Below are 71,523 nucleotides of genomic sequence, written 5' to 3' on the forward strand. Positions count from 1 at the left end.
AGGTTTGCCATGCAGTGAGGACGCTCAAGCATGGGCTTGGGAACACCGAGTCCACAAGCGCCGGTTCCAGAGACGCAGGCTTAGTCTGCGGTGCAGGCACACCCTGGACAGGACCCTGTCTTATTGGGACAGGGTGTGGTTATGTGCAGGGTCTTGAGGACAATGGGGGTATGAGCATAAAAGGATGGGAGCTGGAGAGAGCCACCTGGAAAAAAGATCCCTTCAGTCTGGAATACCCGTGTCTCTGCGCCACATACCCCTGGTCCAGCGATTAGCGGTAAGGGGATTAAACTTGGGCAGGGTCTTGCCTCCTCTCACCTTAAAGCAGAATGCTAGAGTCAGGCCTGAGCTGCACAGATTTCTGTGCCCAGCTCTGTGCACCCCACTCCGAGGGGTTCCCTGGGCCGCCTGACACAGGGGCTCAGCTCCAATGATGACGGGCCACCCGGGAGAAAACCCGTAGGGGTCCCCAGAGCTGGTGGGGTGGCACCAGGCCCCCATGCAGATGGAGTGGTCTGCAGGGCTTGGGAGCTGAGCGCTCGGATTCTCCCATGGAGTTGGAGGGGAGAGGAGAGGTTTCAGATGGATGGAGACTGAACGACTAATACCAGCCTTGCCAAACCCAGACATTAACACCCATGAATCTGGCCCCCTTTAAAATCATGAAATCGACTTAAAAGTCACGAGATTTTGTTTAAATCATAAATTTGGGATCTTTCTATTTGCCTTCTGCTTTTCTAACCTTTAGGGGACACTCCGGTCATCTTTTCAACATGAAGGCTAGAAACTCAGGGGAATTCTCACACTGTCACTTGCCCCTAGGAGCAGGGACTTAAATAAACGCCAGACTGGGTCAGACCAAAAGTCCATCTAGCCCAGTATCCTGTCTTCCGACAGTGGCCAGTGCCAGGTGTCCCAGAGGGAATGAACAGAATAGGTAATCATCAAGTGATCCAACCCCTGTCACTCATTCCCAGCTTCTGGCAAACAGAGGCTAGGGACACCATCCCTGAGCAGCCTGGCTAACACAAACTATCATCTTTAAGACTAACAGATGTATTGGAGCATAAGCTTTCGTGGGTGAATACCCACTTCATCAGACGCATGCTTATGCTCCAATACATCTGTTAGTCTTAAAGGTGCCACAGGACTCTCTGTTGCTTTTTACAGATCCAGACTAACACGGCTACCCCTCGGATACAAACTATCATGATACTTGTGATAAAACTGCAATGGTCGGCAGCACTGTAAGACCCCCGGGTTGGATGGGTTCTCAGCTAGCCATGCACAGGCCTAGTGCAGTTAACGGAGCTGCACACGGAGGGCAGGATTGGGCCCTACATTTGGAGCAGTTGTTGGTACAGTACGTTGACGTTTCTGGTTTTTGCTTAGTGCGAACATGATCATACCTCACCTCCCATGCTCTGCATGGGGCACACCTCTCCTAAAACCCCAAAGTGGCACCATGCACCTCGCCAGTGCCCAGCTGGACAAAAGGGAGCAGAGAAGTTAATGGGACTGGCTCACAGCCACACAGTGAGCTGGTGGCAGCCTCAGGAATAGAACCCAGGAATCCTGGCTCCCATCCCCCGACTCTGGCAGTCGGGGGTTGCAGAGGGGCATGCAAGGGAGGGGGGATAGTGCTCCAGAGGGGTCACGCCATCTCTTCCAAACAGGCAGGGCGAGAGAGACCTGCCTGCAGAGGCGGCCGGCCATGCCTGCATCTGGGGACCCCCTCTGGCCCAATGGCTCACTGGCCATTTTACCTGCACCCTGCTGAGGAGTCTTGCTTGGTCTCAGCTGACCCCGTGAATGTGGGCTCTCAGCCAGCTGACCCAGGAGAGCGCGTACTACGGTCACTGAGCACCCCTGGCATCCCGAGTCCTTGCTGGAGCCCGGCTCCCCGGTCTGGGCTTTGAATGCCTGGCGCCGTGACTCCGCAGCGGCACCTGGCTTCCATGCTCACATCTTCCGTCCTGAGCTGCAGGGGTCCTGAGTCCACTGCGGAGACCAAAACGCCTTGTATGGGATCTCTAAGCCATTGCAGTCATCAGCTGCCCCGGCGGGGCTGCCATCCCCCGAGGATGACCTGGGACAGCGGCAGGTGGCTGTGGGGGGAACGGAGAGGGACAAGCCCCCTCCCCCCCCGAAAGATTCTGTTGAAACTGCTACTATTAATGTGACTAAGCAACCCAGGCAATTGAAGCGAATCAGCCTGGGACCGGCAGGAAGCTCCAGCCATCCTGCTCTGTGCATTATTAAAAAGAGCCTGGAGCCGGCACTACTTTCCTATGAGAGACACAACCGGCCCCACACAGCTTCCTTTCTGGATCCTAATCAAACCCTGCAGCCCTCTCCTCCCCCGTCCCCCCCCAAAGTTCCCGTCAAAATCCCAATTCCCAAGCCTCAGTCCATTTCCTGCTAGGCCGGCCAATGCACTTGAGCTGGAGTTAGCCAAGAGTAGAATGGAATTAACCAATTAACATAAACATACTAGGGTTTGATTAAAATTGCATGGGCAATATCCCCAAAGAGCTTGCAGCTTCCAAGCCCCTTCCCTCCACGAGACCCTTCATCCTCCGCTCGACCTTGCGCAGGGCAGCAGTGCTGTGACTGACGCAGAAGCACAGACAGATCGCACTGTTCACGCGCTGAAGGCCTCAGGGAAGATGCAGGGCTTGGCAATCTTCCATGTCTTTTTGGAGGGAGCTCACCTGTTCAGCAGGGTAGGGTCAGGACCCAATTTTCCTCTCATGGAGCTTATCTGAAGGTTTTATATTGCTGCCCATCACCATAGTATCTGAGCACTTTCCATTGGGCTGCAATGGAGCTATCCATGATTTACACCAGTGCGAGAGGAGACTCGGGCCCTTTAACAGCCTGGCAGAGCGTCACAGAAATTAGAGGTTGGAAAGGGGCTGTCGGATCGTCTAATCCATCTGCTGGCTAACGCAGGAGAGCCCCTTGCTGCACATTGCAAGAGGGTTTGGTGAACGGTCATGGAATGACTACAAATGTACAAAGGAGTCCACTTTTCATGGCTTCATTGCATCGTGAGGAATGGATTTTCCCCCAGATGCAGGGGGAAAAGGGGGTTCTTTGGCAAATAGATGTAAAGCTGAAAATTGCTTGGGATTTGGGGGACATTAATATGCCTCACTCCTAACGGACCCATCACTAGTTAGTCCCCTTTCTGACCGATGGCTAGTGGGTATGGAGTAATGGGGACTTAAAAGACTGTTTGACTCTTTTGGTTTCTGTGAGCTGTGGTTATTACTTTAGCAAATAAGACAGCTCTCTTGGCCAACTTTGAGGGGCCATATAGCTTCATGGAGTGTCATCATCATTCATTGGGGACAACTTCATATGGTATTTTAACACCACACTGCTAGACCTCCATGTTCACAGGCCCTGATACTGCACCTCTAAAGATTTATACGATCTGAAGAGAAACCAGAGTGAGTCAATGGGAGCTTTATCATTGACTTCCGTGAGTGCAAAGCACCAGCTCTGTAAGTGATCACAGTCGTTACGAGGGCTGGGCAAATAATTAATAACAAATAATTAAGTCCTCATCTTTTTCTCATTGCAAATTGTCCACGAACAGATTGTGATTTTCCCTGTTAATCAGAATTAGTCACTGAATTTCCACTAATAATTCTTTGTCTCTTGCTCCGCCCTGAGCAGTTAACAGAGAGTAATAGTGATTTGAGTGGTTTGGATTGGGCACAGGTCACATGGTATTTTTCTGGTCCCTGACTGGATAAATGTAAGGTCAAGTTTCTGGTGCAAATATGAGTCTGAAACTCACTATCTCTGAATAATCCACAACATTTGCTGAAATTCCCAAACATTTCTGCCAGTAAACTCATTTGCTAGACTATCCGCGGGGAGCAAACACAAAAGGGGCACACACGGCCAAAACAAATTCATTTAAACATTTTAACAAGTGGAAGTTAAAATTGCAGTATTTGCCCAGCTGTTGCAATGCAATTGTCTGCAATGATACTTCTGCTCTGGGGAGAGTGCAGGAGAAGCAGACGGGTGGTGGGTATTTGCACACGTTCTCAGCTGCTAGCTGCACCTCTGTGATACCCCTGATATTGCCAGCTGCAGCGCTGGGATGGCTTGCAGGCTGCACCTCTGTGGTGTTGGCACCATATTGGGCTAAAACATCAAAACCCAGTTTACTTTTTCCAATTCCTTAAACATGAGAGTCTCCAGCTCCCTTCCAGTTACACTTAAACGGTCTCTGTCATGTTCACAACATACATGCAGAGAAGTTTGATAAAAAACATAAAATACTGTTGAACCAAAAACAGAGAGAGACAGAGCAGGCTGCTCCCTATGGCAAGGCACAACTCAACCCATCTTGTTTTAGCCTGGCTCTTTGCAGACTGACTCTGAAGAGTGAAGATCCAGATCACATGCTTCCCTACAGAGCCCCCTAGCCTGCAAGCAGGACCAGGAAGCCCCCTGAGAATTTAGAGTGATTGTTTATAATTTTAACAGTTTTCAATACATCACATTCTCCTCCTTAGTGACACTCAGCAGATCATGTCCCTGACAGCTCCCTGCCAACTAGCAGCCTGCACTGTCGGACGAGTTAATCAGTGGGTGCAGCACTGCGTGCTTCTATTCTGCTTACCACGACACATTCATTTTGGAAATGCAGCTTCCACTCAAGCTGGCGGCCTTTCCTTTCCCATGCGTTGTTAGCTGTACTGAACTATTAACTCTGAGCAAACATACAACCCCCCGCTCCCACGGCGGCAAAGATTACAGGCTTCTTGCTTCTCCTTTCTGCAGCATTTCTGTGGAATTGTTTTGGATTTTAAACACCCAAAAATTAAAAGGCCAAGTCTTTCTTTTGAGATGCCCACAGCCACGCCTGCCCATCACTGGAGGCACTCAGAGTTGTGACTCCCTTACTCCCTCCCTCCTGCCTGCATCTCCCCCCAAGCGACACTTCTGAAGTGTGCTGCTTTTCTGGAGGTCATCTATATAGGTGCCCTCAGCATCACTACAGAGTCAACAGGCTGGTCCTGAAGCTGCAGACGTTCTGAGTACTTTGTGCTGGGCTGTTTAAAAGAACAAATAGTCTCTTAGCAAACTCTGATTGCATTGAGTCAACAGGGCTCAAGTGCAAGTCCATTTGCTTTCCAGAGAGACAGGGCCAGAGCTGGGTGAATGAGGCATAAGGGTTATCTATAAATCCCACAAATTTCCTTTGATGGTACTCGCAACTTATTTTAGCCCTTTGTGGGATGATGTGTGCGAGCCTATTTCATTCCCAAGGATGTTCACGGAAAGAGTAATCGTTGTGGATACACCTATGAAGGAGTCATTTCCCTAGTATTTGGATCAGGAGAGTTTGCACAACCATCTTGAAAGCTACGCATGAGCAGGGACCCTAGAAATCCGTCTGCCATGGAAAAACGCGGAATTTGCATTTTTACAGAGAATCTTTAGTTTTTTACATTTTGTGAACAAATAAAAAGATACACAGTGGAACCCCGATTATCTCATCTAATTGGGACAGGAGCCAGATCGGATAATCAGAAATTCAGATAATCAGGAGAACGGGCAGGGCTCGGGCTGTCAGCTTAAAAATTGTAAATATCTCAATCAAATATTGTGTTTAACTGATAGCGCCATATATTGTGGCTAGGGAAACTGAAGTTCGGCCTTTCATTTTAATTGCAGAAGAACATGGATTTTTATAGGTTTTTTTCATCAAAAAATTTTGGTTTTGTTTTTTAATCACCAAAAACTAGGATCCCCATGAGTCATCCAATCAGGATGCAGCAAGAATACCATGTGACTTAAGTGACCAATCACACAGATATTGATATGTGAATACTCAAGGTAATTGTTTGTGACTGATTCATACGTTTGAAGACTAGAAGAGGCTATTATACTACAGTCATCTAGTCTGCTCTCTTGCATAATACAGACCACAATATTTCATCCCTCTAGTTTAATAACTTGTGGTTAAACTAGAGCATCTTGTTTAGAAAGGCATCCAATTCTGATTGAAATACTCCAAGAGACAGAGAACTTACCACAGCCCTGGGTAAGCTGTTTCAGATGTCAATTCCCCTTGCTATTAACATTTTTCATCTTGTTTCCGGTTTGAATTTTTCTACCTTCCGCTTCCAACTATCGGCTCCTGTGCTGCATATCCTGAAATGTTTACAAAACCATCTGCTGAATAATATCAAATAACGGGCAAATCCATACAAACAAGCAAAGCCAGCTCCTTTGTTAACAGAAAAAACAGCTAGATTCATAGGATAAATTGTTCACTGCAAATAGTTTGCCCAGCTCTAGATAAGACAACGGGCAGATAAGACGAGCCTTGTTTGGTTTTTGTTTTTGGCCTGAGAAATTTGAGCGTGTACAGCAAGAAGCCCTGGTCCCAGATGCTTTCTGGGTGCACAAGTCACTGAAAGTTACAAAAGAATGGAAAGTCTGAGACATACCAGAGAGACGCCTCAGACAAAAATCCAGGGTTTGTTTCATAGTTTCTTACCTGCCTGCCAGTTTGTGAAATGTGAAATACCAGCCAACTGTCCCAGAAGCAACGCCTGCGTTATCAGGGTGGGGTGTAAAAGGAGGGGGCTAGGTGTGATGGTAAAGGAGTGCTGCTGGTACTAATCATGTCGCAGAGGCCAGAAAGGCGCCTGCGTTTCACGAGCCAGGGCAATGCCAGGATACTCCTGGATAGCAATTCCAGCTTCAAACCTGGATTATTGTGTGCGGTGGAGAATCAGAATTCAGAACAGAACACTGGGTGAAAGCTCGAAATGCAAATGAACCAGGTGAAAAAAATATAAACGAACATGAAGGTTTATAAGGAGTTCTCTAAATGAAGGGTACGAGAGGACACAAAAGCAATGGAATATTGCACCAAAGAACCCTTGATTCTCAGCTCTTAAGCCAGTCTTCTGCCCAGTCCCGCCACCACATCCTATTGAACCAGCCTACCCCGGAGGCTCCACAGCATTATAAATGCAGCCAGCGTAAGCTTCACGAACTGTTAGGAGCTTGCCGTTTTGTAGGCTAACAGTCGGGCGAGGCCTTTGGCCACGGCATAGTTTCTCTCGGCCAGCATTTCTGAGCTCTACAAAGAGGACTGCCTGTTCTCCCTCAGCTCTGACTGCATCAGCAGTGCAGAAACCAGTCACAGAGGTGGGTGGTGCCAAAGGTGGATGAAGCCAACCAACTAATCATGGTTCCTCCATATGCCCATAAATAAGGACAAGGACAACCCAATGAACGTTTCCTGGTGCTGCTTCCGAGAGGCCGCAGTGACCTCACTGAGAGTGTGGATCCTGCATTTGCTCTTTTATGGGTATGCATTCTGGCTTCAGTGACTCAGCTCTTGTTTTCATTCACAAAGCAAAGCCAATCTCCAGGGGCTTGGCTCTGCCTTTCATTTTTCTGGCTTGTCCAGTCATCTTATTTGCTGCTGCTAACGTTATCTCCTAGGACACTGGAAGACAGCCCAGTCTGAAGAGAGAACTAAAGCTTCCCCAGTAAGCTCTGAGGTATTGACACCAGTAGAGTCCGGGGACATCCGCAGGCTGCACTGGGCCCAGAGGCCCTCCCGGTTAAAACATGTCATTGGGGCGCATGAGGTTTCCTGGTGCATTGGCTTGATTAGTCCCAAGAATGACCGGGTTGCAACTCCATTCTTAAAATGAACTGTCTCCAGCTACCACATTCATCTTGAGGTCTTTCCCCCTGTGATTGACTGGATCCCAGAGGGGAGCACGTCACATGTCCTGGTGACCATTGTCCTAGTTTGCCTCTAATTGTCAGCCATGTCTGCTGGAGAAAATGTCTTATCTCTGCACAGGAAAATATTAATAAAAGAGAAAGAGAGAAGGTGGGAGAGAAGACCCTTGAGTGGTTTGGAAACCGTCTCATATTCCAAGCATGCGATTCAGGTTTTCATATCTGTGGTCCACAGTCCATCCCAGAGGTGCTCGGTTCACAGTGTTGGAACAATCTGCCAAGCAGACGGCTCGGCTAGGAGACGTTTCCAAAAGAAGCTGGAATAAGAAGGAAAGAGAGAAGAGGATGAACACCAAGCTTGTCTACACTTGACAGGCTTGTCTACACTTGAAACTCTACAGCGGAATGGCTCCAGCAGCACCACTATAGCGCTTGAGTGTAGACACTACCTATGCCAAGAGAGGGGCTCTCCCGTCGGAGTAGGTAATCCACCTCCCTGAGAGGCAGTAGCTAGATCAGCAGAAGAATTCTTCTACCCCGGCTACACCGTGGGCTAGGTCAGCTTAACTATGATTTTACACACCCCTGAGCGACGTTGTTGGGCTGCTGTAACTTTTTAGTGCAGACCAGGCCTTAGAGAGCGTGCCCACTGCAAAGCACAGAGAACTTTGCTGCATCTTTAGCGCTGCCACAAATGCCCTGCTGCACCCCACAGAGCCAGCGGCCCCTCAGAGCTAACAGAAGGGGCCCTTGGCTTAGACCCATCTTTGCTGTGACTTAGGTTGGGAATATGGCATTAGGCACCTGGCGCTAAAGTGTCAGAGAATTCAGTCCTGTATTGTTCCAAGTTTCCCCCTCTATTCCCTTGCTGTCCTCATTTTGGGATTGAGCCTTGGGAAATCCTGGGACAGCAGGCTAGGGCACCATGGAGGGTCCGCGGCTGTGGCTTGGGTCTAAGACACAGCTGCGAAAGGAACAATGGCATTGCCTGTGCTGACTGATGCTCTCTGCTAATCTCCAAGAAAGCAGAAGCTCCACCCTGTAGCTGAGTCCTGTTCCGTAGTGACAATGTCCAGGGCAGAAAGCACAGTTCTCATGCATGGGATCCTATTTAGTATTTAAAGGGGGTTGCTTTTAGGAGAAGGTCACCTATCCCCAGGGGGCTGACATCGTCAGACCGATTGCATGCAGGCCACCACACAGCCATCGGACACAACAACTTTCAATCAGAGCCGACGCGGGCTGGATTTGAACCAGTGACCTACAGACGAAACATGCCACAGTCCATTACCTATCCCAAGCCATCTGCCCTCTTTCCCCTTTCAAGCCCCAAGAACGTTGGCATTTACCCACTGACTGCAGAGCCAGGCACATACCGCTGCAGTCACCAAAGGATTCATGGCGGTTGCTTCACAGCCCCTCTTCGCCCTCCCATGTACCTTGGCTGAGCAGCTGTAGGTTCCGGACCTCCTCCCGCACCTGGAGTTGCAGGACTTGCTGGAGGACCTCCTGCCGCTGAGACTCGTGAATAATGCCCATGCGCTGCAGCTTTTCCGCGTTCAGCCGCAACAGTGCCCGACCTGCCAAACACAAGCGAAGGGACAGCGTTCATTCAGAGTGACGGAGCAGCACCACTCCGACTCTCATCAGCGGCGAAATGGTGCGTGCTAAGGAAAGCCAGGCGCTGGGAACACCGGCCGGTTTCCATAGGCAGGTGCAGGGTGTTCTGGGCTGGGTTAAACATTGCTGGAGCTGGTGGGTATATCAGCTGCCAGGATCGATGTAAAAAAGCCACTAAGCTCCTTCCTATCACCAGATAGCTCAAACAATAGGAGCCACCACCCAAAACAGGCATCTGGCAAGGCTTGAGTAAAAATGGAAGTGTGAGGCCCAAGGGGTTTCCCTGGGAACTGTTGTGGCAAACACAGGGGATAGGGCATTGATTGGTGGAGCTGTGTGTGTCTGGGTGTCTCAGAGAAACAGGAAAAAGACCAGAGAAGCAGGGTGAGAAGCAGCAGAAAGCCAAGGATGCTGTCAGAAAAAGCACTGGCAACATGGCCCTGAGAAAAGCTGAGAGAGAGCTTTTGGGCTAAGCGCTGGCAGGAAAAGGGGCTTGGAACAAAGACACCGTCTCTTGTTATTTGATTCCTGCTGTGTTTAGGGAAACAGGACTTTGTACATTCTATGCAAATCAACAGGACTGCATCAGAGAATCACCTGACTCCATCACCAATTTCTCCTCCTAACTGGAACAGCGCACAGGACCTTGAAGTTTTGGCTAACCGCTTGGGTCAAAAGGTGCACGCTTCCAAAAGGCAGCCATCAGGAAGAGTCCTAGCACAGCGAAGGCCAGGTACCCAAACAGGCTTCAAAAGTGCCCCAGGAGTATTGCCCATAGGATCAAGCTGCAAACATCAAACACCCACATGCATAACCCGGCATTTGCATCTGCTAATGGGGAGGGGCGTGTTGAAAATTCATCCCCATAATGCAGAACAAATAAGCACCTGAATTCTGCTCATCAGAAAGGCAAGAAGGGAGGGACGGGGAGGGAAATGGTGACAAATGCAGCCCCCTCCAGCAGTGATCACCTAACACAGCAATGCAGCAGCCACCATACAATACAAGAGAATTACACCAGAGATGCACACATGTAGTGTTTGCCGCTGCCGTATCACGTTCTTAGGCTGAATCGTAATGCAGCTCCGGTAAGACTGTTAGTCAATTGAATTGTATATTGAGGACTCTCCCCAGCTCCCTTTGTGGGGAGAGTCTCAGCCCTGCACTGACAAGCTTTTGGTCTGTCAGAATGACTTCTGTTGCCTGCAGTAAGTGCTCTACTGTGCTGAGTCCCATGCAAGGAGTACCGGAGCCTGGGCTGTACCTGGGGCCCATTCCAGGTGGTCATGGAAAGTAAAATCAGGAACGGGGGGAGGTGTTTTTCTGCAAATAAAGCCGTGTTGGCACGCTTGTTTCCATCAGGGGGTATCCTGCTGAATGCACAACTGTCAGTGTGCACCGCCACTGAGTGTAAACATTCCATTGTGGGTTCCGGGAGCCTGCCCTAGAGGCTAACCCGCGGGGCTCTCCCACAACTCAGCTGCGAGGGCTGTGCGAGTGCTCACACAAGGCTAGAACCAGCTTCTGTCTCTGCAAAAGATCTAGTCGCTCACCCTACTTGTTAAAGGCCGGGCTAAATCAAACAGAACCGAACAGTCACTGGGCACCCTTCACCATCCTCTGGCAATCCTGAAAAGGGCAACGCTCCAGCAATGCCAATTACAAAGTGGCCCTAATCATAATCCTGAAGTTTGGGTCAAGTGCTTGCCCCTCAGATCACATACTCCCTAAAGGCAGGCGCTTTCTATTTGTCAGCTCCATCTCCTGCATCAGGACATATTATTTGGAATGCCCCGGCTCCGCTCTTCTCTGGTACGCTGGCAATGTGAGGAGTTAAATTAGAAGTACCCATCGGAACACATTAACGTTTCCATCAGCGCTTTTAGTCACAGCCATTCTCCTTCAGTCCAGGGGCTATCAGAAGAGGGGTTTTACAGCCAGCTTTTGTCCCCGTCTCCCAGAGTACATTCGCTAATACTTCCTTTATTTCCGATGCAAGGACTTGGGTGAGCTGTTACATTAGTGCCGTGTCATTCCTCTAGGGCATGAGACAAAGGCATACAGCTTCCCATCTCTCTCACTCCCTTCCCCGCTGCCTTCTCCTGGCAAAGCATTTTATGATCCATCTCTGCTTTACAAAGCAGGCTGCAGACTAGTGATTCTGTGTGAGGTGGAGAGGGAGGGAAAAAAGGCCGGGACTGAGTCCATCGCCTTTGCTTTGTGGGGACTGGATTCATTTTCTGGGTCTCCTCTCAGACAGACACACCCGTGGAGTGGACACTACTTTGACTACCAACACCCAGCTAGCTAATTGAAAACTTGAAAACATTAATTCTGCAGCTTCGCTTACTGTCTTTCTTGATGTTCTTCTACAAACATCCCTTTGTTCTTCAGATCAAACAGCCCCCGATTTACTATTTTAGGATACTCTGCTACAGTCTAACACCTGAAAAAAAGTGTAATTTATATGGCCATATCAGGTACCTAGATATTAAATACATATGTAAGCAATAACACCTGGCCAGATGTGCAGTGATACCAATACCTGCATAATGTAGGTAGATTGTGCAATATGAAGTTGAATATCAAAGACCTTTTAACTGCTTGAGAACGGCAGGTATTTACTATAATGAAACTTCCTTGAACTAGGTTATTGCTTGGCTTTGTTGTTATTTTTGGAGCAGGGAAAAAGCTGGTGTGGACTATCTTTCTGTAACAAGCTAATGAGCGCTGGCCTTTGTGGTTATTCCCAGTGACAGCTCGGCTAGAACCTTCATCAGCTGATTAGAGTCCTCCTTTGGTAATGGGAATGTAGCCATCCATTGAAATGAAAGAACAGGAGTACTTGTGGCACCTTAGAGACTAACAAATTTATTAGAGCATAAGCTTTCGTGGACTACAGCCCACTTCTTCGGATGCATATAGAGTGGTATTCCACTCTATATGCATCCGAAGAAGTGGGCTGTAGTCCACGAAAGCTTATGCTCTAATAAATTTGTTAGTCTCTAAGGTGCCACAAGTACTCCTGTTCTTTTTGTGGATACAGACTAACACGGCTGCTACTCTGAAACCTGTCATTGAAATGAAAGGGATTCATGTGTACACATTCCAGGGCAGAACTTTGTCTATAGTATGTGTGTGTGGGACATAGGACAGTAGCAGAATCTCAGATCTGAAGCCTTTCAGAGTTTGAGGGAGAAGCGGGTGGATCCTCACATATTAACCCAGCACCTAGGGCTTCAGTTCTAGGTTGGATCCAGAACTGGGAAAGGCCTCGGGTATTTTCTGGTTTCTGTTTGGATGTAGCAAAATCTTGCGAGAACAGTCGCTCTGATGAGATTTTTGCTGAAGATGGTGGAAGTCTTACTATAGCTGCTGATCTCACTAGATTTACATCTTCTGAGATGGACAAAATATCAGAATATCAGCAGAGCTAGCTAAATTTATTTTTCTTAAAACAAAAAAATGGCCCCTTTTAGAAAACAAAGAAATTCACAAAAAACTGGTGACTTTTATAAGCTTGTCTTCTTGTGAAAAAATGTTCACAACACTTTATCAAAAGCATTATCCAAATATTTTTATGTATTGAAAACTGATCTTGATGAAAATAGATTAAAATGTTTTGCAAAAACAAAACAAAAAAACATTTAAAAAATCCAGACAATGAAAAAAAAATAGGTCTGTTTTGAATGTTGCAAAGCAGAAACAACTTAGACATTTTGAAATTGTTTGCAAAAGGTTTTTTTCCAGCTGATCTTATGATATTCCTGACAGTTTGGGTCAACATTCTTGCAAGAACAGTTTATGAGATTTTGCTGCTGTTGATTTCTAACACAACACCTAGGCATGATTTGCCTTGTAGATGCATCTGAACTCAACTGAAACCTACAGTAAACTGAATCTGAATATAGAGAACAGAGCAAAAAGTCCCATTCACACATTATGTACATTCTGCAAAGCGTTCCTTAGGCTCTTAGTTCCACGTTTTGCTCATATCTGAGGTGCAGAGTGCCCACTGTCCAGTGTCTCATTGGATTAAAGGTTTCTGATGGCATTTTCCGCCTCTTCCGTGGCTGCTGTAGAATGAAGAGGTGAACAAATTCCCATGTCTAACCCTACAGCTATCAGCACGCAATGCAATCAGCAACAAATGATGAGGTAGGAAATTGATATTATGAAGAACAGGAAATTTGTTTAATATTTAATCCTCAGTCATCTCTGCATTTCTAATGACTTTTCCAGTCACTCCCATTTTTTTTGGTCACATCAGGCGCCTTATTAATATTACATGAGATGAGTCTAGTTGTTGCATTGAGCAGACCAATAGGCAGGAAGGCAGATAGGAAGAATGGCTTAGTAACTAGGGTCACAAGATGAGGTTCGATTCCTGACTCAGCCTGACTCTTGGGCCAGTCATTTAATTAAACCTAGCCTCAATCCCACATCTATAGAATGGGATTAATATTTTCCTGCCTCTCAGGGGTGGTGTAGGGGATAAAAGTCTGTGACAGATACAACAGTGGAGAACCTAGCTAGCCAGACTCTCTGGCGTGAGTGGATTCTAAAGAGGACAGCCTTCTGTTCAGCCGTTTCCTCTTTTCACACAAAACCCACAGCTTTTATTGGACCAACTTCCGTTGATTAAAAAGGCAAGCTTTTGATCTTACACAGAGCAATTCTTCAGGTCTGGGAAACGTACTTGGGGTATGTCTACACTACCCGCCGGATCGGCGGGCAGCGATCGATCCAGCGGGGATCGATTTATTGCATCTAGACTAGACGCGATAAATCGACCCCCGAGTGCTCTCCTGTTGACCCCAGTACTCCAGCGCCGCGCGAAGCGCAGGTGGAGTCGACGGGGGAGCGGCAGCAGTCGACTCACCGCGGTGAAAACACCACGGTAAGTCGATCTAAGTACGCCGACTTCAGCTACGTTATTCATGTAGCTGAAGTTACATAACTTAGATCGATTCCCCCCCGCCCCCGCAGTGTAGACCAGGGCTCAGAGGGTCACAGTGGGACAGACTGTTAAATTTAAGGAGTTAGCACATGTTGCAAGAGACCATTCAAGATGAAGTGGGCAGCTTAACACCACTGCAGCTGTAGGACAAAAGAGGGTTAGTGCCTTACAGATTGTTATAAATCCAATGTCTTTTACTGAGTCCATGATTTTGAATGTCTAGCACAGTAATGAATTTAAGCTCCCAGGCTCGTCTTTGGAAGGTGGGGTGCAGGTTTCCTTTGAGGATGAGGACGGAGATCAGATATGGAATGTGCACCTTTCCCAGACCTGAAGAAAAGCTCTGTGGAGCTCGAAAGCTTGTCTCTTTCTCCAACAGAAGTTGGTCCAATAGAAGATACTACCTCACCCACCTTGTCTCTCCGATATCCTGGGACCAACACGACTACAGCTACACTGCAAACAACAATGGAAGATCTGTCTTTCACTAAGTCACCTTCAGGGGCCTAGACAGACACTTGAACATAAGATCTCGCCTTACTGTTTATTTTAAAAGACAGCTGTGACAGATTGCTACAGGCTCACCCATCCTGACACAGCCCCCAGCCCTTCCCAGAACCCGTCAGCGTAAAGAGATTGTGGCTAAGGAGCTCCCCTGAGGTGTTGGTTAGCAGAGGGCCAGGAAGAAACTCAGCTGATTAGAGCCGGTCTTGGCATTCTGGGATGGGAGTGTGAAGCAGTTTTTGCTGCTGCCTCTCCTCATGGCTGCCTGAGCAGGGAAATGGAAGAGAAACTTACTTAAAGAAAGAAAGGTAGCTGAGATTTCCCTTTAAATCAGGGATGTCAAAGCCCTCATAGCACCCAAAGACCAACTTTGCCTGTCACAAGACATTCCCCCTGCAATGCCCTACTTCCACCACGCTTGCCAGCGAGGGTTTTAAATGGCCTTGGCTCTGGGTGCAGACAGATCAGAGCTGGGCCCAGCACCCTACACTACAGAGGCATGACTCTGGCTTGATTCATAGAGGTAGGGGTCTTGTGCAGAGTTCAGATCTGGGGGTTGATTCCAAGCCCCTGAAATGGTATTTGGATCTAGGGGTTTGGCTGAAGGCTCCCCTCTAGCTCTGAGTATGGTGTTAGCTACAGGTGAGGACTGAGCTGTCTTGAGGGAGAGGTGTTGGGGAAGCGTGAATCACAGTCAGCTAGTTACGTTAATAAACCAAACCACCTGTATGCAACAACCACCGAAAGTCTTTACTCATCGTCAGCATTTTTCAATTAGTACCAGCTGGAGAGGGAGCATCTACTGTACCTGTGATAGCGTGATGGGAAAAGGCCTCCACATAGATGAGATAGTTATGGGGACAGTGTTTCTTTAGCCATCTGCACACATCCTGTTGGGTCCATAACACCACCGGCTTGGTAAGGCTGCCTAGCGTGGGGCTGGTATGGTAAATGCCATAGTGATCACAGGGACGACCCTACAGAGGTTTTGAAGCAAGAAACAGAGAAAGGGGAGGGTGTTAATGGACTTCAGTACCACCAGGAGGAAAAAACCTCAGCCATGGGATGAACAGAGGCCAGGCTGAAACATCGCTGGAGAAGAGAGAGATGCTTGGATAGTCTGGAAGGGAGAACCCCACTGCTGGTAGCAGCAATGCCTGCATAACATTGCCCAAGCTACTTTGTAAGATCATCCTAACCCTCCTAATGGTCTTTTTCTTACTGGCTTGTCCAGAAGCAGCCTCAGCCGAGTTGTAGGAAACCTTCTGCATGGACAGAAGCTAACAACGGGAGAGAGGAGAGGGACAAGAACTCAGATCCATGGCAAGCCTGTTGACTATGCCCCAGCTGCGTGTTCTACTCCTGCATTTTCCTGTCTTTCCCAGAAAGCCGGCATTCAGGAAGGATGTTGCATTGCATGGGCATGCCATGACTGCTGCTTTCTGTACTAATCAGGATAATTTCCCTGTCAGTCTGTCCTTCCCCCATCTGCTCTCTCTGCCCGTTACCTCATCCTGCATTTAGATTGCAAGCTGTGTGGGACAGGGACCGTCTTTCCCTCTTTGTATGCACAGTGGCTAGCAGAAAGGGGTGCAGAGCAGGGCTCCTAGGTTGCCTACATACAGACTAATAACAATACAGCAGGTGATGCAGCAGCCTTTGTCTCAGAAGCATTGTCACTCCTGGTACTGCCCTGATGGTCTGCATTGCTCCTGGCAGTACCTCTCAATGTGTGTCTTCGTTCAGCTGGGGAGCGTGCACAGGCGGATAGCACCTGTGCTCAGCTACTCGCCAGTAAGCACCCTCCACAACTTACCACTGCTTTTCAAACAGCCGAGGCCCAGCTGCACCTATATTTAAAAAAAAAAAAAGTCTTCACAAGAGCACACATGCTTGGAGCTGCCTGGGCAAACAGGGTAAATGCACCTGCATGTGGCGAGTGAAGCGTGACCCAGCCTTGTTAGCCCTCGGAGGCGCACTCGTCCAATTTGCATCCATAATCATGGAGGTTCTTTCGCCAGAGCATTTCTTGCATGAGGGCCTCTGTCTGGAGAGAACAGCGCAGGCAGGCTCCCAAGAGTAACTGCAACCTGGGCCCCACAAAACCTTTCAAGCCAATACTCTGATCTCCCCCAAACAAATAACTCTTGTCATCTCTCTTCCCTCCATATCCACCAGTCCCAGCACCTTCCCCTGCAGGCTGCCAATCAGTATCAGCGGTGAGGATTGTTTGGGGGAGGCACCTGTCCAGAGAGGATAGGGCTGAGACCCGCCCAACTCCTCACACAGACTGCAAACAGTTCCTCATCAACATCGACCTCTGGTGGACGAGAACCAGCAACCCGGGGCCTAAAGGCGACCTCTCCAATTGCCGATCCTTGAGCCACCTGTGATGGGTTCTCCCCCTGGGTGCTACCTAGAACTGGGGTACTACTGAACCCTCTGACCCACCAGCCTGGGCTCCCTCTCACACAGCGCTGCTGTGACAAGATGCAAAGCCCTCAAGCTTGCACTTGGACCAGCATTCACACAGCTGCAGTTACACGCAGGCTTTCTAGCCCCCAGCTTCCCAGCCTAGGACCCCAGAGGTGTACCATCCTGCCCTGGTCAAATCTAGCCGGTTTGCCTCTCCCTCAATGTGAAGAGGGCCATGCACACTTTTGGTGACCAAGCTGAGATTTTCCCCAGACGCTTTAGTCAAATGCAAACAGGTTTGCATTAAAACACAAAATAAGTTTATTAACTACAAAAGGATGGCTTTTAAGTGATAGCAACAGATCAAAGCAGATTACCTAGTAAATAAACAAAACCACAAACTGAGCTTAACATACGACATAGGTAGGATATGAATTAGCAAATTCTCACCCCGAGTGATAAACAGGTTGGCAGATTCTGAAGGCACAAGTTGCCTTTGCTTTGCAGCTTGGGTTTCCCAGGTTTTCATACACAGGCTAGAAATCCCTTTAGCCTGGGACCATCACTTCCCCCAGTTCAGTCTTTGTTCCTCAGGTGTTTCCAAGCAAGTTGTTGTAGGGAGAGTGAGATACCATCATAATATCATTTCCCCCTTTTATATCTTCTTCCCCTTGCTGGAAAACTCTTTTGCTGTGACCTGGGTCAAACAGTTCCCATGGTGGTGCTATCTCAGAGGTTTCTCTTGTACGCAGTTCCTGGGGTAATCCTTGTGCTTGTGTGCATTTCCTCAACAAGCCATTAACATTGTTTGGCCTTTTTCCTGTTGTACCCGAAAGGCTGCTTGTGGGTGTTTTCAACCTCACAACATGTTTCAGTAACACACACATGGCCAAACTTCATAACTTCACATACAACGATAGCACATACAATCCAAGGAGATATTACTGTCTAGCAGATCAAGAATTTTAGAATGATACCTCACAAGGCAGACTTTGTACAAAACATGTCCTAATGACATGACAGTGGTGAATAAGGGGGTGCCTGGATGTCACACCCCCACTCCCCCGCTGGGTGTGATTTAATGCTGGCGTGGCTGCTGCATCTTCCCCTGGGTAAATGGGAGAGCTCCACCTTTTTGAATTCCCATTTCATTACTGTAAAATTGGTGCTGTGCTAGAGCTTGATGAGGGGCGGGGGACGGAAGGGGGGCCTGTCACGTGCTGTTTCCTTCCCTTTCGCAGAAGAGTGTATGTGACGTTCCAGGGAACCGTTCTGTAAAGATGTCCCAGCCAGCCGTGACTTTGCTAGTTAGGAATCCAATTACAACGAATGCTCAGGGCTGTTACGCACTAATGCACTGGCCAGAAAGCACTTGCTTAATCCTTCCCCCTGCCTCCACCTGCCCTGAAATCCTCAGTCACACATAATGCGGGGAGATAACAGTTCCTTCCTCAACTCCCTTCCCAGGGGGGTTGTGCCTGAAGGCAAACAGCAATGAGCTCCCAGGTCTAGCAGTTACAGGGCTCATCCAGGACCTTCTGCAGCCACCAAGGGGATCAGCTGCAAAATCAGCCCCCCTCTCCAGTGTGTTCCCTAGGTCCAGCGGGGAGGAAGAGCAGTGGTGCAGGGTCACTGTCCTGGCAGGAGCATTTAGGGGACAGGGTTAATCTCCCAACTCACAAGACGTTGGCCCTGACCAAAGGGGACCTGAATGCTTATACGTGCCCCACTGAGCAAGCCAGGACATTTCCCAGCAGTGCCTGGTGCCTTGCTGTCCCTGTAAGGATTGCCAGAGCAGAGCCGTCAGGCACCGTCTCTAAGAGCTGTCAGTGCCAGGTGAATCAGAGGAAGGTGCAAGCTCCATCCATGGGGGCCGCTTGCTCATGGGGAAGTCACTTCCCTGCCCTGGCAGTTAGAGGTTGGCTCAGCCCAATGCAGGAAAGGTCTTCTGGGTCTTCAGCGGCTGGTCCCTCAGTCCCTCTCGGAGCGAAGGACCCACCGCCGAATTGCCGCCGAAGAATGAAGCGGTGCGGTAGAGCTGCTGCCAATCGTGGCTTTATCTTTTTTTTTTTCCACTTCGCTTCTTGGGGCGGCGAAAAAGCTGGAGCCGGCCCTGGCCAGAGCGCAAGACTCCCCAGCACTGTCCTAAAGCAGCAGGGCTGAGTGTGCGGCACCCCATGTGACCTGGAAACAACAACAGGCTGGGACTCACCCCCCTCGACGCTCAGCCTCGTGGTTTGAGTGCACATACCCAGCACTGGATTGGGATGTCCAAATGCTGCCAAGAGATTCAAATGGGGAGTTCAAGCGACATTTCACAGCCCGCTCCAGGGATGGTCCTTTCAGAATAAGCCCAACATTTGGAAGTGGGCTGTAGTCCACGAAAGCTTATGCTCTAATAAATTTGTTAGTTTCTAAGGTGCCACAAGTACTCCTGTTCTTTCTCCCAACATTTGAGACACTAAAGCGGCCTAGAAACCCCCTCCCCCTCAGCACAACCACCTTGTGCTTTGCAATGCTCACGAGATGGGTACAGAAGCTGCAGCCCACCATCCTTTGCCATCCTGGTATGCTTGCTGGGCATCCGGCCCTTGCTTGGCTTCAAGAAGCTCTCGGTCTCCATCTCATCCCCAAATTCTTTATCCCACTTGCACTGGGAGTGAAGTCATCCCAGGCTTCGGACACTCACAAAGAGCCAGAGTGAGGGAACAGGTGACTAGCTCTTTGCACGTGCACTGCACCCATTCTCTCCAGAGCAAGGGGGCCACCCTCACAGATTGCAGGGATTGGGCTGATTTAATCTGCTCAGTGCAGAAAGAAGCAGTCGCCAATGATGGGAGGTGAAGGGATGGATGCATTGACCATTATGCAACAGAAAGATAGGGGCTGGAACTGCATCGGCAGCTCACATGACTTAGCCAATAGACCTGTCTATGGTCCACTGTTGTCAACCAGGCACCAGCAAGTTACCTCCAGCAAAATGCAAAAACCCTGTTGATGGCGCTGGGAGCACATGGCCTGGGCTGGCGCAGTGGACCTGGACCCTGTTGTTCTGAAGAGGATGGAAGAGTACAAGAACAGCTTGAGATCCAGCAAAGGCTCCTCTGGTCCTGGTGGACCTGCCGGCTTGCTGGTGAGAAGAGTTTTTCTGTAGTCAGGCTGCTAACAACTGGAAACCCCCCAAAACAGAGGCTCCAGGGGACCACTCACCCTCCAGGGGACCACTCAGGGCCCCACCCCAGTCGTGGATCTCCTAAATATCCCCACAGAAACTCTTTATCAATAAACTCCCTGCACTAGGAGGCAGAGAACCCTCGAGCATCCACTTTCTTTCCCCTGCGTCTCTAGTGGTTAAGAACATGAGGCTGGGAGCCTGGATTGGAATCTTGGCACGGCCATGCGACCCTGGGCAAGTCACAGAATCATAGGAGTGGAGGGACCTCGAGAGGTCATCTAGTCCAGTCTCCTGCACTCATGGCAGGACTAAGTATTATGTAGACCATCCCTGACAAGTGTTTATCGCTCATCCTCTCTGTGTCTTGCTTCCCTTAGCTGTTAAATGGGATTCCTTATGGAGAAACACAGGGCTCAGAGCGCAGTGATCTTTGATGCCATGCAAGAGCAACGACCTACCTGCTAGCCTTACTCATTGTCAATCTTGCTTGAAGCTTTTCTCTTAGTGGTCAATATGGGAAGAGACATCATTGAAAAGCAGACTGTAGAGCCCCATAGGGGGGAACAAAAAGGCACATCCGGTCCCTTACCCAGGATCCCAAGACGTTTTCAGGCCTTACTCTCATGGTGTCCCAGCCAACATTCAGTAGAACCTGGCTTGTCAATGGCTTCAGTGCAGCCAGAGGTACATGGCACATCCCTGCTTTCATTCACTCCAGCAGACCCTCCACGGCAAACAAAAGTCCAAGATTCAAACTCATTCTGGTGGCAATGTGATAGGGTTAAACTTGCCTCCTAGGCTATGTCACAAATATATTCCTCACACCGAATTCCTGCCTTCGCCTTCACCCACCTGGGACACAGTCTCCCCTCTCCCACCCAAGAAGCTGCCTCCTGCAGCTGGCCCATGCACTCTGATTCTGGACAGCGCGGTCATGCAGACCAGAATGTCCCACCAGGGACTGGAGCATTGGCCCTGGGTGCACATCATGTGTCTTCATTGCCCTGGCCAAGTTCTGAAGCCTGCAGGTGGCTCTGGAGTTGTGGTAAAGTTTTCTTCTTCCCATTTGATTTTTACAGAAACTTCAGCGCTGCAAGGTCATTGCAACCTGGATTAAGCTCAGTACAAAGCAAATAACATGTCCCGAGCAGCAATAGCAGGGCGCTGACTATTCCAATCCTTCACAGAAAAGGTTTCTGGCCAGCAGGAGTTCTCTTCCTGTCAGGAGTCAGCCCAATTAGGTGAGGAAATAGGCCTGGGAGACCAAAGTCCACAGTTCCTTCTTAGTGCTCCTGAAAAGGAAGGTAATAATAGCCTTGGCTGGAGGCTGACACAGTCCACAAGTACAGCAATGGGCTCTGGGAGAGCTCATCGCAGGAACTACCTGGGCTGGGGGCCATAAGAAGACCCCTTTCTGCACAGACAGCGGCGGCTCCAGGCACCCGCACAGCAAACGCGTGCCTGGGGTGGCAAGCCACGGGGGGGCGGCGTGCCGGTCGCCGTGAGGGCGGCAGTCAGGCAGCCTTCGGCAGCATGCCTGCGGGAGGTCCGGCGGTCCCGTGGCTTCGGCAGTAATTTGGCGGCGGGTACGTCGAAGGCGCGGGACCGGCAGATCACCCGCAGAAACGCCACTGAATCCGCGTAACCAGCAGACCGCCCACAGGCGTGCCGCCAAAGGCCGCCTGACTGCCATGCTTGGGGCTGCAAAAAACATAGAACCGCCCCTGTGCACAGAAGCCCTGAGTCAAACCGTGCTCAGAAACAGAGCTTCCACCAATGATCACAGGTCCCGTTCACTGCCCATATGAGCCAGGGCTGAATTTTTTAAATGTTTCTTATTAGCCACGGTGTTAGGGGAGGAAGGGTCGGCCAGTAGTTACAGCAGGGAACTGGGCATCAGGATTGTGCTCTCGACTCTGCCACACACTTACCCCCTGCCCTCGGACAAGTTATTTAACTTCTTGGCCCCTCCATGTGTCACAGCACATTGGATGACACGCGGGTCGGGGGAGCAGCTCGGAGAAGGACCATAGAACTGCTCTCCTGCTCCTAGATAAGCAGGATCTTATCCACCCCACACCCTTCTTCCAGTTTGGTTTGGATTCTGGACAGGGAACCTCCTCCTTTGCGTGTCCTCATCTCCATGAAAGAAGGAGCTTTCTCTTCCGAGTCTTCGTTGAGATTGAGCTTTTCGGAGACAGACGGAAGCTGAATTCCCAGCCTGGGCTGGAGGGATAGGAAAGGCCAATGCATGCTGAATATAGCTGGGGCATGTTCGGGGCCAGCAAGAAGGAGGGAGTGGCGCTTGGAAGCGGCAAGTAGCAATCTGCCGGGATTCAGAAGGTCACCTGCGTTTGTACTGCAATGTGCAGCGTCAACTTCCTTGTGTGAACACTGACTAATGAAGCAGGCGAAGAGAGACAATTCGTGCACCAGGAACTCAGACATTCCAGGGTTACTAAAACTAGTCCCATATCCTTGCCATGGCAAACACCAGCCAGCCACGGGCAGCGGTGACACGAACTTGCTGCCCCGTCCCTGCTTACAATCCGGTGCCTTTTATCACCCATGACCTTAAATGTTCTACTTTGTGACTCCCCTTCAGGCAGCCGCAGGCGTCGGAGCGTGGCCAGGTTTTTGTCTGGGAAATAACCAGGGTAGGAATGCCCCAAACCCACCCCCTTCATGCACTGGCAATTGGCTGCACGAGGAGTGCTCAGATGAGTGGCGCTTTTTCTAGAGCAAATTTGGCATCCGAGGATGGAGGAGGCTGAACGGCAGCTTTGCCCTCGAGGGCCGGGATCATGCGTGGTGCCTCCAGGTGGCATAACACACACTGGCGCAGCCCAGGGGCAGGTGAGGGAAGCCACCTTTCCTTCCTCCTGATTTTGGATTAGTCAAAGGCAAAAATGACCCCGGAGAGGGCAGCTCTACAACACAGCACTGCTCCAGCGTTCGACATGCACCTTTCTATCCTGAGCCTTGTCCATCAGCACTTCAGGACGGAGCTCTGTAGAGCCGCCATCAGCTGCCGACGGTGCCTGCACCAGGAGAATTTCCCCCTGGCCATCTTAGAGGCGTTTAAGGCCTCTGTACACCCCTACATCAGACAGGGGCTATAAGGGGCGGGAGAATCCCTCCTGAGATCTTTCGGGGGAATTTTGGGAAACTAGCTCAGGTGCATGTGGGCACATGCATGAGCGTTGGGGCTGTGTGTACAGGAGGGCAAGATTTTCAAAGCATCTGAATAGCCACTGAATATCCTAACTATACACCACTGTTACTGGGATTTTTGTGAGCACAAATTGGGGAACTGCACACACTAGTTACCAGAATTGGCATTTGCACATGCCGTTACCCACTTTGCATGCACAGTCACATTAACTGCACGCATAACGTAGGGGTGCGCTTTGAGACCCTTCGGAAATCTGGCCCAGGAGTCACAAAGAGTTTCTGTTGGATATCCCACGACTCACGGAAACTAATGCAACAAGACATATTCCGAAGGTTCAGATTCCGGGGAGGTGGGTAAGGAGGGGAAGGACTCTGGGCTTTAACATTTTCTCTCCAGTACCCAACACATTTTCTGATGAAGGCCCGCCCTAGTGGTTTGAGCACAGGAGTGGGAGCCAGAGAATCCAGAGTCCTAATCCAGCTCTGATTCGGATTCCTGCTGTGACCTTGAGCAAACCACTTAACTTCTCCATGGTCACAACCCTTATTCCCTCATAGGGGTGTTGGGAGAATGAATTTGTTGGGGGCAGGAATCAGCAAAGATGCCAAATGGATTCAGTTCCATGTGTTAAGCAAGTTGCTCATTTAAATGCCCCGCACATTTTTGCATGTCTCTTCCCCATCGTGGAGGACTCACCAGATTACGATCTTACATGGGCAAATCTTCCAGTGAGCTCAAGGGCAGCATGGACAGGAAGGAGATTGTTATGTGCCTGTATGGAGCCTTTCCTCATTAAGGCCAAAATCGGCTTGCGTCCCCACAGTTCACCCCCATTCACACCCCGCTGAACACCTGGTTCTAATGCAGAACACGACTGTTTGCCCACAGATATCAAAGTAACCAGCAATGATGGGAGAAGGAAAACAAAGTGCTTGAGCATAACAATGGCTCTTTAAAACCAAACAAAGAAACAATGCTGAAACCACAGCACCGCTTAACCAAATAACCCACCCACGGGGTAATAGGCACTTAGGAACCCACAATTTCCCCAGATAGGAGCGAGCCCTGCAGAACTCCTGGCGGTTCAGCACGTTTGCACAAATTGGCAAGCTGTCTGAAATCGCCTCTCCCCGTAACTGGCTGAGATTACACCTCGAACGTGACCGCTAAGCCAAACAGATGCAGCCCTGCACCTGGAAACTCTTTCAGAGCATATCATAAAATATTTCCTTTGCTTGCTCCAGATGAGAATCTTTCAACTTTCCTTCCCCCACCCCAGTGATTTTCAGACTGTCTCTGCTGGCCTGGGCAACTGCAGCCCTGAGCAGTAAGGTCACAGCGGGACGCCCTCAAGCTCTAGTGGCGGTCCGGAGAACCAGGCTCTGAGGATGGCACCGAGCCCTACTCAAATGCAGGTTCTCTCTTTTGTTATTTCTGCTCAGCTGGAAGCTCGGCATGAGTCCCCGGGCTCCTGAAGGTGGTAAATGAGGAAGTGTAATGAATCAATGGCTCTTCTTCCAGCTGGCTGAACTAAACTGTCTCTCTGATAAACTCACAGCCATGAATATCAAACACTGGTGTTTCAGGGACTGAGGTAGAGGCTGCCTTAAAGGCTGTTCTACTGGGAAGAGACCAAGGAACCATCTGCAAGTATCTGCCTTTTAATGTCCTCCTTCCACGTGTGAAAGGGCTGCGAGGTCAGGGTTTCGAATACAGTCAAATCGCTTTGCATTAATTCACCCGGCTTTCCTTCATTAGCTTCTCTCGCTTGCAGGGATAACAAAAGTTGAAACCTTTCTCACCTTGAATGCCTGCATTGGGGACGTGGAGTCAGCCAGCAGGGAGAGAAGACAAGCTTCAGAGCAGTTAGGATTAAAAGCCAAGCGGATGCCATGGCCCATTTCTGATGGGACTGCGTGACAGGGGGCAGCAACTTTGCTTCCTAGTCCCCAGTGAACCAGGACTCAACCTCAGCTCCGCTTCCCCCTCCCTTTGCACAGGTGCTCAGGGAAAGGGGTACAAGGATGGCTGCTTGGGACAGAGTTGGGAATGTCAGGGGCGGCACCCACGGCTCATAGGGCAGGGCTGGAGCCCTAGTTGCTGCCTGGTCCTTCTCCGATGGTAGCCACTTAAATTTTCCTCTCTCCTAGCAAGAGACCTCGCTGACCACAGCTGCATTTCTCCACTGAGCCATTGCCCCAGCTGACAGTCTGGGGGTTACCACTACTCAGGCACCCAGAGGTGGATCGCCACAGGGAGGGGGTGAGATCTACTTTGTTTTTCTAATCCCAGAGAAAAACGCCCTCCAGGGAGCATCTCCTGAGGCCACCCTGGGTTCACTGCAGGGACTAAAATAAAAGCACACTTGCTGCAGCCATCAGACCTGTCTCTAGCTCGGTCACTGGGGAGCTCCAGCTGGAAGGGCTGGCGATTTTCTCATCAAGACTCTGTTAATCTCACCCAACGCTTGAGACCTCTGACTGTCCCTGATGAGCAAATTACATTGACATCAGCAGAAAGGAGCCTGCGAGTCCATGGATGCAGAAGTGGGTCCTGAGCAGAGTTTGACAGGATGGGCTCAGCACAGGCGGCAGCAGGGCACAGTTACCTCATGCTGGCCTGCCCGTCCATGGAGACCCAGCCCTGCTGCCCAGGAGGGTGAAATGGGAATTTAATCTCCATGGGTCATCTAGGGCTTATGTACCCAGAGACTCAGCGCGTGGCAAGCTGAGGCTGTGTGAATCTGCTGTGCACAGACTGGCCGGGTGGTCCCTGCTCTTGGGCACTAAATGTCTCCTAGCGCACGTTCACCTACTCCCATGTCAAGCAGCAGCGGGTCAAAGTGCACCAGGGACCTTTTAGCGCGCAACAGCAGGGTCCGCGCAGCCAGTTAGCGTGCTGCACATCCACACCGCTGCTTCCCGTGCACTAAGCCGCCATATGGACAAGCCCTGGACTTCTCTGCCAACACTGCCAAGTGGAAGTGGGCCCCTATTAGTACAAACTGGATTGTGGGCACTTGGCAAACCCAGAGCTTGACTGAAACCCACCAAACTCATTTCACAAAGGGGAGGGGGCCACTGAACTGTCCCCCAGGCACTCCTAGTGTGTACTGAGCACTGGGGAAAGGAAATTAAACGTCAGCTGCCTCCTGGCCAGGAGGAGGCAGGATGAACACACAGTTGGAATGAGATATTGCAAGTTTAAAGCCAGACGCGTGCATTGCATATTTTCTTAGGGTCTGAGTCAAAGTCAATGGCAAGGCTCCCCAGGTCTTCAGTGGTCCTTAAGCACCAAAGGAAGTTACAGCCTGGTTGTAGTTGGTGGGGTTGGTTTTTAATGCTGCAGAATTAAATCAGAGGCCAAGACATTCAGCACAGAGAGACATGGTCTTCTCTCTGCACAGAGTGACGCTGAGCTGGAGGCATGAAGCGAAATGCTTCTGGCACCCTTAACTCAGCCTCTGATGGACAGGAGTTTGTACTGGAAATGAAAGACCTGATGATGCAGAATTGCTGGGGTCAGCACCTTTTACCTCCCTCCTTGGGAACACTCCAGTGATGAGGCAGCACTGACTAGTGCCTTATCATTCATAGCTAGTAATAACGAATACAATGCCCCTGTGGGTTCACCTGCCGACTTCCTTCCCCAACAGGCCAGTCAGGACTGTAGTGAGACCTTTTGCAATGAAAGGACAGCAGGCGCCCCCAGTCCTGGCTGGAGCAAAATGCAGTAGGCTGCCACTTGGTAGCTTCATGGAGAAAGAACGCCGGGGCAGTCACTGCAGAGATGGGGCCAGAACCAACCCCCCGGACTTTGGGGGAGTTTGGTCCAGACTCTGGAGCTCAGCCGCATCTCTGCTGCAGAGATCTAGCGTTACACCCCCATGGCTTCAGTGGCAGGTACTGAATGCCGTGCATAAAGCAGGCTTTAGAGTCAGTCTACACTGCAGTTGGAGGTGTGTGATTGAAACGCTTTAATCTAGCTCGCATGGGTCCTAACAGCAGTGAAGACACGGCAGCAAAGGCCGTACGAGCCGGCCCGGAAGCCTGGGTACATACTTCCATTCCTAGCTTGTGCGGCTGTGTCTTCACTGGTATTTTATCCATGCTAGTTAGACTGAAGCTAGGCTGGGTATGTCTACCTGAGCCGCAATCACACCTCCAATTGCACTAGCGACATACCCTACGGGAACACTGCAGCATGGTGTGTACAACACCGAACCCAGGCCCACTCCAGGTCCCCACGCCTGCTCGGTGCAGGACAGCAGCATGCACTCTGCTGATGAACCCACGTGCCACTGAACCCCAGCGGCAGGTGCAGCCTGTCTAATAAAAGTCCCACTTCTCTTTTCAGCTTCAAAGCCCTGCAAAAAAAGAGAATTAACAATGCTTCCAAGTTCCACTCCCCACCCCTACTCCTTCCACACGGTGGGTTTTTAAAGTCCCCTTTCAATAATCAGCTCTTAAATTCTGCAGGTTATGAACTCATCATGAGAATGTAAAGCAAAATCAGGAGCCTGCTCTTGCGAGGTGCTGAGCTCCGCGGGAGAGACACTCCCCTTAAAGTCAGCGGGTTGGGAGGGTGTTCAGCACATGACAGGGAACAGTCTGGGAGAACAGACCTTCTCTCTCCCTGCTAGGCAGGCAAAAGGAGTGCGAGCTCAGAGATCAGAGCAAGTCAGAGCTTAGGACTGTGACACCTCATGCATTGGCAGGGGGTGGGGATTAGGGGGGACAGCATGTTGGAAATGTGCTGGAAGGGCCCCTCTATCCTAAAGGGCCATTCAGCAGTGCACGTAGACATGGCTAACGCCCCATAAGAGGCGAGGAACGTGCACTCGTGACAGGCTGGTACCTGTGAGCCTTCGGTTCCCGGCTGCTGTAGGAGCTTGACGGTCCTGCCTCCTGCTGACCTCTGACTCCGCCCGTCATGCCAGGTGAGGCTGCTGCCTGTGTTCCGCTGCAGACGGTAGCTGAGGTTTTCGGCCGACACCGTGTGCTCCAGGAGGTTCCGGCAGAAGCTGAAGTGCGCGGCAGCGGCTGGGGAGGAGAACGATTTATATCAGAAAGACAAGAATCATACCCCATGCACCAGCGTCCTCCCACAGCTGCCCAGATTGCCCTATGCGCTGCTGCTCGAGAGGCACAGGACCGAGTCCACGTCCTCCAGTCTTCTTCTCTGCCCCTGAGGCCGAAGGATCTGAGAAGGATGTGGAAGTGCACCACATTGGCAAAGCCTGTGTTGCTTTCCCCTCCGGTGGCTGGTCCTCTAGAGGAGAACAGCCTACTACTGCTACCTGCTCTTAGCTGCGGTGGCAGAAGTCTGTTCTACAAGTCCCAGAGCAACCATGCAGGAGAGGGCTGTTGCTATGGCAGCGCTTGTGGCCAGGAGAAGGGTTTGCTGGGAGGACAGGGAGTATTTTCCAGTAAGAAGCCGGTGAGGCCGTTCTAAAGGAAGAAAGCTTGTCTGTGGGCCGCACAGGGAGCAGAGGCAGCATGTTAGCAAGCCCAGCTCTTCTGAAGGAACAGGAAATCAGCCCCAGTTCTCAGTGACCAGCTTTGGTTGCCAGCAGACAGGGCCGCAGGCGCTTAAATGCACAACGACACCCAATGGGGCCGCAGCCGCTGATGAGGAGCCATGCACTCAGGCTGCAGGACCTCCGCCCGCAAACCCCAGCTCCGTGAGGAAATGGGCTGGCTATGGAGCTGCGTACCAGATGCATTCCCCGGCCCCTCTCCCACTGGCAGGTGGGCCGCTAAGCCCCTCGCTCAGCTGCGCTTTGGTCGGACACAGGTGCTGCATCGGTGCTGAGTCTGGAGGCTTTGACGTGGAGCTGCCCCGAGCCCAGGGCTGGCTAACTGGGTCCCCTGGGCCTGAAACCGCCACACGCACACAGGCAATACCATTACATTTAGTGTCCCAGCAAATTAAGGCTTATTGGAGGGGAGTTTGCCCCAAGCAGCCATGTGACCAGCTAGGACCCATTAACCCTTTAGAAGCTACAGTGCCTTAAACGCGTTGGCACTGGCCTTCTGGTCTGCGGGGCTCCATGCTGTAATGGGGGATGGGGGAAGCACAGAGGAGGCTGAGCAAAGAGCTGCTTCCCTTGCCAGTCCTAGCGGGAGGTGCAGTGTGGAGCTCTGCAGCTGTGGCTTGAGCTTTAGACTGGCCTGGCCTGCCCCACACGTGCCGCTCTCCCGTGTGAGGGGAGGGGACGGAGTGCCCTTTTGCTGTATGGATCCCCTAAAACTTCTCCAGTCCGGGCACTGCCAGCAAAGACGTACCGTACCCTGACGAAATGCCAGAGAGCTCTGCAGTGAGGAGCCCACAGGCCAGGGCTTGCAACGGGGCAGGAGCAGGGTCTCGGACCATTGCTGGGCAATCCTGGTGCATTTTCCAAGGGTATTTGAGCACCAAAAATGCTGAGAAGGCAACATCCCAGGAGCCGCGTGCTGGGAGCGTGATCCGTGGAAACCACGCTCCAGTTCAGAGAGGGGCAGGAAGTAAAAATAGGAGAACAGGAGAGAGAGAGAGAGTGTGCGTGTGTGTGTGTGTGTGTCGTACACCTCTGCTCCCGAAACTGCCAGACAGGGTCTGTATAACCCGGGGTCCCGTGCTCAGTGCTATGAACAGGCCCTTGTTACCTGCGGTTCCCAGAACCAGACTTGAGGAGGGCTGGGGGCCTGGTGGGTAGAGCAGGACGGGCCTGTGTTGTCTGGCTGGCTGCTGGAGGATCATGAGTGCTGGGGGTGCTGCCTCTTGCCACCTCACGCCTGTGAAACCATCCTGTCTGTTCAGATGGCTGCTGTTACCACGGCAACAGATTCTGCAACCTGAGTAACAGTGGGTCTGCGCTGTGGGCATTCCCAGCACTACCCCAGTCCTGCTGCTAACCCCCCCGGCCCCAACCACTTGATGCCAGTCCCCCCAGCCCCTCCCTTCCCACAGCCCAGCCCAGTTTTCCTTCAAAGGAAAACACCTGATGGAGGAACCTGTGCAGAGATTTTGGTAACCGTGTCATGATAGGAGGCCTCAATCGTCTCATCGCTAGCGAGCCAGTGAAAGGCTGTGAGCAGCAGGCCGAAGCCCCTTGGACTGAAGGAGTGGCAGGCGTGGTCTGAGAGTGCACTGGCTGTGGGTACCCCTGTACGGGCTTTACGGGCGTATCGTCTGTGGGTGCTCATGCATGGGGCTGTATGTACCCCAACTCTGGGTGCCTGGTGGATTTGCGTAGCATAGATATTACAATAGCAGAAGGTCGCAATACAAACTGCAAAGGCACAGCCTTCGGGATGCGGTCAAAGCCACGGGCCTCAGTGACTCCGCATGGTCTCTCGTGGTCCCATGGCACTGACTGTTAGTAGGAGGGATATAAAGCTTGATCCTTTGACCAAATGCAGGGCCGCCCGGGGAGGGGCGGGGGAGGCAAGTGGGGCAATTTGCCCCAGGCCCCGGGCCCCACAGGGGCTCCCATGAGAGTTTCCAGGGGCCCCCACAAGAGTTTTTGGCGAGTCTTCGGCGGCAGGTCCTTCAGTGCCGCCAAACACACCCGGAGCAAACGAAGGACTTCTTCCTTTCCGGGTCTTCGGCGGCGAGGGCTTCTTCCGCTCTGGGTCTTCGGAGGCGGGTCCTTCACTCGCTCCGGGACCCACCGCCGAAGTGCCCCGAAGACCCCAGGCCCCCTGAATCCTCTGGGCGGCCCTGGCCAAATGCCAACATGGATTTTTATATTCTACATCCCTGAAACACACACCCTCCCCTCCCCCGCAATTTCCAGTGACGACAGGATTCTTCTGTACACTCTGCCCTAAGCTGTTGTGCAACGTTTCCGTGTATGTGCTACCTCTGAGGAGGCTGCATTTCAGAAGGCAGCGAGGTGATTCCTTAACTGAGGCACTTTGAAATTCTTGGCCGATGGCGCTCTACAAGTGAAACCATTCCTCTTCGTCTTGGCTCAGCCCCTAACTCGTGCTCTTGTTCACAACACCAGGAGACTCTGGGGACGGGAATGAAAAATGCAGCATCAGCTGGGACTTTCCATTGCCAGGCTGGGTCATACCCTGAATGCTGTTTAAATGTCTTCCTGCCCCCACCAGTCCCTTATTTTCTTTTCAAAGAGAAGCGAACAGCCCGCAACCACAATTGCTTACGCCAGCTTGCTCTGATGAAATGAACAGAGCTGCCCGAGCCGTTTGCCCACAGTGCTAGCACCAGCAAAGCTTGCTTTGACACCAATTTTCCAGCCAGCGAGTCCCAAAGGGTCTGATTCACCAATTTGCTACACCAGTTTTATGCAAGTGTGTATGCACTGGGTTGGTCCTCAAATGCTGTAAATTGGGGTAGTTCCGCTGACTTCAAAGGAGCTACATTTTGCCAGTTTCTGTGCGCTGAGTATCTGGCCCATTGCTTCCAAAGTGTCAGACTGGTGCAATGGAGTGGTCAATCCATCCCGTGGAGTTCTCTGATAAAATTCCATCCGCTCCCTCCTATCCCCAGACAATTCAGGGGTCAAGGAGATTTCTTGAGATTATAATGAAGCCCAGCAGATCCTGCCCCTTTCCTCTTCCAAATCCTTATGAGACACCAATCAGAGCATTTACAGAAATGCCTGTGTGTCTGTGAATGTGTGATCACTTACACAGCTCTGAGTACATGCACACATGTGAACTTTGAACAGATGTGGGGGTACACACAGGTTTGAATTCACATCAGGCACATGTGCGTGTGTGTGCATATGTACTGGTAATGTGAGTACATGCACACAAGGGTGTATTTGCATGTGTGGGTGAATAACCACACGTATGTGCGAGCATGCCAGCATCTGCACATGCACGACCATGGTGAGAAAGGAAAGTAATTGTGCTCATTCGGAATTGACCGTTGGGTTGCTCAGAAGCTTGGGCTATTCCATTTGTTCCAATTAAAATGTAAAATTTTCCTTTGGGGGGGAAAGAAAATGAATCCTTCTGTACTAGAGTACTAGAGTCACACGCTCATCTATTCTAGATAAAAGGCGGGAGGCTTGGCATAAGCCACATGGATCCCACAAAGCAGGGACTAAGACAGGGGCGGGCAAACTTTTTGGCCTGAGGGCCGCATCAGGTTTCGTAAATTGTATGGAGGGCCAGTTAGAGGAGGGGATTGTGGCCCGGCCCCCACCTCCTATCTGCCCTTCCCCAGGGACCCCATCTAACCCCCCCTGTTCCCTGACAGCCCCTCTGGGACCCCTGCCCCATCCACACACCCCCGCTCCCTGTCCCCTGACTGCCCCTGGACCCCCGCCGCCCCATCCAACCCCTCCTCTCATTCCTGACGACCCCTGCCACATCCAACCACCCCTTCTCCCTGTCCCCTGACTGCCCCCTGCCACCCCATCCAACCCCCCCCCCGACTGCCCCCGGAACTCCTGCCCCTGACTGCCCCCTGCCACCCCATCCAACCCCCCCCCCTTCCTGACGGGACCCCTGCCCCCATTCAACCCCCTTTTTGCCCCCCCGACCACCATCCACACCCCCTGACCAGCACGCTGAACTCCCCTGCCCTCTATCCAACTTCCCCTGCTCCCTGCCCCCTTACCGCGCTGCCTGGAGCAGGCTGGCGGCGCTACAGCCACGCTGCCCAACTGGAGCCAGCCACGCCGCCACCACCATGCAGCACAGAGCACCAGGTCAGGCCGGGCTCTGTAGCTGCGCTGCCCCAGGAGCTCACAGCCCCGCCGCCCAGAGCATTGCGCCGGCGGTGGAGCGAGCGAGCTGAGGCTGCGGGGGAGGGGGGACAGCAGGGGAGAGGCCGGGGCTAGCCTCCCGGGCCAGGAGCTCGGGGGCCGGGCAGGATGGTCTCGCGGGCCGGTTGTGGCCCGTGGGCTGTCGTTTGCCCATCCCTGGACTAAGATCTCACTGTTTAGACTACAATGAACAATCTGAAGCCACACAAAGAGAAGCGTCTTTCCAAGGATACCTGAGGCACTGTAGGAATGAAAGGGTTCAAGAAAACCATCATTCCTTTGGACGCTAATATCTATAGTTAAGGATCAGGGGGTAGCCGTGTTAGTCTGTATCCACAAAAACAACAAGGAGTCCGGTGGCACCTTAAAGACTAACAGATTTATTTGGGCATCAGCTTTCATGGGTAAAAAGCCTCACTTCTATAGTTGGGATCTCTAGGGGTGATCCCTAACTTGAAAAGAAAAGTCAACCCTTGTGCAACAGGAAACTGAAATCTAAGAAAATGCCACTCACTCAAATGATATGTTGTACAGAACTAAACCTAGCCAAGGAATAGGACGAGGAGGAATGGGATCGCATTCAGCAGAGAGAAATATCAACCGTTTCCCAAGAGTGAGAGCCATTAGGCTGTGGAATGGTCTCCTAAGGGATGAGGTGGAAATGCCATTGTCTGAGACATTTTAATCTGACTTAAGGAACCTTTAGGGAACACACTGTGGAAAGCAATCTTACCTTGGTCCCCAAGGGAGGAACTAAATGACAGCTTGAAAGGACTATAGGTCCCTGAAAGGGAATGTCCTCCTTTCATTAATTTTCAGAAATAAAGAAAAGCCCTTGTCAATTAATAACGACATAAACCAGCTAAGAGAATAAGGGGAAACGGAATGGGAAACTGGTCTGATCTAAGAATGGGCTTGCTAAACGTATCTGCTCTCCTCCATACGCCATGAAGGTTCTGATGGATCATGAGCGGATATGGGATTATTGCTCGGTAAACCACTGCAACAATTCTCTTGTGATTATTTCTTCTTTTAATATAACAAATGGAGCGGAGTCTTTCATGCAAATGCAACTGCATAGCGAAACCTGGTGCTCGGAGGCCGTGTAGGTACTTAGATAGAGAGCTAAGTCAAATCAGTGCAAGGGCCGAGCAATAGAGGCCACCCCACTGCAAAGAGGGTCTGCTGGAGAAGCCAGGCACAGGTAAATACCAAAGGCATCAGTAACTGGGAACAATGAGAAGCCAACAGGACTGTTCTGAAGAAGTGCAGAGGTTCAGACGGAAAGGGCTATTTCATCATTCTGATGCCAGCGCCGTGTAATGTGACTTTGACATCACAGATGGGAGGGGACCTTTTCTTAAATTAGAGGGGAGATGTAAATGCTGACCTCATCCACAGGTTATTAAGCATTATAAGATGGCCGTCACAGAAGTAAAAGCCGCACTGGTGGCTGAACGTTCCAAGCCAGGGTGATAGAGGTTACCAGCCGCCCTCAGAAACACAAGAGCCAATTGACAAGAATTTGGGGTTTTTCCCTTTTTAAAAACAAAAGTATTATATAACAGACATGATGCACCCACAGATGGATTGCTCGGGCTAGAATCATTTGTCTTTATAGACCCTCATTAGGGGGATATTAGATTCTAAAGCCATGCCATGTTTGGCTGCTTACTTCCTTTGCTGATGGGACCGTAATTCTTAGATTCCAAGGGCAGAAGGGACCATGCTGACCATCTGGTCTGATCTCCTGTATAACACAGGCAGATCCTAGAGCAGATCCTTTGGATAAACAGCCGATCTCGATTTAAAAATTGTCAGTGATGGAGAATCCACCAGGACCCTCTGTGTATTGCTCCCGTGGTTAATTACTCTCACCATTAAAAATGTATGCCTCATTTCCAGTCTGAATTTGTCTATCTTCAACTTCCAGGCATTGGATTGTGTTAGGCCTTTCGCTGCTAGATTGAAGAGCCCATTATTAGCTAGCAGCTGGTCCTGCTGTTACCCTGAGGCTGTTGAAGATAGACAGCTCCACTGCAGGACCCCTCCCGTTTAGTTCACGTGCTGTGTAATGACATCCACATACGTACCCACAATGTGTGTGTTATTTACATATATAAAATTGGGTGGGTAAGGAGAAGCTGGCTTCAGCTTTCCCCGCAGCAGGACTAGCGTCCCTTCCCAGAATACTTGCAGCTAGTGTGGCATGTAGTACAGAAGGGGTACGCAGGGGAGCAGGGGTCCTGCTCTGTTAAAGGACTCCTTTAGGGGTCCTGGCCTGAAGCTGAAAGACAGGGACCTGTTTCCAAAGGTCATTATCCTGCATCCATCCCCACAGTATCTGAGGCTCGCACAGGAGCTCAGAGGGTCCTGTGGCACCTTTAAGACTAACAGAAGTATTGGGAGCTCAGGTTGCTGTATTCAAACCTGGTCTGAGACGAGCCCACAGTGTCAGAGAGCAGGCAGCAGATGGGAGAAAGGCAAAAAAATGAAAGCGCTCTGAATAAAGGCAGCGTACGGAGCGCCCTGATGGGTTTATGCTCCAATGGAGAGAGGCAGCAGTTGTATTATCCCAGAGCTCGGAGGCAGTTCTTTAGAAACCTTCTGCTCTCTTCTCCCAACCAGCCCTCGGGTTTCAACTCTCTGGTAAATCAACAGCACTTAGTTCTGCAGCACAGGAGCAAAAGTCAAGGGGTCGCTCAGCAGGGGCCAGAGTCCATTCTTTCTAGAGCAAGAGGGCTCAAGGTACAAGCACATCAGCGAGCCCTAGCTTTTCCTTTCAGGACCCGATGGAAGAGATTTCCTGTCTTTTCATAGTCAAGTACAGAGGCCAAGCTCAGTGGGGCCCTACTCCATGGCTCTCATACACTACAGTAAATACAGTAATAAAGCCACACAGATGAACGCTCAACAGCAGAGCCACAAAACCAAAAGCATCAACTGATTTCCTCCTACAATGACCCTAACGGAACAAATTCAAAAATCAGCCAGGCCTTTGTCTCCTTCTGCACGGACTAGAACCCCCTTTGCTTAGGCTGCCCCTGGGCCCGCTTCTCCAGAGCCAGTGTTTGCAACGACGCCTCTGCCCACCTCCAGACAAACACAAAGAGGCATGACCCCATCCCTTCCTGTTCTCAGACACATCTCCCTGCCGGGGCAAGTCAGCAGAGCTCCACTGACTTCAATGGAGCACCAGCCTTTTACACCAACAGGGAACTGGGTCCTTGCACCGCAGGTTCACCAGACCAGACCCAGCCTTCCCGGGTTGCACCGCGACGGCTCCGTAGTTCGTCGTCGTGGGAGATGGGTGGTCGCCCTGGCTGCGGCCTCAGAAGAGGATGAACGAATGAGAGCGAGCCAGCGCTGGGTGAGTCCCTTCTGCCCTCAGACCTCTGCCATACCTGACTGACTCCTGCTGATCGGCGCTTCAGCCCTCCTGCCAATATGCAGCACTCAGTACCCTCTGCTTTTTCTGCGAGCTGGGCAGCAACCCAGCCAATCAGCAATGCAGAGAGGAGGATTAAGACCCTGGCATTCTTTATACACAGTACTCTCCTGCTCACAGCACAGCCAAAGCTCCCCTCCCCCCCCCCCATGTTATTGTCCTTAGATAATCCCCTCTTCTACCCCCCACCCTCCAACCCCCTCGCTAAGCTCCTTCATTTACATGGCCAGGGAGTGACACAGAAGGACAGAATGTAAACTACTCTGAAAAGGGCTTAACCCGCTACCACTAGATCTAAATATCTGCCTGTCACTTCCTCTGCTCGCCCCTTCTAATCCTGTGTCAAGTGGAGATTATACACGGAGGTGAAAGTTCTCCAAGAGGGGAAGGAGCTTTGTTCGGTGCATCTACGCAGCAGCTCCCCAGTGGAGACAAAGCTGCCAGTGGAAACCCAAATCGACAAATAAAATGGAGGGTGAGGGCCTGTGGAATTCCTGTATGTCACAGTTCAGGGGTCACCAGCTGCCCGCGCTGTTTGGAAAGCGGAACTCATCTGAGAGTTAGGAAAGCAACACTAGCCGCGGGGCTAAACTCCAGGAGATCCAAGTTCTGCTCTTGGCTTGAGCCCAGACTTGCTGAATGCTCCTTATCTCCGTGCCTCCGTTTCCCCAGGTTAGGCTCTTCATTTTACTCCCCTGGGATGCTGTGCATAGAGCTGAATCAGGAATGCTGGGCTGGAACAGTTTTCCATTAGAACAACGCAGTTCCCCCCGAATCGAAGGACTTTGCTAAATCACGTGGATTTCAGAGGAAATTCAGAGGAAAACAAAAGGGGAGGAGGTGAGTTTGATTATGTCCCATTTTGACATAATCCACATTTCAATTTTTCTTTTCCAAATGCCACTGCATTTCCAGTTTTTAAAGAGATCTGCACACAAACAGCTCTTTCGTCAATTTCGCTTCCATGGAGAATTTCAACATGTGTAGGGTTTGTTCCAAATCAGAATGAAATCGAATTCTGAAATCGCAAAATCCTCCTGGGGACGGAATTTCTGTCCTCCGCTTGACTCTCGTGGTGCGGCCTCACTGGTTCGGGCCGCCACGTGCTGGCACCATGGAGCCCGGGGTGGGCGGGGAGCAGGGGGGCTGGAACAATTTGTATATTGGAGGTGCTTGGAGCCATTGAACCAAACTGTAAACCCTGTATATGATGGAAACCACCTCAAGCTAGGGGTGCTATAGCACCGCCAGCCCCCTTAGTTCCAGCATCTATGGTGGGGATTGGCGTAGAGCTGCACCGTCCTGTCCCAGAGGGAGATCGTCTCATTGCAGCACAATGCCTTCAGGAGCCGAGCACCCTCCCGCCACTAAACTGGAGCAGTCCTTGCACTCAGGGGCATACTAGGAGTGACCAGGTGAGCAAAGGTGCATTTCCTCCTCCTAGCCCTGAGCAGGGGCTCATCCAAACTGGGCAGTGAGAGGCTGGGATGGAAGGCGCTACAGAAACGCAGAGTATTAATTGTCATTTTTACTCACTGCTTGTGAGACTTTGGCTCCTTTACTTAGCAGGCATGTACGAAACACACAGAGAGAAAAAGGTAGGATAATCTTCTCAGCTTTCTGCCTCCCTCGCCTGTATTAACGGAGCTCATCCCGACTCCCCAACAACCCAGCACATCTCTTTACAGAGCATTTCTCATCCCCAAAGCACCGGGTCAAGGCTTGGACCCGTGGGCAGAGCCTGAGGCTGTCTACACTCGGAGCACTTTGCTGGGATGGGATCACAGGCATACTGCACCAGCAAAGTGCTCCTAGTGTGGACCCAGCTATACTGGCCAAGCCATGCTTTTACTGGTATTGCTAATTCCAGTATAACTGTGTCAACATGAGGGGTTTCTGCCGGGGGGGTGGAGGGTGGGGGAGAAGGAGTGTCACACCTCTTCACACCCCTGAGCGACCAGCTATGCCAGCAGAAGTCGGTAGTGTAGACACAGCCTGTCAGGGACCCTCAGCCAGGAGACTTCAGCTGGGTTCAGAGGGATGTAACCTTTCTCCTCCACCAACCCAGTGCCATGGGACACTCACATCCCCTGTGCTCCCCCACATCCAGGGGAGTCACCAGATCACTTGCTGGGCCTGTGCCGCTCCCATTCTCACCCCAAATCCCTCTGCCCGCAGCCTTCTCCACAGCAGTCAGAGGCCAAGTTCTTCACTCACATATGGCATGGGGGGGGGGGGGAAGAAAGTTCTCCTACCCTGTATGGGCCTTCTGCAGCCTGGCCACACACCCTGCTTTGGGGGCCACCTACATACCCAGGATCCTCCCCTAGCCCCCTCACCCCTGTAAGGCAGGCAAATATCATTAGCTCCACTTCACAGATAAAATGAGGTGTCCAAGGCCATAGACACAGGGAGTTCATGTCAGAAATGGAGTGACAGGTCAGGAGTTCTTGTCTCCTATGCATCTCCACTTACCCACATGTACTTGACACTTACCTCACCTGGTCTATTCGTCCTATACAATCTCACTATCCTGCCTTACCCCTCTTAAAATGCTATTTGGCTTCAGCTATGTTCTTCCAAGCCTACCTCTTTCCCACCATACTTCCTTTCCTAAAAAAAAATACTCATGATCTGTTCCTTTGCCGCAGCTCGCCTCAGAGCAGGGGATCCCTCCTCGCTTTATGGGGTTCTTGCCATTTCAAAACATCTCTGCTGGGGTCAGTCAACCAATCATTTGCCTACAGTGAAACTCGGCAATAAAAAAAAAAAACTTGTAAATTATTCTCTTTGATTTATTGTCTTTTTGTAATCATAATAATACTTAGAACTTCTAGAGCGGCTTCCAGCCAAAGATTGCAAAACACTTGACTAACATTAATTAAATATTGCAATACCTTTGGGAGCTAAATACAAAGAGGGAAGCTGAAGCAGCAAGATTAAGTAATTTTCCTAGGGTCTCACAGCAATTCAGGAGCAGAGGTGGGAATAGAACCCAGGACACCTCCTGACTTCCAGTCCTCTGCTCTAAGGGATAAAGCTCACTCCCCTTAAACAGCTAGATGTGAGCAAATAACTGATTTTTCAGTTTGGGGCCAAACCAAAAAAATCTGGGGTGGGGGGTGGGGGAGAAACCATTTCAGGTTGAACAAAATGTTTTGTTTAACCCAAAGTGAAGTTTTGGTTTCAGATTATTTCTGGGTGTCTTTCTTTCTTTCTTAATTTAGCTAAGTTTTGAAACAAGATGCTCTTTTGAAACAAAAAAGTCAACGTGAAACATTTTGAAAAGAAAAATCAAAAGGTTTCATTTCCAAATGAACTTTTGACAAATAAAAAAACCTTCCCATTTTTTTCCTGCATGAAACTACAGTATTTGTCAAATTTGATCCAAATTCATGAATAGTTTTGGTGACCCGAAAAATGCCTTTTTCAGTAAATTTACTATTCTCCAAAAATTCACCCAGCTCTACCCAGGAGTCCTGAATTCCAGTTCTGACCTGCCCGCCCCCCCACCCTCCCCAAGTCTAATTACTAGACAACACTCCCTCCTTTAGAGTAGGTTTCATTGGATTTCTAGACCTCACTGGTTCTTGTACCCTCTTGCTGCAATTCCCCCTACCAGGCCAAGCTGCCATGCTTAGCAGCAGTACATGTCGAACCAGGAAGAGAAAGGGTTATTTTTTAATCAACCTGGTTCATTCCATCCCTGTAGCATTTCAGCCTCCACCAGCAGTGACTGGAGATGAGCCTGTCCTAAATCTTCCTGGGAGATAGTTTTTTGTCCCCAGACTTCACCTAACAGGTTAGCATGCGTGCTCTGAACAGAAAGACACTGGCTGATCCCCCCGCTGCGTTTTCTCTCATTGCACTTTGTTGTATTTCAGTGCCTCTCCCCTAATGCTGGAAAGGCCAGAGAGACAGAACAAGGCTAACCTGCTGCATGGAAACCCATAGCAGCTGTTGCTTTCTGTGATGGGTGATAGAAACATAGGCATTGCATATAAATTCACAGCCTAGGGAGCTTCTTAATTGTGCATGCATCTTGGTTGGGTTCAGAATGGGTGAGAGTCTGGCTAGAAAAAGGTTGGGAGCTGCCATTCAGAACAGCACAGGAAGATGGAGTTTACTCAACTCACTTTCAAAATACACAGCGGCTTCAATTTTCCCCCCCAAGTCACTTTTAGCAATAGCTACGTCTTGATGAAAAATAGATGTTACACGAGCTCAGTGCAACAACCGCTATGACTGGGCAGGGAAGGAGAGGAAAATGTATGATTTCTGAATCCTCCACAACAGATCCCACTGTTCAGTCCAGGACCTGAAAACACTGAATGGGACAGACAGTCAGTGGCAGTGTCTCAGGGTAGGGGCTGCCTAGTGTTTTGAGTCGGATGCAGTTTGACCGCTACCTGCTGCTATAAATTTGCTTAGAACAGACTTGATATGTCAGTTTTGCCAATCCACTTGCAGATGTTACCAACCATCCCCTGAGAGAGAAATTTCAAGCAGCCAAATTCATATCAAAAGCATACAAATTAGGAGCAAGATTCCCATCCCCTGGCAAAGAGGAAGGATTGCCCAGTGGTTAGCCCACTAGCCTAGGACCCAAGGATACGTCCACAGTGCAATAAAACACCTGAAACTGGCCCACATCAGCGGACTCAGGTTTGCAGGGCTCAGCTATAAAATCGCATGTAGACCTCCAGGCTTGGGCTAGCGCCCGGCCTCTGCAACCCTGCAAAGGGAGCGGTCCCAGAGCCCAGGCTCCTGCCTGAGCCTAGACATCTCTACAGCAATTTTATAGTCCTGCAGCTGAAGCCCAGTCAGCTGACACAGGCCAGCCACAGGTGTTTAATTGCAGTGTAGACATATCCGGAGAGTCCCAGGTTCAGTTCCCTGCTATGCCACAGATTTCCTGTGTGACCTCAGGCAAATCATTTAACCTCAGGCTATAAAATGGTCTTATCTGCCTGACCTCCCAGGGCTGTTGTGAGGATAACTACTTGAAAGCTTAGAGGCGCTCAGATACTATGGGAATAGGGGCCTGTTAAGTGCAAAATAAAAATGGCAGATCTCTGTAGGGCTCCAGCTCTCCCTCCCTGTGCAGATCTAGAAAAGCAGAACATTAGCACACCAGTTAGAGAGGTGAATTGCTCCATTTAAAATGTGGGAGTGATTTTGCTGTTCATGAAAAGGAAGAGGTAATACCCGGAGAAAGGCAGATAATTCCTAAACGTACTGCAGCCCTGCTATTCCACACCCAGTGTGCCTCAGTCTTCACCTGCAACACTCCCGCTATTCCAATCTTCCCTTCACCGCCGGAGATAGCCCCTTTGATGCACCTGTTTCCTCTCTCAATTGCCAATCCTTCTGAACCGTGCCAGACTTCAAGGGGGTTTACACAGTGGGACAAACGTCAATAGGGGGCCTAAATATGGGGCCATAAAACTTATTTCAGAGTCTCTTATTTAAAAAAAAAAAAAAAAAAAAACCCAAAGCAAATAATTCAAACTCCTACAAAACACAAAGGCACTGCCTTTGCATCTACTTTGTGTGCACAGTTACTGCAGCTGTGTGCAGTAAAACGTGCACATGCAAGTTAGGAGTGCACAAATGTCTCTTTCACACACAATTCTGGGAAATCTGGGCCCCAAAATCTTGAACTTCCTCAGAGAAGAAGGCTGGGTCCAGTGGTCAGCGTGCTAGGCAGGCTATGGGAGACCTGGGATGAGTTCCTGCTACGCCACACCATCCTCTATGACTTTGGGCAAATCACTTAGTCTCTTGGTGCCTCAGTTCCCCATCTGTAAGATGGGGATAATAGCACTTTCATCTCATTGGGTGCTGTGAGGAGTAAAGACTGTGATGTGCACAGATACTATGGAGATGGGGCTCACATAAGTACCTACAATAGATTAGCATTTCTGCTACTGGGTATAAACTTCCTACAGTGCCTTAGAGAAGTGTGCGTTATGATGAACAAAAACCATTTGTCATTTTGCTGCATTTCCAACATCCCCATGGGAAAGAGACATTTAGCACCTAATGGTGCAAGAAACTAGCCTGCAATCAAGAAGATGGATTTGTGGTTCAGATTAACTAGAGGCCCGTTGCATTTCCTTCATTGCTTGCAGCAGGAAAAGAAAAAACAGTTCAGGTTCTTCTGGGGCTTCTTAGGACTGGTGAATAAATCACATCATTCACTCATGGAATGGGTCCCTAGAGGTCATGCCTCGCCTTTGACACCTTCACCATGTGAACCACAAAATAAATTGGCCTTCATGTTATTTTACTTTTCCCCTTCAGCTGATCTTAAAATGCTGTAAAGGATGGAGAATTCCACTCGACCCTCTGGGAAAGATTCCTGGGCACTGGGGCGTGAGTGACGTGGCTCCCCTGAGAAGAGTGGTTCTTAGCACATCGGATCATTGACCCTTCAAATTATGACATGGCCTTCCCACCCCCAGCCCAAGCTTCAATGCGACATATGGCTCATATTCCACCCTCCGTTGTATCCAGAGATCCCCATTGGCTTCAGTGAAATTACATGCCTTTAAAGGGACGGCTTGACACCAAAGAACCAATTCATTTCAATTGTCAGTGAAGTTACACTATGGCCCCATTTGGCCCATTAAGTGTGTATCAGGGCCTTGGATTATGCTAAACCAATATTCCATACTGTCTTCATCTAAAGCTCTCTCATTGAATATTTACATTGTCAATATCATTTTGTTATTTTAAAGTTAATTTACATTGAGAGATCAGGTCGATGCCTTTTCCTGCTATTTCATCTGAGGGAGAAGAAAGAAGAGAGAAAAGAAAACAAACCGTACCTGCTTTATTCTGTTTCCTGCACTGAATTCCTGATTTTGATTTGAAAATTAAAGCTAGGGCCAGGTGATATGCAAGGAGTGACAAGGACAAAAGAGAATGGGCCTGTTCCTATAAGTGAGTGCTCGCTGACATGAGGGCAATCGGGCCGAAAGTTAGTGCTAAAATAGAGCTGCTTGATTTAGCTGCAAATTTCAGAAGATTTCCCCCCAGGCCAGAAATAGAAGGCACCCAGCGAGTCTGCGGGCATACCAAGGGGAGATAGGCACTACCCGCATGAGTTGCCTGTACTGGTTTTGAGTGACAATGTATTCGTAAATATCTGGGACAGATAATATTTCAAAGGCCCTGACAGTTAGACAGGAACATTGGTGTTTCCTTCCACCCAGAACAAGGCTAAAGAAAATCTAGTCACCAAGGGTCACATGTGGCCAGGCACTCAGGACCATGGGAGCTGCTAATGTTCAGTACGTGTCAGGATTTAGCTCAGAGTTCTTGTTCCTGCCTTGCCTGAAGTCAATGATTAGGCTGCTGCATTAGGGAGGTCTGATCTAGACTCTGGATCAAAGTCTTTTGAAAGAACAGCGTTTGTCCGCTGGGTTTGGGTGGAGTCCCAAATAATGCCTGGCACTTACAGGGGACCTTTCATCTGAGGATTTCAAAGCACTTTACAAACACCCTGGGAGGGAGGGAAGTATCATTACAGAGGGGTGAATTGTCTTAGGGATGCCCAGCCAGGGTCAGTTGCAGAGATGGGGACAGAAGGTGGAAGATGCCCTGGAACAGCCAGACGTGCCCAGACAAAGGAGAGCAGATGGTTAGCTAAAGCGGCCACATTCCCCTCGGGGCTGTTCACCGGAGGCAAACTTTTAGTACAGGGCGTAGGGCAGCTCCTGGGAACTGCACCGCCTGGATGTGATCGATGGGAGAGCGGAGCCGGGGGGAGCCAGAGACCACAGTGCATGGAAACCGGCCCCTGGGGCTGTCCGCTGCACCGAGGCGAGACAATTGCTTCGCTCATCGGCCTTCTACCCCCAGGCGATTGACGTCTCCTCCTCCCCGGGTTCATATCGCTCCAGCGAACACGCTCGTCTCCACCTGACCCCCCCTCACCCCGAGGGGTCCAGCCCACGAACAAAGCGGGGTCCGGCACCCTAACCCCTGAGCTAAGCCGCAGCCCCTCCCTAGCACTCACCTCCCTGCTCAGCAAACGGGCCAGGAGCCCACCTGCTTCCACCGCCCGCCCCGTCTCATCCTGCGCCCCCATTCCGTCTTGCAAACTCAGGACCGCCTGGAAGGGGCTCAAGACACCCGCCCCGCTGGGGCGCTGCAGCACAGGGGACCGATGCCTGCAAGTTCTGGAGGCTCAGATAAAGGGGTGTGGGGGGGGGGGACCCAGGTTGAAAGCTTGCGAACCTCCCTCCACCTGGTGCATCCCACGGAGAGCCAGAGCCAGCCCGGGGTCTGCCACCCCCCTCCCCCAGCAAGCGGCGTGTGTGGCTTGGGGAGAAAGCAAGAGCATCCCCGCCTCGACCCAGCGCCCCCCGCCCTTTACCTTCCATCTCTTTCGGGTCGCCGCAGTTCATTTTCAGAGCCCCATCTCGGCCTCTCGGGGGGCTGAGCTTGGCTCGCAGGTCGGTGAACATCAGGCGCTTGGCTCCTCGCGGGAGGAGGAGAACCGTGCTGGGGAAGGACCTAGCCACCTAGCCCGACTCCTCCGGCTCGGCTGCCCCAAGTCCAGCCCCGGCCGCCTCCCCCTGGGCGTGTGTGCATCCAGCCAGGCGCTTGCTTCTCTTCTGCCTGTCCCTGCCCCCGGGGGATCCCACTTCGGGCACTACGAATCCGCCTGCCCAGCCCCGACCGCTGCCCGGCTGCCCGGCCTGTGTGTCCCCGGGCTGAGAGCCCCCCGACGCGGCTGGCTGGAGGGAGGCTGCCCAGGCGCCCGCATCCCAGCAAGGTCACCAGCCCAGCCCCGCCAGAGCGATGTCCCCGCCGCCCCCGGCCCCGTCTCCTTGGCCGATCCGGCTCGGGAAGGAGCCTGGCGGCGAGAGCCCGTCAGTCCTTCCGCGCCCGCTGCCCCATGTGCGCCAGCGGCGCAGAGTCCCCAGGCAGCCGCCCTCCCTCGGCGCTCGCCAGTCCGTCAACAGCTGGTCGCAGGATCCGCGGGCTCCGGGGGCCGCCCGGCCGGGTCTTCCTCCCGCTCGGGCGCCGGGGTTCTCTGCTCCGGGGTCCGCCCAGCGCCCCGGGGTGGAGGGGATCGAGGGAGCGGTGCAGTGGTCACCCCCAGGCCCGCTGCGTCTGGCGGATCTCCTTTGCGGCTGTGCGCTCCCTTCCCTCGCGCGCCCTGCGGGGCGCTGGTAGGTTTCACTCGGCCACATGTGCCGCCGCCGCCGCGGCTGGTTTCATCCTGGCTCTGAGCTTGATCCAGACAGACGAGGGGAAGCTGTTCCGTTTCCAGCTGATTAGCCCCCTCTCGTGCGCCGCTTTCTCCGACTGACCCCCTCAGGGCACCAGCGGCAGGTATGCTCCGGGCTCCCCGGCATTATGCCCCCGGAGCAGGGAAGAGACACACCCACTTCCCTTCCACACACGATTTCACCTGGGCTGGGAGGCGCCGCTTTGAAGGGCAGGACCTTGGCGGTAGCGTCGAGCGAGGGGATGGTCTGAAAAGGCCATCCGCTAATTTGCATATCATTAGGGAAGCCCGGTCAGTTAACCATCAAGGAGTGCTTGGCCAGGGGGGCGTGCCCAAATGACTGCGAGAGAGGCAGATAGGGAGATATAAACAAAATATTTCTACCCCATCAAGCATGGGTGGGTGGGTGAAAACCAATCATCCTGCTGCATGGTATAACATAGCATGGCCGGGCAAAACGCTGCCAGTTAATCCTCAGAGGTACTGGAAACTAAACCCCCTTCCCTATCAGAAAGCCCCAGTCTCTTCACGGCACAAAGCCTCTATTATCTCCCTCGAGATCCAAAAAGATGTACAGGATTTACATACTTGGAAGTTTGCGCAGCTTCTTGACAAGGTGCTATGAAGTGAAATGAGGAGTGAATAGTTTCTTCTGATCTGTGCAACAAAGGAATCCTGCAAGCGACTGGAGGGGGGAGGGTATTTCACAAATACCTCTGTAACAGAAGCAAGGACTGAGCGTTTCCTAGCTTTTATTGTGTTTTCCTGAGTAGTCTGCCTTCAGCTGCGAAGCAGTGATGGTGATAAAGTACCTTGATGCTGCTATAAACTGCAGCACATTGCTTTTATTAATATTGGTTATAAACCAATCTCATTATGGCATAAGATCCCTTCCGATCAATCTTATGCATCCGAAGAAGTGGGCTGTAGTCCACGAAAGCTTATGCTCTAATAAATTTGTTAGTCTCTAAGGTGCCACAAGTACTCCTGTTCTTCTTCTTCTGATCAATGGGACTTAGGCCCATAAAAACGGGGTTAGACCCCTAGGCACTTTCCAGAGTTTTACATGGTGATTAATAAATATGACACCATATTAACATTAGCCAGAGATATCAAACCTGCCCAACCCTGCCCCTCAAACCCTTAACCCCACCCCTCCCAACAGTAATGCTAGACCAGGATCACCCACAAGCCCCAAACGGCCACCAACCAGCCCCTACGCTAAGTGTAGCGTGAGGAAACCTGCCGACCCCAACCCTGATACTAGGCTGAGGCTACCAAGGGGACCCAACCAAAACCCTGACAAAGGTTGACCAACTGTTCCAAACTACAACCCTAGACTGAGGCCAGCGACTGAGGCCACATGACCAGGGCAATAATCAGACCTCAACCCTGTCGGTAGCCTGGAGCCACTAGCCATCTCAGACCCTAGCCTGGAGCTACCTATTCAGCCATAACATAACCCTAGCTTGGAGCCACTGATTGACCTCAAACATAACTCTAGACTGGGGAGCCCTACTTTGGCCCCAGCCCCAGCTCCAGCATGGGAAACACCACCATTATCAACAGCACCTCCACCACTTCCTCTTGGTCAAATAGCCCCAGTGGCCCTACCCTAAACATAGCCAACAACAGGCCCCAACCCTAACCATACTCAAGAATGCCATACCAGCCCCAACCTAGTCTGAGTACAGGGCCCCCTACCAGCCAACCACTGTCCCTAACCCAGAGAGCCCTCCTAGACTCATCCCTAACCCTACAGTCCCCATCCTAAGAACTCATACCGACCCCAGCTTTAACCCTTGGCCAGTGAGCCCTGGGGTACCCAACCCTACCCAAAGAACCTCAACCAGCACCAACCCTGACTTTAGCTTGGGGACCTCTACTGGCCCCACCGTTCACCTTGGACATTGTCCAGCCAGGGAGCCCAGCTTATAGAGAAAAATGGAGGCACAAGGCAGCAGAACGGCAATTTCCATGAGCCGCCACGGCGGCTTTGCCAAGCGGAAATGTTCTGGTTTTCAGAAATTGAACTTTTTTGTTGTTTTTCAGAAACCATGAAACTGTTATCTACATGCGGGCTCCGAGCCTACCACCACCTACGCACGCGCTTAGCCTCATGTGTAATGTCACTGAAGTCAATGGGGCTATTCGCTATTGATATAAATATCAAGTTAAACATGAGTGTAAGTCTTTGCAAGATCAGGGCCTAGGATCTGGAGGGAGTTTGCCCCAAGTTTCCTATCATCATTACTAGCCACAGAGCTGAACTGGAGATTGCAAACCTGGGAGCAGCAGCACAGACTATTCTAACCACCTGCCAGGATAGATGAGATCCCAATAGCTGCTTGACATCCCATCTACACTAGCAGGGTTGCTACCAGCATTCCTTTCCCACCACAGGTAATGCTGTGGGGGAATATAGGTAAAGAAAGTTTTCTGTAGATATCTCTCCCTCCGTTTACAGACCCTGTTATCTATTACTTTTTAAATTCCAGTAGTTTAAGGCTCTATCTGCACACCATGTCCACAGTCTTCTAAGAGAACTGTGCTTAAAAAATGGATCTGGGGAGAAAGAAGCTAACAGCACTGGAAAAACGCTTGCAGACCAAGCCAAACTGTCTTGATTACAAAATAAGTGCTGCCCTGTTCTGAATTCATACTGTTCACACTGTTCTAGCAGCAATCAGGGATCTCAGGGGAAGTTCTAACACGTTTGTGGGCACAGGGCTTGGCATGCCTTTTACATCAACCCCATTCTATGAAATGAAAAGCTAGGGTCCTTTCTTGAATGCCTTGACGTCAGTGGGAGGTTCAGCTGCAATCCAGGACTGTGTCTCTGTAGAGCAGCATTTCACTAACCTGTAATTTCATTTTGTTTCTCCGCAACGTTCCTTATCTAGGAAGCTGCTGAAACGAAGGGCCAGTGTGCAGCACTGAGAAGCAAACAATCGTTGGAACAAGAACTCGGCGTGCATACACTCTGGGCTCTTGTATTATAAACCTAACCCCATTTTCAGAGGTAGCCAGATGCCTGCCAGTGGTGAAGTGTCTCTTACACACTTCCTATATAAAACTGCGTAACGCAACTGTAAGCAATCGCCCTGAGATGAGAGCGATCAGAGGAAGTCTGACCCTAAAAATACATTTCTCACAGGTGCCACTTCAGAAACAAATAATAACAAATAAAGAATAAAATAATAATTCATAATCATTCTGGACATTTTTAAAGTTAGATGATCTTTTAAAATGGAAGTTTGCTATTTTCAGTCACATTCTCGCACTCCAGTGAAGCAAATGGCTGTTTGCTCCAGTGAAATGTTGCAGACGGTCAGGGCTCGGTTTCTAGGTCAATCCCCTCCTCCATCTTATAAAGGAAGCAGTCGAGGTATTTTGGATGATTGCTTTCATATTTTCTTCCTCCTCCTCCAGAGTCTCTGCTCCAAGCCACTTCTATTGGGGCAAGGTAATCAGCACTTCCAATCCCAGCATTTGCGCTGTCATGAGACAGAACCCCTAAAATCATGAGATTAAAAAAAAAAACACTCCTGATTTTTAGGCCAAAGAATAAATCCTGGTTTGGGGTCTGACCCCACTAGGTTCCTGTAACCCCCATTCCCTCTGGCAGGCTCCCCATTCCTGCAGCTCTCAAGCTCCTGGCCAGCTCACACAGACACCCAATCACCCAGAACCCAAATCCCCTGGCAAGTTCCCAGAGCGTATTTCCCCCCCGCCCCCCATGATCCCAGTCTCCTCACTTCCCTGGTGGGCTCCAGCAGCTGCCCCTGTCTCCAGTCTGCAAGGGAGGGGACTTCCTCTGGGCCCTTACTCCCGTGAGCTATCCCTTCCCAGCCTGCAGTGGAGGGTGAGTGCTACCAAGCGTGGAGAGAGGGGCCATTTCTGAAGCTCTGCCTCGGTACAGCAAAGCGGCACAGTGGCTTCTAGCAGGAGAAATGGCAGGTGGTGCAAGTAGAATTCCTTGGCGCTTGTGTTTTAGTGAGAGCCTCCCCAAAATCAGCTCCGAATTGCTATACAGAGTTGACATTATAGTGTAATTAAGAACAGCCCAGTTGGAAGGAGCCATCCAGAAACTAGCAGGGATGGGGTCAATATGGTACCTATGCACCTACGTACACGAGCCTAGTACTGCTCACTTCCCTCCCCGTGCACAGTGCAGGGGTGTTCCCTGATGTCCCAGACAGGTGCCACCCTAGCTGAGCTATCAGTGGCTCCAAGGATTGGAGTGGGAAGTGACTGGGATCAGTGGAGCTGGTCAGAAAATGGAATTTCCATTCTGCTGTCAATTCTGACGTTTTGCAATTTGTTTTGTCCAGAACTGGGATGAAATCTTGGACTATTTCGATTCAGAAACATGGAAACGTTTTGTTTCAGTAATGGCAAAACATTACAACAAGGACCATTGACATGTATGTTAATAGAACAGAATATGTATCCAAATGAAATACTCTATTTTTATTTCAAACCTTTTCCATCAAACATTTCGTTGAAATTGACACGTTCCCACAAAATGTTTCAATTTCAACAAAATAGCATTTTCTGTGGAAAACTGCTAGACCAATGCTAGGTGTCAGGAAGGCCAGCATCACCATTTCAAGGAAGTTAATAGAGAACATAAAATATAGATGAAGGCTTGTTTTTAAAGGGACAGCTGCCCACAATATCTCATTTGCTGTATAAGGTCCTACATATGTATCAAACTAACATTCTTTATATGCTTATTGCACTTCTTATTTTATCAAATGTTTCTTAGTGGCTCCTTATGGGATATGGATCCTGGGACATTAGGCACCAATGCTGGGATTTTCAAAGGAGCCGGTGGAAATTCAGTTAACTATTTTTCAATGTATTTATAGCAGGGACAACAAACTTGTGCCTAATTTCAATCCCAACTGACCATCATAGGTTCAGAAGTTTGATTTGGGCTTGAATATTCCTGGATTCACATCATACTAGGATAGACTGTGGGAAAAGGGAGCAGAGAGGAGGAGAGAGAGACTGTTGAAAAAATAGCTACAGTCCTGTGTCACCCTGTGTCACCACTTTTACATGGTTATGATGTATTTTGTACAAAGTATGCCTTGTGAAGTATCATTTGAAAATTCATAATCTGCTGAATATTATTATCCTGCTGAAATGCGTGTAACAACACTGCATATGAAATTATGAGATTTTGCTGTATGATTGTTACTGAAATATGTTGTAATTCTGGGTAACACCCCAAGACAATTCCTCAGAGACAAAGATACATGGGCATGCCAGCAAAGTGCTAAAGAGCCATTACCTGATTAATCAGAGATTTAACAGCAGGGGAAGTGTAAACAAGAAATTTACATTTCCTCCCAGACATAGTATGAATCTCTTGTACAAGGGGACTGTTTATTTACACCCCATGGGGATAGGGGGAGGGGGTAATCCTCCAAGAGAGGAGGTGGGTATAAAAATAAATGACAGTGGCATCCACAAGACCCTTTCCTCTCCTCTCCATCTTACACCTCTTTGCTCATAACATCAATGAATACCTGACTATGGGCTTGGCTACACTTGCGAGTTAGAGCGCATTAAAGCAGCCCGGGCGCCCTAGCTCACTTCCTGTCCACACTGGCAAGGCACGTAGAGCGCTCTGTCTCCGCAGCTAGAGCGCTCCTGGTACTCCACCTCGGCGAGTGGAATAACGTTTGCTGCGCCTTGGCTACAATGCCTGGGCATCAGTGTGAACGAGGTGTTGCATTACTGCGCTCTGATCGGCCTCCGGAAACGTCCCATAATCCCCTTAAATCAAGCGGCCACTCTTGTCATTGTTTTGAATCGCTGTAGGAATGCGGATATGCCGTTTGAAAGCTCTGTTTCTGACAGCCGGCTGCTTATCTGCACCGAGACAAAGTAACCATTAATGTGGAATGCTGTGTGTGTGAGAGAGAGAGAGGTGTGGGGGGGTCTGCTGCTGTCTGAACTTACAAGACAGCATGCTAACATGCTCTCAGCCCCCCAAAAACCCACTCTCTCTCCCCCCACATACACACAACACACTCCCTGTCACACTCCATCCCCCTCCCCATTGGAAAAGCACGTTGCAGTCACTTGCATGCTAGGAGAGCTGCCCATAATGCACCGCTCCCAATGCCGCTGCAAGTGCTGCAAATGTGGCCATGCCAGTGCACTTGAAGCTGTCAGTGTAGACAGACTGCAGCGCTTTCCCTACTGCGCTCTCCGGAGGCTGGTTTAACCCAAAGCGCTCTACATCTGCAAGTGTAGCCATGCCCTAACACTGAACTTAAGAGGAGTGGTCCCAGCCTGAAAGGAAATTCAGCCTGTGAACTATGAACTGAGAATTGCCTACAGCATCCGATGTGGTGAGAATGGTGTTTGCGCTTCAAATTTTATTTAGCTTGGCAAAGTTTAGGATTTAGCTTGTGGTGTTATCTTTTTATTTCTAACTTACCACTCATTATCACTTAACATCTATCTTTCTCTAGCTACTAAACTTGTTTTATTGTTTTATCAAAACTAGTGTGCTTAATTGAAGTGTTTGGGAACCTCCACTTGAGACAACAAGGCTGGTGCGTATTCATTACCCATTGTTGAAATGAGCCAATGGGCTAATGAACAGAACAAGAGGCACATTTCTGGGGCAGCAAGGCTGGTATTCAGGGATATGCGGGTGTCGCCCTATATGTAATTCAGGGATGGCTGTGCCTAGCATTCATGTACTCAGCTGCGAGTGACTTTGGATGCTGGTGGCTACGAGTGAGCAGAGCCTGGAAGGGTGGCTGTTCACTAGCAAAGCAGTGTAAAAGGCATCCCAGGCTGGAGAGCTAAAGGGACACAGTAGTTCGGGGTGTACTCTGGGGAATGTCACAAGTCCCTGTACTGTTTACAAAACACGCTGATGGAAATAATAGTCTTCTCACCATACTACACGGACAGGTTCCTCTTGAGCTAGCAAGCAACTGTTTGTTTACTTAATCACGTTAAAGAAAAATAAACAGGAAAAAAAGGTCTGGGAATTTAACCTGTTTTTGAAAACCCCAGATATAATGTGGGAGGTTTGGGAAACCCAAAGCACTCTGAGGTTCACCCATTGCTACTCTAGAGAGACCTTCAGTGGCAAATAAATTGATACAACTGATTGAGAATCACACAAGGCTACAACATATTTACTTGGTTTAAATTAAAAGTGTATCTACAGAACACAGGACTGAGTATGATCCTGGTGAGGCTGTTTTGGGGAAGTGCCATATAATATTTACTCATGTAGGTTTATTAAAAGCGAACGAACTGTGAGTTCAGGAAAGGTGGGTAAATATGAAGGGCCTAATTCACAATAGTGGTACTCCAGTTTTATGCCTCGTAGCTCCATATATACACGCTAATACCATTTACACAGATTTTTGTCTGTTTAACAATAGCTGTGCACTCACAAAACACCCTTCATGAGAGGTACTCAGTTAAAGGTGGGTAAGTATTTATTAGTTCTACTTTAAAGATGGGGAAATGGAATCGCAGAGAGGGTATGACTTGCCCCAGGGCAGACAGTGAATTGGTTTGTGCAGTAGAACTGAGGGACCTGATTTTTAGAGCAGCAATTGGCATGCACATTTCTAAAAAACAAGGCCCAGACTATCCTAATTCCTATTTCCCCGACTCCAATCATTAGACCACGCTGCTTCACCAATTCCAGACCTTACCGGGAAGGGCATAAGAACAGTAGGATTCAGCAAGTTCATTTTGCATAGAAGAAAGACAGTAATTAAGCACTAGCTTTCCTCCCTCCAGCCTAAGCCCTTGATGCAATCTTAAAAGGAGGAAGATAAGATAAAAAGATTTCTGCCGGAAGTTATTTGTATAAGGAGAAAAATGCAGGAACAGAAGTGGATAATTTCACCGTTACTTCACTCACACATTCATTAATGGAAACCTCTCATCAGCCGGAAAAATCATAGCACATGATGGGAATAAATCAAAAAGGCTATTAAGTATATCTAGAATCTAAAGGATATTATTAACCTTCACCATCAGCATTCAATTCAATACTATGCCAAGGTCCATCAGTGCTAATGAGTCAGCCGCATTAGATGTCTCTCATTTTTATTCCGTTGTACTTAAACAGGATAGGCCCTAAATTGTGGTGGGGGAGGGGTCCCCTGAGAAGCAACAAATCGTCCTCTGTCCCAGCTTATAATCAGGTCCCATATCCCCCCTTGGGGTGCCCTCCTGCCTAACCTGTGATCCCCACCCCCTCACCTCTGTGGGAGGTTGCACAGCCTCTGGTGACTGTCCTATAGGGACCAGAAAGCCAGAAGGTGGTGTTGGAGAGCTATTTTCCAGGCAGGCAACTGGTGATTTCGGCTGCTGGTGCCAGAGGTTTAGAGGACATAGAATTGGGAATGATTCCAAGGCTGGATGACCAGGTAGGTGGGTAGGTAGGTATGGATATTTTATGAGCATAAAAAGGGGTTAAATTCATTGAAGAATTTAGTCCTTGCCAAAATATTCTCTGAGCTTTACAAATATTCTCAACAGTGAGAATGCTGCATGGAAAAAGTCACAAAACTGTATTTAAAAACAGGTTTCTGAGTGGTAGCCGTGTTAGTCTGTATCAGCAAAAAGAATGAGGAGTCCTTGTGGCACCTGAGAGACAGGAATCTATACTCAGCATGCTTAAAGGAGGAGGAAAGTTCACCTTTAACTCCAGCTTACAACTGTAGTGGTAGCAGTCTACAGGGCTATGAAAAATGAATCAGGATTATGTCAAGGCAGCAAAAACAAATAATAATAAAAAATCCAATTGACTATAAATGAGTACTGGTCTCAGTATAGGGATTGTATCAGGTTTCACTGCAGGCTACAGAAGGTGATCCCCGTCAGCCATGGCTTTGGCAAAGGGGGAAAAGGTATTTTTGTCAAATACAAATGTGCAGAGAGGCAATTTTATTGGGGCTATAATCTTGCAATATTCGTGCTTCTTCATTCTCCTCCCAGCATCCTATCTCAGTCCAGTTAAATTATACTGCTGGCTTCGTGCTCCTCGCTTTCATCACACGCACACACAACACAAAGACAGTCCCCACCCAAAACAGCTTACAGTTTAAGTGCCCTCAACTCCTATTGTCCTCATTGTGAATGGAGAGAGCTCATCACCTTGTAGAGGATGATCAGCACTCTGCAAGGACTCGTCAGCCAAGAAGGGAAGCGGTACCAGAAAACCCGACCCTCTTGGATGGCTGAAAAATCTGGCCTTGAACCTCCTGCCTGACTTAGACCCCCCAGGGACACGGCATCTGGGTATTATAGAGTCTTGCCCCAAACCACCGCACATCATGGATGAGACCCTGAGAACCGGCACCCGGATGCGAGCGAACTCCATAACCCCAGTAAAGAGTCCAAGTCTGGAAGCCGCAATGGAGGGGTGAGCTAAGGACCAGCTGGTCCATTGTAAGTACCTTTAGCGAGCACTTACGCAAGTGAGTCCCAGTGAAGGCAGTGGGGCTACTCCTGTGAGTACATGCCCCACAGTTTGCCCTTGAAATGGCAGTATGTAACCCTGTGAAGCACAAGAGGCCAGAATCTGACAGCCTTACTCTCAATGACTAGTCCTTTATTCTGCAAGCTGCCCCACTGAGCTCAATGGGGCTATGTGCCTAGTAAGGTAAGGCCCTACAAAGTTACCCGAGAAGGGTTTCTAAGCACCTAGCTGCTAACCGGCATGAGAAGTATAGTAGTTATATACGTACGCGTGACCTGAAGTTCTCACTCCATTGCAGGACTGTGATTTGAGTGCTTGCTTGCTATCTTTAATTGCGTATGGCATTTGATTTATTATTTACACTGCTTGATTATAAAAGGTAGAGGACGGCTTGAATTGATTTGCTGTGCTCTGATTATAACTGCATGGTGTTACGTGATCTGATAAGTGATAGGTATGTACTTGTGAACCGCAAACCATCAGCCTGCTATATAGTTATATTACACCCCGAAAAAACTCACACTGAAAGAACATTAGTGAGGTTGCAAAGTCCAGCCCTCAAAATGTAAGAAATGCCAGAATTAAGGATGCCTGTGCAACCTTAATTCAGCCCCCTTGTGCATATGCATTATGATACAGTCTTTTATTATGTGGTCACATACTGTTTTTAACCACAGGACCCCTACTTCATTCAGTGTACAGGTTGGACTCTCTCTGGGGGTGAATCAGGGCTGTAGGGTAAAGGAGAGCATTGTCTGGAGAGCTCGCTCAATTGTTGCAGACCCACATATCATTCTATATGCAACAACCAGCAGTCCCATATACATTCTATATTCCTGATCAGTGATTGTTTTGAGTCTATTAATAATATTTCATAGCAACTATCAGCTCCATGTGCTTTACGAATAATTAATTTATGTGAAGGAGCTAAGTATTATTACTCCCAGCTGGGAAGGCTTGAGAAATCAACTAACTACTCCGTGCCTCAGTTTCCCCTATCTCTAAAATGGCTATAACAGGTCTCCTCTTTCACAGGTAAGCCAAGAATTTCAGAAGTGATTAGTGATTTTGGGTGTCCAACTAGAGACACCTTAAAGGGTCTTTCACAGGGCAGGAACTCGGTGCTTTCTGAAAATCGTTACGGTATCTCAAGCCTCAAAATCACTGGTCTCTTTTGTGATAAATCTTGGCTTTATTTGGTAAAGTCCTTTGAGATCTCCGGAGGAATGGTGCTGTAGCCATGCTAAGTATTATCATTAGCTGGCTGCTGGCAAGGAACTACTGCCCTTTAGCTTCCTCTGGGCTGTCCCTAAGATGGGGATTATTCCCAGGAAGCTGTTAGCTGACATTCGCCCAGTTTGCACCATTTCAGAGGATGCAAACTCTTCACCGAGGAAGCTTTAGAGACAGGCAAAGTTACCTCTAATTTTTTACACCCATGTGCAGAATGAATTTTGTTATGCGCACCAATAAGGAGGTGATGTGTAGTGGGAATGGGGCTGCAGGGTTTGGGGTGCGGAAATGGGCTCAGGGCTGGGGCAAAGGGTTGGGGAGATGTGGGGGGTGAGGGCTCCAGCTGGGAGTGTGGGCTCTGGGGTGGGGCCGGGGATGAGGGGTTTGGGGTGTGGGAAGGGGCTCAGGGCTGAGGCAGAGGGTTGGGGTGTGTGTGGGGGGGTGAGGACTCTGGCTGGGAGTGAGGGATCTGGGGTGGGGCTGTGGATGAGGGATTCAGAGTGCGGGAGGGAGCTCAGGGCTGGGGCAGAGGGTTGGGTTGGGTTGGGGGTGGGGGCTCCAGCTGGGAGTGCGGGCTCTGGGGTGGGGCCGTGGATGAGGGGTTCAGGGTGCAGGAGGGGGCTCAGGGCTGGGGCAGAGGGTTGTGGTGCAGGGGGTGAGGGCTCCAGCTGCGGGCTCTGGGGTGGGGCCAGGGTGGGGATGAGGGGTTTGGGGTGCAGCCTGCCCCGGGGCTGTGGCAGGGAGAGAGGGTTCTCCCCAGCCCTCTCTCGCTGCAGCAGCCCGGGGTCGGGGGAGAACGTCTCTCCCCACTGGGGCAGCTTTGGGGTTGGGGCCGGGAGAGAGGCGCCTCTCCGCGCTGAGGCAGCCCTTTATAGCCTGCTGCGTGACCGTTCAGCTTAGAGGGGACTTAGGAGACAGGACCTGCTAATTGTCTCTGGGATATCGGCAGGCATAGGCAATGGCAGACTCAGGTTTTGCAGCCCGGGATGGTGATGTGTCACTGGTGGTGGGCTGGACAGTGAGTCTTCCCCACGTGCACCTAGCAGCAGTGGCTTCTGTCTCACAGGCCTAGGCTCGGCGCCTAACTCCAGGCATTGTGACCTGATGCACGGGGTTGTAACGCCATTCAGGTTTGGCCCAGCTATGACAGAGGCATGTCTGGGCCAACTATGAGTGAGTGGCTTTGGGACCTGGCACATGGGGTCCCAGCACCACACGACCCTCTCCACCATATTGCAATGCTCAGAGCAGCAAGCCGGGCATTGCCCCACAGGCCAGGTGAGCATGGGACAGCCTTTGCGTCAGACAATTCCTTTTGTCAATTGCATAATATGCTCGAAAAGGTGCCACTCATAGATCTGAAGGACACTGCGGGTGGCAGACATCATCCATGGCTCTCTTATTAGCTCTGCCACTGGGCTTGGGGGAGATTTTCAAAGGCTCCAAATTCTCCCTAAACATTAATAGGAATTAAGCAGCTAGTTACCATTTGTGCCTTTGAAAGTCTCCCCTACGGTCGGCAAGTTTTGAGCATCTGTTTCCCATCCTGAATCAAGCAGATGTGGTAGTTGTATCCTGAGGGAGCCCCTCAGGATTGCTGCATGGGACTACTTAATATTTCAGGAAGTATATTTACCTAATGCAGAGTTGATTTCGCTAAGTAGGACATCCTGTCTTCAGAGAATTCGGCAGCACCGATCAAGTGAGAATAGTTTCCAGAAGTGTTAATTTAGTAGTTGATGAGGCAGACACAGGACTAAAAACAAGTCCTTTTTTATAGCCCTTTCTCTCACGTTCCTAGCTGATATCTAAGTCATCATCACATTGAGGCTTGTAAAGCAGCAACACCTAAGCAGAGCGAGTTATTTGCAAAGTGCAGGTGCCAATTTCCCCAGCTTTGGCTTGGCATTACCTCCTGGGCTCTGGGCTTGACATCTCTGTTAGCATGAGACACCTCACAGTCATTTTTTTCCCTCATGAGTTGCAACCCGGTCCCTATCTTACACCTCCAAGGAGCCACCTGCAGCCTACAACTGTGCTCCGAACTAGGGGTGTGATTCCCGGCTTGTGTGCACAGACTCTGGTTGCAAAGCCATGGTAGCATGGGAAGTGGGGGCATGGCTGAGCTGGGCCGAATGGCTGGGTTTGTCGCTAGACTGCTATTTATAAATACGCTAGTTTTCAACGGGAGAATCAGCACACGAGCTGGGAGTCACCCCTCTTCCCCTACCCCCACCCTCCCAGCTCAAAGCATAGGCACGGCTTTAATGTTGTGCACAAGTCATAGTGTGTGTGCGCGAGAGAAACAGAGGGCTGGTCGACACTTGAAACGCTGCTTTGCTGCTGGAGTGCTTTAATGAAGCCGCTCTACACCGCCAGGCGAGAGGGGGTAGCTACGTTGGCAGGCAAAGCTCCCCCGCTGACAGCACTGTCTACACAGGGGGTTAGGTCGGTGTAACTATGTCACTCGAAGTGTGGATTTTTCACACCCCCGAGCAACACAGTTATACCTGTATAGGGCTGTAGTGTAGAGCAGCCCAGCCTGGGTTTAAAACCTTTCACCATATATTTATGGGCCTAATTACGCCATAAAAATCACTTTGTGCAGACACACTAGTTAACTGCACTCGCAAATGACTAAGGCTGGTTATTTGCATGAACAACCTTGGTAACTACACATGCAAATTAAGCATGTAATTGCCACACTCTTTGAGAACCTTCTCCTTGGAGACCATGGCTACTTGCCACTGACTTCTGTACTCCCATTGGAATCAACAGGGAGCTGCTCAGCATCGGCAAGGCATGGCCATTGGAGGTTTGCCCATGTAAAGAAAACAGCAAGATTTGGTCCTTAGTAATTACCCCGAAGCTCCAGGAGTCTGTATGTCTACACACCAAAAACTGGGCCGGGGCTCGCCGACCCGAGCTAGCTTGATTCAATTAGCAGGAGTAACAACAGCAGTGAAGATGGCTCGCCAGCACGCTCTGCACTGAGGACATATCCAGGGGCCACACTGGACTTGTTCTACCTGCGCTGTCCTCACTGCTATTGTTATCCTCTCTAGGCTAGCTCGTGCCCAGGAACTACACCCTGGAGATCCTAAAGTAACTACCCTGGGACCAACCCCCGGATTTGGGGGAGAGAGATAATCACTCGTTATCCATTGGCTTTGAAGTGCATGGTACTCTAGCTCCATTACTTTCTAGACACATGCAGAATTCTGAGTTTCTCTCTGTCAGATAAAGTGCTAGCCGGCTTTGGAAGCCTGGAGGAAAGAACCAGGGGTTCCCAGAACCTGGTTATAACCCCTCCACTGTTTACAACAGATCTTGCAAAAGATATTAAGACAATACCATATGCAGCACTTAAGGCAACAGAGGTCCTATGGGACAGGCTGGCTTTGCCTGGAAAGGTGTCCTCACTAGCCGTCTCCACGGAGACGCTGGGCTACTCATCAGGCCGCTCCCCGCTAACAAGCCTGCGACACTGGAGGATTTGTAAAAAACAAGAAATCAATCGCAGATGGGAACAGACCATGTATTGTGCGGAGGAGTGACGGAATAGCCGACCAGCCCTGGCTCCCAAAGCGCTGGAACAGAACAGCATGGGCAGAGGCCAGATGAATGCAACCCCGCTAAGCCCACCCCGGCTTCCTCATCTTGTATTTCTGTTGTCCTGGGAGAGGAGGGCGACTCGGTGGCCCCTTCTCTGTGGTTAATGCTGAAAATAGCCCAGCTCAATGGAAAAGGAAAGGCCTGTGTCAGTCTGGTCCTGTCCTCTGTGGCATTTGATTTTTCAGAGGCTCAGAGGAGGGTTTGTGTGATAAAGGGGGCATTGGAAATGACATCGTGTTAATGTCAGTCCGGTGGGAGCAGCCAGAGTGTGACTCAGGGTCACATGGCCTGAAGTTCGACAGCCAGGCTCCCAGCTGCCTTCAGTGTTCCACGGAGACTGGGGATCCCAACACACAAGCGGTGCCCCATCTCAGGCCAAGCAGACAGCTGCTTTGGATGCTGGGATCTGCTCTCGCCTCTTTGTTAAAGTGGAGGACAGATGCTTTTTTCAAGAGGGGAGTATTGCAAAGTGGGGCCTTCAATCTCTGTGGACGGTGCCCTCTGTAGCAAAGAGTTTACAGTCTGTCCCTTGTGCTCCTGGCAAGTAACCAGCGCGGCTCCTTGGTAAGGCCAAGTTTGGACACCCTGACTGTCTGGGAGTTCCCTCTGCCATTGGCGTGTTCAGCTGTTGGCTGTGTTTGTGCTGTACACACCCATTCTACGTCTGTAAGGGAGTTACTGTGACAGTCCCGGAAGCGTGGTTCTGCTGTGCACCTGGCACGGTAGGGGACAGAGAACGATGTTCCGGAGGCAGCAGTGAGGTGGGGGAGATGGAGCGTGCCCTGAAGCCGGAGGAGAGCCATACAGCCTCGGGACAGATGGCTCTGTGCCACCAGGAACTGGGATACAACCGAGCCCTCTGTCTCACCAATCTGGGCTCCCTCTCACACTGTGATGTTGTGACAAGCTGCAAAGCCCTCAAGCTTGTCCTCACGCAACATCCGCAGGCAGGGTCCACTCCCAGCTGAATTCATGAATGCTCTGACCAGCCACTGCATGAAGCAACAATAGGGAGGCTTCAGCCAAAATACCCTTAGCTCCCCAGCCTAGGACCCTGGAGCTGTACCGTCCTGCCCTGGTCAAAAGCCCGACCAGTGTATATGCGTTATTACTCAGTCTGCCACTTCTACAAAGGAAAGTGGACGTGCACCAACTCTTGTCCGTGAGCTGAGATCTTTCCCCCCAAGCACTCCCCTGACAATTGCTGCAGAGTTCAGCGACCAGGACAAGTGCTTTGTGCTTTCCAGCAAGTCCATGCCTCAGTCTCATTCTCTGAGGATGTTCCGGAGAGAGGCTCAAATACCATAACGATGAGCAGCACGGAATAAGCACCTCAAGGGTACAGAAGCTTAAGTTCTGTCAGGGTCTGTGACCCCACACCCAAAGCCTCACTGATGCACTATGGGTGGGGGCCAAAGTGGCCAGGTTCATAAGGAAAACTGAAAGGGCAGAATAAATATTCTGGACTGGAGAAGAAATATCAAGTATAGGGCTAGTAACGTGTGCCAGACTGACAGCCTTGGAGAGTGACGTCCTTGACTGACCCACAGAACAGGTACAGTCTGGGCAGTGGTAGTGCAGCCTTCCCCCTCCCTGCCCCATCCATCTGCTTTGATGCTGAGAGGGAGGAGTCACTCCTAATCATCTATGGGGGTGGGTCATGAATCAAGTGAAACAAGGGGGGGGAAAAACCCTCCGTGGCTTGAGTCAGATTTTCATGTCCCTTTGGATTTACAGAACGGTGACTGAGCTCAGAATCCGGCTCACTGTCATTCACGCTGTATTCTTGGGAAGGCTTTATGCTCTGGGAGCTCTTTGAGGCAGAGACCATCTTTTTGTTCCATATTTGTACAATACCCAGCACAGCACGTTAAGAGCTGTGACTGGGCCCCCAAAGCACCAGGACAATATAACAAAGGAGAAATCGTTTTGTCTATGTTCCAAAAACCCACAACTTAAGTATCAACACGGTGAAAGACAAGCCAGATGAAATACACTGTCACGACAAGGGGCCAAAACTTTGAGACCTAAGACAGAATCAGTGCTTAGGCAGATTTGTAAGGAAAAAGATATGAAAGGGCATGGAATACAGCAGCCTGCCACTGGGATGGTACTATGAAGTGTTGTTGTAACCAGGATATTAGAGAGACAAAGTGGGAGAGGTCTAATGAAAGATATTATCTCGGCCACCTTGTCACTCTGATTGTAAGTCGGGATCAAAACCGAGCAGTTCCATAATGGCGGTAAAAGGGTGCTTGAAAATAATATTAAGAGGCCAGCTGGCAAGTAACAAAGGGTTAAACCCTTCAAGGTGTAAAGTACCCTCAGTCACCTTGTGCAGTAGGTACTATCATCCCCATTTTACAGATGGGGGCATTGAGCCACGAAGAGGTGATGTGACTTGTTCAGTGTCACACAGGAGGTTGCTAGCGCAGCTGGGGATAGACTCCCCATCTCCTATCTGCCTGCCGTAGCCGCAAGACACTTCTGTCTCGGTTTTTCTTCCGTCTGTGACTCTAACACCAGTGGATGGCTGTATGTACCCATGTGAATGTTATGAGTGCAATAGATGTGTATTTTTTGCAGGCTCTGCCCTTGTACTGGCCTTTGAAAAGGACACCCAATGTTGCCACACCAGGTATTAGACATCATGGAAATCAAGTAGTTTTGTGAAGAGTTTAAACTCTTCTTAGTCTATGTGGAATGTCTGGGCCTACAGCGCTCTCAGGAAATGATATGCCCCCTTTCCTTCAGGGGTGCAGGGGTGAGCCCTGGCTGATTCCAGCCTAGTTCCCTTAGCACATGAATCCACCTTTTGTATTTTAGAACAACAGGGTCTTTTCAGAGCCAGGTCTCTACATTAAAAAAACAAAAGGAACACTGCACATGCGTGTGCACGCGCGCACACACACACTCACACACTCACACACAAAAGATCTGCTTGCAGACAGATGCAGTGACTGGGAAGGGTCCACAGTTCACTTGCTGCACCCAGTGATGATGAAGATATTGTCACATTTGTCTGGAGAAACAGATCAATCTTCTCCTCTCCCAGCTGAATCTACGGCCCAGCACTTTGTGTCTGTAGCCAGCCAGGAGGAGGAGGGAAGGAGCTGAGAGCAGGAGAGAGAGAGGTCTGGGTCTGGCTAAGTCATTTTATCAGTGACATTTATTAAAGCTTTTAAGATTTCACCCAGAGACTTATGTGTAGTGGCACCTCTTCCTTCTGTTGATTTAATGGGCCTCCAACCTTCACCGCCAGCTGAAAGACAGGTAAGGTCACCTTTGCAATTCCCATCACTGCCTGTACCTGTCTGCCTTATGCAAAGGGATCCTCTGATGACTCACTGTTTGATGTGCTTTCTGAAGTGACATTGGCTGACAGTACTAACCTGACACCCAGGCTGCCTGTGAAAACAGATTTACGCTGACCTCAACCTGCGGCTCAACCCCTCTTTGGAAAGGAGCTGGAACAAGGGTGGGACACTGTCTTATTCCGCCCATCTCTTCCTCAGTTTCCCTTCCTCCTCTCTGACGACTGCAAAGCCAGCTCCTTCAAGGTCTCTCCTGCCTCAACACACGCAACTCTTGGCCTGGCCTTTCCTCTCTAGCGAGTGTCAGGTCCTGGTCTGAAAGGTCCCTTGTGCCATTACTCCTGCAGCTGTACTGCAGCGAGCTCCCCTCCTCCAATACCAGAGAGCGGGGAAAGAACGCTGGCTGTGGGGCAGGAAGAGAGCGGGGACATGAATTCGTTCCTTACCTTCTCTTCTCACCCCCTTCCTTTCATTCTTTTACCTCCCTGGACCTCTTGCCTCTCTCCTCTCTCCCCTCCCAACTTTCTCCTTTTTCTATGCTGTCTTCTCCCCCTTCTTCTGTGCCTCTCCATTCCCCCGCCCCTTCTTCCCCTCCTCTGAGCCCATCCATCCTCTCCTCTCTTCTTTCTCTGCACCCTCTTCTCTGACCCATTTGCTTTTCCTGACTTGACTTTTAACCAGCCCAGGTACCCAATGGTCCATCATCCTTTTGCCAGGCCACGGCCCCGTGACCAACAGCAAGAACAGCTCCCCCCCAGCGTAACTGAGCTCAGCTGGAGGCCTGTGAGGAACGATGCCCTTGGTCTGCAATACCAGGAACCTACCAACCTTGCCAAGAAAGCCAGGTGTTCCCTGCCCAGTTAAAACCCAGAAACCAATCAGAAAGTGACCCGTCCCCCGTGTAGGTGAAAGGTAGATAGCTGGCAGCACTGCGATGCCACCTCAGCCTTGCACAAGCAATGCAAGTGATCACGGTACATCTGGGGACACCATACTAAGCCCACAGTCCAGGGCCAGCCAGATTTCCCAGGAGGGAGGCAACCCACCACCTGATCGTCTGCCACAGCAGCAGGGCTGGAGGGGAGGCACTTCACTACTGAGCTGTCCTCCTCTTGGCCCCAAGTCCTTGCTTGAGGTCCCGAGATGATAAGTCCACCCCCCTGACACAGTATGAGCACTGTCACAGAGAGCACAATTTGACAGAGACCCCCCACACACCCCGGTCTGCTTGCAGTGGGACAAGCCAGCCCTAGCCACTGGCTCCCAGCTGTTGAGGCAATGACTGCAAAACACGCAGAGTGAACTTTCTAATGCCCCCTGCCTCATACCTTCTGGGGAAGAGATGATCCATCTCGCACCCCAGCAATCCAGCCAGAGCACCCTTACAGAAACCCAGCTCCAGCAATGACACTTGGCACTTGGCTGGCACCTTCCCTCCCGGTTCCCAGCACTCAATGATTAGCAAACCAAGTCTCACACGCCATCTGGGAGGCAGCTCAGTGTCATTAACCCTCTTTTATGGAGGGAGAAACAGAGGCAAGGAGAAGTTAGGTGACTTGTCCAAGGTCACGAAGGGAAGTCTGTGGCAAAGCCACGAATGTCTCCCACTGCTGTGAGTTAACCTCAAGACGATCCTTCCCCATCTCACGCGTGGCCAACCTCCCTTCTTTGGGTCAAACATTAAAATTGCAGGCCCAAGCCCACAACCGCACTCTTACATTTGTGTGCACAAAGCAAGTGATGGAGCATGCAAAAGGTCGTTTGGGAACCTACATGTCTGACTGCCTAGCCAAACACCAGATTTCCCTCTACAATCATGGTGAACGCAAGCCCCGGTCTTTTAGGTGCATCGTTCTGTTTTGCCCGGCTCTTCCATTTATTAGAACACGGCAGATTCCGGCAGCAGCGAAGGGGTTACAGCCTGGTCTGCCATATTTGTCTAGAAAATGGCATTACGCTAAGTAGACTGACACTTCAAAGCTAGGGTGGGGCGGCTGGGCTCCTTTCTTCTCTGCTGCTTGCATTGACAGTGTTGTTCTCTGAAGATCTAATTTTAGCAAATTGACTAGTGCACTGGATCGTACAGGACAAAGAAAGATTAGCAGCACCCAATCCACTCCACAGCTATTGCAGCTATGCTAATGGCAGGAAGAATCACAGAGCCGGGGCAAATTTGCCTCTGGGAACCAGAGTTCCTTTATTTTCTTCCTAAACTAGGTGAAGTTTGTATTTCTAAAAGCAACCGGCTAATTGCCTTGGCTGGAGCCAGGCCTGGCGCACACTGGGAAGAATCCCCCATGAACAGCTTTTTCCTGGTCTTGGGGATTTCCTAGGGAGAGGCTGCCAGATAAGCCATTTTCTGAGGACCAGCCTCAGATCTCTATGGTCATTTCCAGGCCTGGCTTTGAGAGCACAAGCAAGCGACCTCCTGGGGAGCTGGCACTTTGGAAGATCCTGCAACGACTTGGTGTCCTCTCTCCTTCCAGAAGCAGGAACGGAATGGGAGGCAACTGATGCCAGCTCTGGGCTCGCTGATGGAATGAGAACACGGGCAACTCATGACTTGATCTCCTCCCTGCCAGCCTAGAGCAGCAGCTAACGCATGGCACTTAGCTCCCTACAGCAGTGTGGAGCCCTGTTCCTTTTGCTTGGGAACCCTCAACCTGAAAGGCTGTTCTGGGTCAATCTGAACTCTGAGATCCAGCCTCTCCGACAGAAGCCTGCTGTTCCGTGCCCAGCATTAATGATCCTCACGCAACCCCAACCTTTCGCCTAAGGTGAACGATTTCAAAACGAAACCCAGACAGATCAACATGAAACGTGTATGTGAAATCGAGTTAGATGTCCTAGCTACAGCTGCTGTACACTTCAAAATCCAGAGCTCAGCAACCTGGCAGGGACTTCAAAAGAGAGGGGGAGCCACTGGCTGGAGCAGCAGCGAGGTTTGCAGAGCTGTCCTGCATGAAGGCTGTTAGAACAGTGAGGAAAGCGAAGGTTGTGCTTGCCGGGTTCATCTTTTCCTCCAGAGCCACAGGGCGCTCTCTTTTCCCTGCCCTCGCCGAGCAGGGAGTCAGTACAAGCTCCTTGGCTTGCCTGTTGGAAGAAAAAATCTCTCTGGGCTTTCTCTTTCAGACGGTCTTTCATTTCTCCCCCTTCCCCTGCTAAGATTCAAGTGTACGTGCTACTCCTGCCTCTGTACTGCAAACAGATGCCAGCCTCAAATTCCGCAGAGCCTTAATGAGCACTGCGGACGTGGCCCCAGCCCAGGCCCTAACCTTTCGTGAAGAGCCGCAGACAGCAGCTGAGCGCAGTGTGTTCTAGGATGACGGCCGCTCAACTCCACGGGCCCGTTACATCTGTGCAGAAAGATATTGACCCTTAGCGCTTGTCATCTTCAAACCCAGTTTGCACATCTTAACTAATTAATCCTGATACCAGCCGTATGGGGAAGGCAAATTAATAATAACCTCATGTTTACAGCTGGGGAAACTGAGGCAGAGAGGTTAGGTGACTTACTCCAAGACCACAGTGGGAAGTAGTGTCAGAAACAGAATTAGAACGGAGAGGTTCCTGAATCCCAGCCCTTTGCTTAAGCTACTGAGTTATGTAACTAATGTCTTCCATTGTGTACACACACACACACACACAATTCTTCAGAGTCTGAGCTTTCATTAAAATAAAGAAGCCTCTGCTCTTTGTGGTTGTGAAGAGCCTTCATGTGAATCCACAATTTGCTGTTGTAGGCCCCATTTACCCATCCCAGCTGCAACCTGCAGCAGATCTTCATGGTAAACAGGGCCTCTCTAAAAAAAGAACAGGAGTACTTGTGGCACCTTAGAGACTAACAAATTTATTTGAGCATAAGCTTTCGTGGGCTACAGCCCACTTCATCGGGCCTCTCTGAGTCTGTCTTCAGACAGATGGACCCAGCAAAGCAGGAGGGGGTGAACTTCCTCTACTCTTAATGGGCTGCTAACTGGTAGAGATTGTTCCCAACTCCACTCCCATTAGACAGCTCCCCAGTACACGCACTGCCAGTATGGCAGAGATGGAGTCAGAATGGGGATCAATTTGACTCTGGGGGATGCCGTGCCAAACGTCCACTCACCCACCTCCCCATAACCCAGAAGTGGTTCCAAGTGTCCATGCTAGCACTGCAGGCTCCAGCCTGAAGGAAGATAAATTGTCTGAACTGCGGCTTCTCCCCTTGTATCTAGGTGTAACATGCATATCACTCCCGAATCGCTTGTGCAGGCTGCACCAAATGAATCATTTTCACAAAGTCTGGAATTTTGCTTTTCTGCACAAAACAAAGAGAGAGACTGACAGAGCTGGTCGACACTGATGAATTGCCCCTACTTCAACCTAACGTAGGCAGGTGAAGATGCTATTGGCCACACATTGCTTTCGTGCAAATGTAACCTGTCCACACGAAGGGTTGTGCCAATGGCTGGGCCACTGATGGGTGAAATTGGGGCAAATCATCAGTGCAGACAAGGTCATAGAGAGAGTGCAACCCCCCAACCCCAGCACTGTTTATCCCTATCATATAAAGTGACACCATTGCACGTGGTCTCATTTGATCTATTTAGAGATCCCCCCGCGTGGAATCCTTTTACAAGCTCTTGCGTTTCTTTGTGGAGTCGCTCACTGGCATAGGCTGATTGGGCAGCTGCCAGGGAGATAGCCGTGCCAGAGCCGAGCAGTGAGGAAGCATGAAGAGAGTTCAGAAACCAGTTGCCTGGGCAATGAGCTGCACCAGAAATGAGACACCGTGTGTTTGCTTGTCCTTGGCCTTAGACTCTGGAGACTTTTCGAATTGGTGGGTTGGCCCAGTTGACTAGAACCTGGATGGGGAAAGGAAGGTGTGGTTATGGCTGCCTGCTTTGTATAGTAGTAGAAGCGGGGGAGACTTTTTTTTATAGTAAGCAGTGTGGGCAGAAACCCTATCAATGGGGACATAACAAGGGCAACGTTCCACCACCCTTACTTACTTTGAGTGGCTCTTTTCTATTTGCAGAGTAAGGGAGGCAGACGCTGACTCCATCTCGGTTAAGTAAAGGACTTGGGTTTTGTCTAAAGAGAGGTGAGAAGTCGGTGTTTTCAATGGTTGACTTGGTAGTTGTATAATCCAACCTTGGAAAGATTCCACCCCACCCCTTACTTTGTTTAGCTGGACTCTGCACACTATGGAATTTTAGCCCCTAAACCTGCTGTAGAGTTGGATCTAGAATCCAGCACGGCTTAAAAGTGCAAGAAATCCAGACAGACCAGCAGCCACGGACAAGGGGCTGATGAAATTAGTCAATACACCAAAACCAATGAGCACAAAAACCTCTTCATAGTCGCAGGGATAATTTGCTTTGAAATTATTAGTATATTTTATACCAGGGGAAAAAAATCCAAGGTGAACTGAATCCTCTACATAATCCAGTGCGCACAGGCCAGTTCCGTGCCATGACTACTGGCACATAAAGCCAACGTAAGCTGTGGTTATGAAAGCAAGGAAGTGGCCGGCAGGATGTTCCCTGTGAGAGTTCCAAGACTTTAGAGTTTGATCCCCCGCCTTGGTCCAAAATACCCTAAATCTGGTGCCTTGCAGCATACCCTGAAAGTCACCTGTTCGAGAGGGTCTTTGGAGAAGGCTGAGGACATGCTTCCTGGATGATGGAAGGATAACTGGCCAACCAGCCAACTTCCTGTGGAATCGATTGCATTGCTGCTGAGTTTTAATGTAATTGCATTTATTGGGCAATTAATTACATTAAGGTGCCTAAAGCCTCAGAGAGGCTTCTTTATTATTTTTTAAATCCAACTAGATAATTACACATCACTTAGGTAGAATCACAGGCATTTTCCATTCTGTGTTGCCAACTCTCCTAAGTGTAAGCTGAGTCCTACACGATATGGTGGTTGTTTTAACTCCTCGTACACCTCAAGCTCTGCTTTTGGTTATTCTACAGCCAGGTTCCTGCCCCGAAGAGTTTGAAAGTATGAACCCTAAAAGATCAATAAACAAGCAGCCAAGTTAAAAAAAAACACCCTCAGTCTTAAATAAAATCTCAATTGTTGGAGGCATGACATGATTTTTTTTAATCCTTAGTGTTAGCAAAACTAGGTAATCAACCAGAATTATTAACTCTATGGAGTGAATACAAACACCAGTCATGGACACAGGACCCCAGCATGCTGGACACTGTAAAAATAGAGCAGAGTTCCTGACCCCAGGTGATAATTCAAGTAATCCAAGGCTGTAAAACTGCTCCTAAATATCTAAGTTGGTTTCAGAAAACAGATGTCAGCTCAGTTCCTGATAAATAGGAGATCAAGCAGCCCTTGTACCAATAGTGATAGCTTGGGGAGAAGAAGGGGGGCTTGACGCAGAAGGAAAGGGTGCACCAGACCAAGCAAGGTAAAATAAAATATATTAACCTCCTTTAGCGGAGAGAAAGGAGCCAAAGACAAGAATATCAACAAAATTACCATAAGTAAAATCTTTAGACCTAAAGTAGACTGAAGTTTTCTAGCCAGCTCTGGCATTAGACTCTCTCTTCATAGCTTCCTTATCCACCCTGCTGCTGTTTCCTCTTTATATTCCTGCACGTCCTGAACCTCAGTTCCAAGAGATTGCCAATTCACTGCACCTGGGATCTAAACAAGGCTAATCCAACTGGATGAGACAGCAGCAGCCAGGCATCCCCATGGTAGTTCCTTATACAGCAAGGTAAGATTTATACATTAGGGCCCGGATCCTGCAATGGCATCCAGGTGGGTGGACCCTTGGAGCCGTGTGGAGCCCCACTGAAGTCAATGGGCTCTGCAGAGGTTCAAAGGACCTCCTCCACAGAGCCCCGTTGACTTCACAGGGGTTCTGCATGGGCATGCAGGCCTGTATCCATGGATGAACCTATTGAGTTCCCAGGGCACAGGTGGGCCCAAGCCCACCTGCATCTAAAGGCCTATCCATGGATGCAGTTGCAGGGTTGGAAACTAGGCTCAGATCCTCACAGGTATTTAGGCACCTAACTCTAGTTGATTTCAGTGGCAGTTAGGAATCTAAATATCTTTGAGGATCTGAAACAGAGAAACTTAAGGACCATCACAAAACCTCACTACCTGCTACTCCAAGGTGAATTTCTTTGGTCTTGCCTTTTCTAACATAAATATAGAGCAATGCGCACATTTAAACCCAAACCAAATCCTTAAATCCCAGCAAAAACAAGGCACTCGACTGCACATGCTTGTGCCCCTGGAGAGAGGGATGAGAAAACAAACAACCCATGATAGATGTGTTAGTCATGTTAATATGCTACTGGAGGATACAGATAGTATGATGATGAGCACAGTCTAAGAATCTACATAGAATAGAATAGAGATTGAAATTCTACAGCAATTTAGAACTTGCTACCATTCAAAGTCACATTTGCTAGCACATTCCTACCACAGGGAAAAAGGAATACCCAGCACATGAACAGAAAAATCAATCCTCAAATGGAACCCCCCCCGCCCCCCCAATTAAAAATGATTAGCCACCCTGTGGCAGGCCTTGCTTTTGTCATCTTCACTGTGGCACAAACAGGAAGCAAAATAGAAGAATGGTCATTTCAAGCGCGTCAGAAACAATGCGGGGCAAGGGGAGGAAATCAATGTCTGACCAATGAAAAAGAACAAATTGGTAGGGGATTAAAAAATATCTATTTCCAGCTTCTGAGATGGGCTTTGGAAATGAAAGCAAATAGAAAACAAAAGCTAAAAGGATACAGAAAGAAGGGAGCGTGATCTAGTGATGCAGGAGGTTGCATGGATAGTCGGGGCTTGGGAGTTCAATTTGCTGCACCACCACTGACTTGCTATGAAGACTTG

The 71,523-nt window shown here is 50.1% G+C and overlaps 1 protein-coding gene across 1 annotated transcript; it reads right to left on the reverse strand.

The window, feature by feature from the left end:
• Window positions 1–6,834: 6,834 nt before the first annotated feature.
• Window positions 6,835–46,159, reverse strand: LOC128846641 (sterile alpha motif domain-containing protein 10-like). The gene is made up of 5 exons (XM_054045879.1): window positions 45,154–46,159; window positions 28,450–28,634; window positions 15,636–15,804; window positions 9,183–9,323; window positions 6,835–8,060 (listed from the first exon to the last, which is right to left on the reverse strand). The coding sequence occupies exons 1-5, from the start codon at window positions 45,242–45,244 to the stop codon at window positions 8,038–8,040; spliced, it is 609 nt and encodes a 202-aa protein (XP_053901854.1). The 5' UTR covers window positions 45,245–46,159; the 3' UTR covers window positions 6,835–8,037.
• Between the last annotated feature and the right edge of the window lie 25,364 nt (window positions 46,160–71,523).

The sequence above is a fragment of the Malaclemys terrapin genome, chromosome 12, assembly GCF_027887155.1.
Source record: "Malaclemys terrapin pileata isolate rMalTer1 chromosome 12, rMalTer1.hap1, whole genome shotgun sequence".
Lineage (NCBI taxonomy): Eukaryota > Metazoa > Chordata > Testudines > Emydidae > Malaclemys > Malaclemys terrapin.

Bases quoted from the DNA above. Each gene is read 5' to 3' on its own strand.
- LOC128846641 (XM_054045879.1), bottom strand. From the start codon at position 45,244: ATGTTCACCGACCTGCGAGCCAAGCTCAGCCCCCCGAGAGGCCGAGAT. The intron at 28,635-45,153 runs GTAAAGGGCGGG...TCTCCTCCCCAG, and splicing joins CGACCCGAAAGAGATGGAAG to CCGCTGCCGCGCACTTCAGC. The intron at 15,805-28,449 runs GTACCAGCCTGT...AAACCTCTGTAG, and splicing joins CGGGAACCGAAGGCTCACAG to GGTCGTCCCTGTGATCACTA.